Here is a 60,948-nt window from a genome sequence, read left to right as displayed (position 1 = left end):
CAATCACTACATTAACATATCAAAACTTTCTACTGGTTTTAGTGACAGGGTCACTTTTAGAATCTGGCAACCTCTTTAAACTTAACTTATATTGTTAAACTTAGTTTTGAACAAGTAAATGATGCAATAAAAGCTGGAGGCATGACGGGATACATTCAGTTTAGAATGGGAGCTATTTATCCTACGTTGGAAAAGGATTTCAGGAAATGAAAAATTATCTGTTATAAAAAAAAACATGAATGAAATGCTCTGAGAGGTATTTCCTCTGTTTTTATTTACTATGAAACATTCACAACACTTATATTAAATGAGATCAACTATACAGAACATGGCAAATAACCTCCAATAAGGTAATTTTGTCATAATTGATCTCTGTACGATAAATACATCAATTGCTCTGTTTTGGTTTCTAAAGTAGTTCTCATTGAACAATAAAAGTGTACTATTACAGTGAAATTGTAGATAGCAATCACATAGAAATGTTAAGTATGAGGAAAGCAAAGGGAATGAAATCTAATGTATTTTCTACAAGAATTATTTTATCTTGATGCTACAATGTAAAATTGCCATCATTTTGCATGAGTGTTTCTCAGAGCCCATCTTGACTTTGGCAAAGGTTTTACCAAAAGCATAGGCTCAGTTATTTTTAGATATGGGCTAAAACATATGGGCTATAAGTAAAAAAAGACTACTATTTATACATCAATAAACATTAATCCTAAAAGTATCTATCTGAAAGTAAAATTATAAAGACACGCTGGTAGGTTAATTGGATCCTGTCTAAATTGGCCCTAATATGTGTATGTATGAATGTAAGTTAGGGACCTTAGATTGTGCACCCCTTGAGGGTTAGGGACTGATGTGAATGTACAATATATATGTGTAAAGCGCTGTGTAAATTAACAGCGCTATATAAGTACCTGAAATAAATAAATGATTATACAATTATCTCCCTTTGCCTGGTCTCAGTAAAAATATTTCATTGTCAGCCAGCATAATTTGCTAATACATTTGTCATTGATTAAAAAAACCCCATACATTTATAGCACTTTTATTTCACTAAACATGTGTAGCCTACATTTAAAGAGATGCTTGATGTCTAGTCCAGGGGTATCTAGTAGGGCAAAAAAGGTGAAGTGATATAATTATCTTTTACTGTGTGACTATTATTTTTTACTCTGTGATTAAAAAAATGGATTTCAAATGGACTGTGCTCCAATCTACATGTGCACACTCATTTATACAAAAAAATTAAAATTTAAAATAACACGGCTAACTGGATATAAATCACCAGATATGTTTCCAGCTCCAGAAAATGTAGGATATCTGGAGAAAATTCTGGAGCAATTCCAGTGAACTAGCAGAGGTTGATTTACATGTCATCAATAATTAAAGCTTAATGTACACTTTACCTTGCACAGTGGCTTGTTTAAGGGCCCATTTACATGTACACATTGCAGATGTAGTAAAATGGAGATTTTACAATGTTATTGTAGCACAGCAGTGGGTTACACGGAGAAAGGAGCTACTTTTCTTGAACAGTGCATAAACACACTTATGCAGTGCAGCTCTTTCCTCTCATACATTACTATTGGCCCATTGGTATGATGGGCCACGTCACTGGGCAGTAGTAACTTGTAGACAGAATGTGGAGGACATTCAAGTGGGAAGGGAGGGATGCTGCAGACAATTCACATACAGTATGTTCATGTTCCTTTAAAGGATAATTAAACTTTCATAAAAAAGCACATAAAAATATAACATAAACAGTTGCTACACAATTCTAGTTTTAATTTAATATTATTAAAAATTACCTCTGCCTTTCAATCCACAGTCATCGTAATTTGCTGTAACATTCAATTCAATATGGCAATCTGGAGGCATTCTATACACAGTTGGTATATGTAATGTCCCCCAGAAAAGTAATTTCTTGTTTGTGTGATTGGCTTACTGATTTTCTCAGAAGACTGCACTAAGATACAAGCAATAGGCATTATATTTATGGTGAGATACTCTGTAATGATTCATTACTTCTAAAGCAGTGGTTCTCAACCTTCCTAATGTCGTGACCCTTTAATACAGTTCCTCATGTTGTGGTGACCCCCAACCATAAAATTATTTACCCAGTAATTATAATTCATGAGTTTCGTTTTACCTCCAATACTGCTGCTTTCAACACAGTAGCTGCTTTTAACAGAGTAGCTGCTTTCAACACAGCAGCTGCTTTCTACACAGTAGCTGCTCTTTACACATTGGAAATATGTGTTTTCTGATGGTCTTAGGGGACCCCTGTGAAAGGGTCGTTCGACCCCCAAAGGGGTCACGACCCACTGGTTGAGAACCACTGTTCTAAAGGGATACACACCCTTCAACTTTCCTCGATAGAACTCTGCAATTGCATCAGCTGATTAGAATGAACACAGGCGCTACCATTCAGGAATCAGCTTTCCAAGGACATGGTGAACATACAGCTTCTGCTACAAACTTTGTAAAAATCCTTGCAATGTACATTCAACACCCAGAGGGGATTGTTTTTCTTTTTCTTACTAAAAGTGGAGTTGCTTTTTAAGAGCCTACACTTAATGTCTTGCAGGAACTTTTATTTTAATTGAGTCACTTTAAATTGGCATTCTTTACCAGTGAAATTTACTTAGAAAATAAAAAGTTATCCAAAATCATAAATGAACTTCTATCCACTGCTCAGTAATGTGCTGTACTCCTAGGAGGCACTGAAGAATCATTTGTAAAATTCCATCAACATTCTAAAGTAGAACAACCATATTGTGATTTTTTTAAATTTAAAATATGGTTCATGCTCTACTTTCAATTTGGAGGTTGTATGGCTTTGGTTTCATAGTTAATCCAAAAACTGGTGTTAAGTCCACAGTGTGTTCAGACTCCTTCACTAGGTTGAGTCGCTGCAGTACACATGTGAGAATAATAAATATTTCGTTCCGAGCTACATCCTCTCCCACACATTTTCTGACTCCCATACCAAAAATTAACACCTTGTCCATTAGACTTTTATCAATATGTCCAGCTTCATCAAGGAACCTTTCTGGGATGAATAGGTCAGCATCTTTCCATATTGTCCTGCAAAATCAGAAAAATCATTTGTATTGTAAAAATACCTTGATGTACAGTGGCAAGAATACAGTAATGTGAAAACTTGTGATATGAAAGCTTAACTGTCACTTCTTCAAATCTAAAAAAGAACTTCAAGTCTGCGGGAGTAAAACATTTCCTGCTGTTCTTGGTCAGTGGGAGTATAAAAAAAAATATTGTGTTGATGTTGGTGGTCAGTGGGAGTAAAAAAATGTTCTGGCACCAGTAGTGAATGGGGCAGAAAATGCATCAGTAACAGGAGGAACCGTGCCCCATCATTGGTGTCAATGAAAGGAAAAGTGTCCGTTGTTGATGTCTCTGGGAGGAAAGTGGCCCATTTTTGGTGTCAGTAGAAATAATAATGTCCTGCCATTGGTGTCAATGGGAGGAATACTGTGCCATCATTGGTGTGATTGGAAGATCTTTCCTTTGTTTTTTGTCCTAGCACTGCTTCTCTACTGGCTGGATGACATTATAGCTGAAACTATTCAGACATTGTCAGGTAAGAGATGACAGTGATGGCTAAGGTACATTGTTGAGTGGTAGAAGACTGGAAACAGTTGCCAATCTGACTGCATAGGCACCAGTGTTGTGTGTATCTTGTCCTTAATCCAGGCCTGCTACTTGCCACACTATCTAACAGGCTGGTAAAGTGTAAGCAAAGAGTTGTAAACATGCTTGTGGGCCATAGTTTAAGAAAGAATTGGTTAATTACTTCATACTTCATACAAGCTTTGTACAGTTTTATAGTGATAGGTAAACCTTCCCCCCTACAGGCCAATGGTCAACCATGCAGGCTCTGCACTGCCATCACCCAGGTGTTAAATTGTTGTTGGGCTGCAATTGCAACAATATTTTATTCTCTCAAAGGCATGCAATACCAGCTTTGCCTTCTTCCCCCACCTAACAATGCCAATCTTGTAGTCTGGTTTTTGAAACATATATGTTTTTTTCATTTCCTTCCATCCCCAATGTTGCACCTATGTACATGTATGACAGAGGCCCATAGTGATCAGTAAGGAACTAGTTCTGATAACAGCTGCATAAGTAACTGAAGCAGAAAGCCAAACATAGAGAGCTGAGATAAGTTTCACCACATTGTAATGTAGCTGTACCAATGGGTTCCTCTACCAAGGTAAGAAGGGATGAAGATGTAAATTTAATAACAATTTACAACCAAATTATATAATTTTGAGCCCTTGAATAAAACCTTACTTACGGATCATGGTTTACTTGGTACATATTTACAAATATTGAAGTATTTTTTGGAAGAAAACAATCATTCAGTGTTGTGTCCATGGTAGTACTAAAAAAAGAAAAGAAAAGAAATATTATTGTACTTTTCAATTTTTTTTTGTCTGTACACTGCAAGCTGTGGTATTTATAGAAATATATATATATATATATATATATATAAATAAAATATGACAGTGCTAGGCTCTGCCACAGTGTGATTATAGGGAAACACACACAGAATTCACATTAAGGCATAGTGCAAAGTTCCAGAGCATTGCTTTTAAATGGAAAAGGACTGGCTTCTCAGTCTTCTCTATGTTGTGTAATCCCGGATCAGAGCGTGAAGCTTGAAGATTACAAAGTGTCTTGAGAAGGACAAAACCTCCAATCCTGTGTCCAGGACTTATTGGGGACTTGAAGGTTTTGTGCTTATGCAGGTGCGCATGCTTGTTATAAGCAAAGCTTGCGCATAGCTCAGGGTTCCCACTTTGGAGGTAGAGCTGTGAGTGTCAGCCATGAGGGCCATGTGCTCTTGCAAGGAGACTGGACCAGATGTTGGGGGATTCCTTGCCCAAAAAACTGGGAAAGTCAGAACAGCTATCTGAGTCTGTGGAGACTGAGAAAGCCGAGGCAGTTAGCGGGTCCAGTGAGGCTGGAGTGAGTCGCTGGAGGGGTGAGAGAGTCAGTGGTATTAAGAGAACCCTATCTAGAGGCCAAACGTGGGCCTGTGCAATGAGGTGCTGTGACTAAAGACTGACCAAGTATAAAGAACCAGAGACCTGGGAGCTAAGAGCAGCAATGCTGCTGACACGAGAGCCATGTGACTAGGCATTTTCTATTAACTGTTTCATTGCTGGGTTTTCCCCTACATAGGAATTGCTGTGTTTGAACTTTTTCTTTTTGATTTTTTTCCAATAAAAGTGGACTGTTATGCTCTAAAATACAGTTTGAACTGGCACAACTTATTTAGAAATGCATCTACCACATGACCTTGATCACCTTATACCACAAGATAGATAGATAGATAGATAGATAGATAGATAGATAGATAGATAGATAGATAGAGTGAGCAACAGCACAGTGGCTAAATGGTTAGCACTTCCACCTTCCACCTTGTCAGTACTAGGGTTGTTGGTTCAAATCCCAACCACAGCACCACTTGCCTTGAGTTTGAATGTTCTCCCAGTGCCTGTGTGGTTTTTCTCCAGGTACTCCAGTTTCCTCCCACACTCCAAAGACATGCTGGTAGGTGAATTGGCTCCTGTTGAAATTGGCCCTAGTATGTGTATGTATAAATGTAAGTTAGGGACCTTAGATTGTACAGCCCTTGAGGGTTAGGGACTGATGTGAATGTACAATATATATGTAAAGCGCTGCGTAAATTGACAATGCTATATAAGAGTCTGTAATAAATAGATAGATATTGTAGCCTGATTCCGGCTGAGACATTTTTCAATACATGGACATTTGCTGCACAGACTGAGATTCCCTTTCTTCCCCTTTAGTGTTCAGCGCAGAATAAACACATCATTTCCTACTGCTACAATGGGAAGTGTGTCTGAGAAGCAGAGGATCTTGGAACCTGTAGTTCAACCACCTAGAGACACTATTTTTCAGCATGGTCTGGACAACATTTACCAGGGGAAAGGAAAACTGAAGGGCATCCTGGGGAGGCAGATACAGTATATTCCCCTGCTGCAGCTGCGCTGGGGCTCTTGGCCCGGGGACTTGGAGGCTGACAGAGGGGTGTGTGTCTTTTTTTCCATTACAAAACTAGGCTGCGCCTCCACCATCCAGTACAGTAAAGCTGCTTGGCAATCCAACATCACTCAGCACTACAGGATGGCTCTCAATGTTCCTGAGACCGCAGTAATCTCTGGAAATCTGGTCAGCCACTGCTTAGCACTTTGCAGGTATCACTACCCACTGTCTTTATTGTTTGTCAGGAGGCAATATAGAGCCAATCTACTCTGCCAGGAGCCTGGTCTTCCACAGCAGATTGTGGCTGTGTCATACCCCAGGGGTCTTTTGAGCAGGTGCAAGCCCAACATTCTCCCTAATACTGACACTGCATGCAGACACCGTTATATCTACTCTTCTTGGGTGGGGTCAGGGGTGGGGCTTGGGGGCCCCATCAGGTAGGCTGTACAGGGCCCCATAATTTCTAACAGCAGACCTGTATGAATACTCCTTTTCTCATGTCTTCATGCTGCATGCTGCATTACTATCAAAGATCCACAGGGTACCTATAGGTAAAGGTCATCAGGCCCGCTTGGTGTTTTGCGACTAAAAGAATGCATTCAAATGCTAAAAGGGTTGTTCGGCTAATTAGCCCAGCATGCCCTTCTGACAGACCTTTATGATGAGAGAAGTGCCCGAAATCCACTTCATGGGACAGTAGATCCTCTTCTAGGACCACTATGATTGCTGCCATCCTAATTCAAAAGAAAGCAGTCACTGAAGCTCTCCTGCATTCTATTCATGACTGCAAAGAATTGCTGCTGGCTCCGATTGAAGCTGCTTTTATGAAGGTGAAGTGTATGTCACAAGGGTCATGAAGTCTACAGTGAAGGAAATAAGTATTTGATCCCCTGCTGATTTTGAATGTTTGCCCACTCACAAAGAAATGATCAGTCTAAAAATCCAATGGTAGGTGTATTCTACCACTGAGAGACAGAATAGCAACAAAAAATTCAAAAGGTATGCATGTCTAACAAATTATGCACTGATTTGCATGTTCATGAGGGAAATGAGTATTTGATCCCCTTCACAAAACATGATGCGGTGCAGTTGTCCTGTCCCCTTAGCAGAAAAAGCCCTAAAGTAGAATGTTTCCACCACTATGTTTGACAGTTGGCATGGTGTTCTTGGGATCATAGGCAGCATTCCTCCTCCTCCAAACACGGCGAGTTGAGTTGATGCCAGAGAGCTCGATTTTGGTCTCTTCTGACCACAACACTTTCAACCAGTCCTCCTCTGCATCATGCAGCTATTCAGTGGTAAACTTCGGACAGGCCTGGACATGTGCTTTCTTGAGCAGAGGGACCTTGCGGGCACTGCAGGATTTCAATCCTTGTAGTTTGTGTGTTACCAATTGTTTTCTTGGTGACTGTGGTCCCAGCTGCCTGGAGATCATTGAAAAGATCCTCACGTGTAGTTCTGGGATGATTCCTCACTGTTCTCATGATCATTTACACTCCACGGGTTGAGATCCTGCATGGTGCACCAGACCTAGGGAGACTGACAGTTGTTTTGTGTTACTTCCATTTGCAAATGATTGCACCAACTGTTGTCACCTTTTCACCAAGCTGCTTGGCAATAGTTTTGTAGCCCAGTCCAGCCTTGTGTTGGTCTACAATCTTGTCCCTGACATCCTTGGACAGCTCTTTGGTCTTTACCATGGTGGGGAGTTTGGAATCTGATTGTTTGATTGCTCCTGTGGACAGGTGTCTTTTATACAGGTAAGAAAATGAGATTAGCAGCACTACCTCTAAGAGACTGCTTCTAATCTCAGCTTGTTACCTGTATAAAAGACACCTGGTAGCCAGAAATCCTGCTGAATAATAGGGAATCAAATACTTATTTCACTCATGAACATGCAAATCAGAACATATTTTATTAGACATGCATTTCTTTTGAATTTTTTGTTGCTATTCTGTCTGTTATTGTTACAATACACCTACCAGTTGATTTTTAGACTGCTCATTTCTTTGTGAGTGGGCAAACATTCAAAATCAGCAAGGGATCAAATACTTATTTCCTTCACTGTAAGCGTGTGGGAGTAGTTTCCACCTTTTGCCAGATTGTGGAAGATTCTCTGGTAGAATTCTGCTCATGGTCAGGCCCCTCACATAAAGGGATTTTTGTGGCTCAACAGTATCACATCTGTCTCCAGTCCAGAAGGATTCGGGTTCACGTCATACTGGGGCCGGTAGCCCTATTAGAGGCAAGCTTTTGTGTACTACTTTGCAAAACCTTATCATAGCCGAGGTATTTAAGGTGCTTTACAACACTGTTTCTACCAACTGCACAGAACCTTCCACAGCAGGGAGTAGGTGAGCTGCAGCTGGCAAGGAAGGGCAAAAAGAAGAAGCTGGCAGTCTGCTGATTCTAGTAACAAAGATATTAATAGTGCCGCGCTCCTATTGCTATATAAAATAGTTAAATTCAATCTACTCTCTTTCCAATGAATATAAATATTGAAACCTCAGCAAAATCCATAAACCACTATACTTAGTGGGTAAAAATAATATATAATCACTGTGACTGGTGAATCAAAAAAATGGTTGTAAAAGAACCTTAATAAATTAGGCTGATATCAATCAATTAATTGTGACTAAATTCCTTGCAACCATTTGGGTTAAATGTCGATATAGATTTGAATTGTTTTCTCACAAATTTTTAATTTTTAATTTTTATGTTATTTTAAGTATATTTTTATATAGGCAACTGTTTAAAGACGATATTTGGGAGATTGTATGCTTTTTGTACAATTTCTGTATTATTTTTGTATTATTACTAGAGTTCCCCTTTATTTGTGCTTAATGTGTTACTGGCCCTTTAAGTTCCCTTTTTGAAACACAGTCTTAGAGGGTACTGGCCCGTTAATGTATTTATTTATTTAATTTATTTATCATCATTGTTTTATTTAAATTTCTTTTTATTTTATTTTTGTTCCCTTGTTTTAAAGTTTTTTTGCTTGTGATGACAAATATATTGGATACATTGTATATCCTTTGTGGACTCCTGTCATCTATGGGGCGGCTTGCTTTGCTTGATTCCCCATTGATGTCAGCTGTTCGTTTCCTGTGAGTGAATATTTAATGAGGTTGAGACGTCTCACATCCATCCGCTCCGTGAGGACGTCGATGACGAAACGCGTAGGGCGGAGCTTGATTGATGTGACGTCATTACGTTTTTGGCTGCCAGCTACTGCGCATGTGCTGAGTAGTCAGGCTCGTTTATGTGATTGCTGTTATGCTGTTGATGCTGGTGTCGGCTGGGACACCTCTTGAGTAAGTGCAATGAGTACCTAATAAAGGAATTGGTTTTTATAATATTGCACCATGAAGTCTTTCTGTTTCTCTCGAGTGCTTGGCATTTCCCCCCATGGATACGATTGAAGGTGGTCTTTTATCTATTGGAGAAGTGGATTTTCGATTAACTACAATTTTTTCATCCTGTTATTTCGATCGATGAGGATCGGTGTGTTGTAGAGTTTCCGTTTCTGAAGATATATTTATGGATGATCTGCCATTATATTATCAAGGTTTTTTGGTGAAATTCTTCATATTTAGACACTTTTTTTGCACAAAAGTTTTTTGCACTTAAAAGTTTTTTTATATTTTTTGTGGTATTGGCATATATATATTTTTCTGGACTTATGATTTGATGATTTCTTTATATATATTTATATACATTTACTAGCGCAAATTATTTATTTTATTGGTACACTTTATATTATGGTGATATGGTGAAATGATTGGATCCAATCATTCCCCCCTGATGAAGTCACAAGACCCTGTGACGCAACGCGTAGGGGAGGGGCTCTGACGTCACGACGTTGCATCGGAGAGGCTTGGAGATTCCAGTACGGACGGAGGCAGGCAGAGAGATAGAGGCAGAGGAAGAGGTTTGCTCACTCACTGCTAACTGTGTTTGCTTATGCTGTCCTGGATCACCAGAGAACCTTATATTGCTGTGAAATACCACTACTGGCAGTAATAAATTTCTGCTACAAAAAAGGATAAGGCACCATGGTCTTTCTTCTTTGTTTCTTCATTTGACTTATATTCCCCACACTGGAGAAAGGAGGATATGAGAAGGAGGTGACCCCAGGAGGGGAACAAGGAGATCCCTATTGAGCTGGTCTAAATACTTACCTATGAGCAGCAGCCTAAGGAGAGAGAGGAGAGTACAGGAGTATCCATAATAGATCTATACTTACCTCGTGGAACATCTTATACATCAGCATTATCCCATCAATCCTGGAAGGATTAAAAGCTTATTTGCCTGAATTTATTTGGGCAAATATTAAGGTGAGCGCATAGGGAGATCACAAGGCACCTGAGGCAAAAGGGAATAAGGAACTCACCTGCACATTGCACTTACTGCAAAAGACTTTTATTTACTCATGTATTATTATGTTTGCACTTGCACATTATTATTAATATATGTCTTTGCACAATATTGATGGATTGATAAGTGGCACCAAGTATTTATACACACTCGAAATTTTAATTTATTTATTAGTCACAATTAATTGATTGATATCAGCCTAATTTATTAAGGTTCTTTTACAACCATTTTTTTGATTCACCAGTCACAGTGATTATATATTATTTTTACCCACTAAGTATAGTGGTTTATGGATTTTGCTGAGGTTTCAATATTTATATTCATTGGAAAGAGAGTAGATTGAATTTAACTATTTTATATAGCAATAGGAGCACGGCACTATTAACACTAGTAAGTGAGTCTGTGTGAGTGCCAGCGCACCAAGCGCATGACACCAGTAGATAATTATATATTAATTATCTATAATTCACTGAAGACCTCATTCATAATAGCTCACAAGTATTCACTATTTTTAGTCTGCTGATTCTGCTGCAGTTTTTAATCATACTATACATGTACAAGAATGAGAGAAGCCAGAGGGCTCTAGGTAATAAACATGCTACTTCTTTTCTTTAGACAGAGGAAGCACACTGCATAGCTGTCAGGGGACAGTGTCTCTACAGCAGCGTTTTTCAACCACTGTGCTGCGGCACACTAGTGTGCCGTGAGATATTGTCTGGTGTGCCGTGGGAAAAATTGCAATTTCATCCGTAACGTGGCCTCGGCTCACAAATAGACCAATCATTAGAACAGCAATGGGCAAACTACGGCCCGGCGGACCTTTTAATGCGGCCTGCGGAGCGTGATACTGTCAGGATGATCTGTCCCCCTAGATGTATCTGCGCATGTGCCGGAGATCGCCGATCGGCTGCTAATGCCTGAAACTGGCACATGCGCAGATACGTCGAGGGGGACAGATCCTCATAGGAGACAGATTTTCATGCTACACCGGAACGGCGAGAGGAACGCGCGGAGCAAAGGTAAGTGAATTGACACAGGGGGGGCTTGGGGACTTAATATGGGGGATGAATTAATATGGGGGATGAATTACTATGGGGGATGAATTACTATAGGGGGGATGAATTACTATGGGGGATGAATTACTATGGGGGATGAATTACTATATGGGGGATGAATTACTATGGGGGATGAATTACTATAGGGGGGATGAATTACTATGGGGGATGAATTACTATATGGGGGATGAATTACTATATGGGGGATGAATTACTATATGGGGGGTGAATTACTATGGGGGATGAATTACTATGGGGGATGAATTACTATATGGGGGATGAATTACTATGGGGGATTAATTACTATATGGGGGATGAATTACTATATGGGGGATTAATTACTATAGGGGGGATGAATTACTATATGGGAGATTAATTACTATGGGGGATGAATTACTATGGGGGATGAATTACTATGGGGGATGAATTACTATATGGGGGATTAATTACTATGGGGGATGAATTACTATGGGGGATGAATTACTATATGGGGGATGAATTAGTATGGGGGATGAATTACTATATGGGGGATGAATTACTATATGGGGGATGAATTACTATGGGGGATGAATTACTATATGGGGGATTAATTACTATGGGGGATGAATTACTATGGGGGATGAATTACTATATGGGGGATGAATTACTATGGGGGATGAATTACTATGGGGGATGAATTACTATATGGGGGATTAATTACTATGCTTACTATGGGGGAATATTACTATACTTACTATGGATGACACATACACATCATTCATCTACTCTTGGTCCGGCCCCCGGTCAAATAGGCACAGAGGTAAATTTTTTTAACATTTTCTAATGGTGGTGTGCCTCGTGATTTTTTTCATGAAAAAAGTGTGCCTTTGCACAAAAAAGGTTGAAAAACACTGCTCTACAGAACAGCCCAGGACATCAGAATCAGAGATACTGCTGAAGGTGAGAACACCTGTCATTCCCAGCAGAAGAAGCCTGGTAGGGATTTCAAAGTTTTATCTCCCTTTATTGTTATGAAATGTCCTATCCTCTCAAACTTCTGGGTCATTAGATGGCCTCCTTTTGAGAGAAAAGCTGGTGTGTGCTCCGTTGGGCAAGGTGACATTAGCCTTCAGATATTCCAATGGTTTAGATGGGTTAAGAGATCATCACTGGAGCCAACTCATCATTTTGAATATCTGGATGGTCCTGCACTCAGCTCAGGAAGGAGTGCTTTTCTTTATCAAAAACTTTACACACCTCTGTTTTCAGATTCAACTAGGAGCCATTTTACTCTCGCTTTTATCAGCCATGTGCACTCCCTGTATACACAGTGGCAGGAAGACTGTATTAGTCAGCAGAGCCTGACTCCAGGGGAGTGATTTCTACCCTCCAAGCTATTCAAGAGTATGTCTCAAGTAGATAACTCCAGAGGTTGACTTTCTGTCCTTCAGGTCAAACTACAGACTAGGCAGTTTTGTCTCAGACAGTGGTTCTCTAGTGGAAACAGTGGATGCTCTAGCGACCCCGTGGGATCAGTACTTTCCTGTTCTATGTCTTTCCTCCTTTTTCCCACAGGCTCATGTTGGAGGGCATTTCGGTATTCCTCATTTTTCCTTGCTGGCACAGATGGACACAGATGGAAGTGGTATGCCGACCTGATAGGATGCTGAACAGTTGTTACAGGGGCTCTACTGATTCAGGATCAGCCGTTCTAAAGGACAATTTTGCCTTCCAGCACCATGGTTGCTGACTTTAACTGCATGATGGATGTAGCTCAAGTTCTGAGAGACAGAGCATTGTGGTCTCAGAATCCCTTGATGTTAATTTGGGAGGTTTACTATAAATCTATAAATGGACATGTGATGCATGCTAATCCTGATCTGGGCCAACATTCAGCTCTTAGCAGTATTAGGGATCAGTTGCCCATCATTTCCATTTTGGAGGTTGCTGGCCTCTTACTGTTTAAGACTTTGATTGTGACTTTGTGGGAGCTGAAGAAGTTCTATCTTCTCCTCACTTTGGCAAGGCAGGTATCTGAACTGATGGCCTTATCAGCCAAGAAACACAACACTTCATTGTTTTAAAAAAGACATGGTGGTATTGAGGCCTAGTTTTTCATCTCAATCAGGATAGTTTCTTTCTGTCTCTTCAGGACATCTTATCTGGTTCCTTGGTCCTTCCTCCAGTCCACAGAAAATCCATTTACTGCTATTGCCTGGGTGTCATTCCTGCTGGAAAGTCTGTCTCTCAACCGCAACTTCTTTCTGTCATGCTACAAAATGGACCCTGTATTGTTGCTTCGGTTTCTATTTCTACCATCTAGAGGGGACTCAAGCAAACCATCATCCAACCTCAATGTTTAGGGTTCATGTTCCATCCTTTCCTGACAAGATGGATTCTACTAAAACAATAGGGTTGATTTACTAAAAACAAAATAGATTGATCATTTTTCAAATGACGTTGCACTTTGCATGGGAATTTGCCCCAGAGTTTAGTAGATGACAGTGATTATAAGCTTGTCGCTGGATCTATGGTATACTCTGTCTTTTCTCTGAAGGTAAATAAATAAAGTTTCCTATTTCCTTGTTGCAGTGAAACAGACTAGCACATGTGGACTGTGTACTGTCTGTTCTGTAGGGCTATATACAGAATTTCTAATAGATTATAGGCCCAGTCATAGTCAGCTACAACAAATAAGTGTAAGATACAGTAACAGAAAATGCAAAAGAATAAAAGAAAATGACCAGTAACACAGCTACAACAAAGCTTTAATTTGCAAATCTGACAAAACAGAACTACCAGTCTTAGAAATTCAAGATGAAAATGCTGCTAATAAGAGAAGGTAGGTGGAGATGTATACATTAGGTCAGGCCAGAACACCCCTCAGATGAGTGAATAGTATAGAAGATGATCATATACAGTTGCAAGAAAAAGTATGTGAACCCCTTGGGATTACGTGGAGTTTTGCATGAATTGGGCATAAAATGTGCTCTGAACGTCATCTAAGTCACAACAATAGAAGAACACAGTCTGCTGAACATAATACTACACAAACATTAGATGTTGCCATGGTTTAATTGCACATAACATGTAAACATTCACAGTGCACGGAGGAAAAAGTATGTGAAGCCCTAGCTTAATGACATCTCCCAGAGCTAATTGGAGCTAGGAGTGAGCCAACCTTGACTCCAATCAGTGTGATGATATTGGATGTGTTGCTGACAGCTGTCCTGTCCTTAAAAAACACACACCTGTTTTGGGTTTACTGGTTTCAAGAAGCATTGTCTGCTGTGAACCATGCCTCACAGAAAAGAGCTCTCAGAAGACCTACGATCAAGAATTGTTGACTTGCATGAAGCTGGAAACGGTTACAAAAGTATCTCCAAAAGCCTTGATGTTCATGTATCCACGGTAAGACAGACAGTCTACAAATGGAGAAAGTTTAGCACTGTTGCTACTCTCCCTAGGCGTGGTCGTCCTGTAAAAATTACTGCAAGAGCACAGCGCAGAATGCTGCATGAGGTAAAGAAGAATCCCAGAGTGTCAGCTAAAGACCTACAGAAATCTCTGGCACATGCTAACATTTTTGTTGACATATCTACAATAAGGAAAACATTAAACAATAATAAAGTACATTGGAGGACACCACGGAGGAAGCCATTGCTGTCCAAAAAGAATATTGCAGCACGTTTGAAGTTTGCAAAAGAGCACCTGGAAGTTCCACAGCACTACTGGCAAAATATACTGTGGACAGATGAAACCAAGATTGAGTTGTTTGGGAAGAACACACAACACTATGTGTGGAGAAAAAAAGGCACAGCACACCAACATCAAAACCTCATCCCCACTGTAAAACATGGCGGAGGGACCATCATGGTTTGGGGCTGCTTTGCTGCCTCAGGGCCTGGACGGATTGTTGTCATTGATGGGAAAATGAATTCCAGAGTTTATCAAGACATTTTGCAAGAAAACGTACGACCATCTGTCTGCCAACTGAAGCTCCGCAGAGGATGGGTGATGCAACAGGACAATGACCCAAAGCATACAAGTAATTCAACAAAACAATGGCTGCAACAGCACAGAATACGCCTTCTGGAGTGGCCCAGTCAGAGTCCTGACCTCAACCCGATTGAAGTGCTGTGGCATGACCTTAAGAGAGCGATTCACACCAGACATCCCAAGAATATTGCTACACTGAAACAGTTTTGTGAAGAGGAGTGGTCCAAAATTACTCTAGATCGTTGTGCAGGTCTGATCTGCAACTACAGGAAACGTTTGGTTGAGGTTATTGCTGCCAAAGGAGGGTCAACCAGTTATTAAGTCCAAAGGTTCACATACTTTTTCCTCCGTGCACTGTGAATGTTTACATGTCATGTGCAATTAAACCATGGCAACATCTAATGTTTGTGTAGTATTATGTTCAGCAGACTGTGTTCTTCTATTGTTGTGACTTAGATGACGTTCAGAGCACATTTTATGCCCAATTCATGCAAAACTCCATGTAATCCCAAGGGATTCACATACTTTTTCTTGCAACTATATATATATATATATATATATACTTATGTAAGTGGAAAACATCAAAAAAATTGTGGGAAGGAGTACAAAAGGTGCATGAACAAGCTTATCTCAGCAATACACTGTATTTGATGAGAAAGCTATACCAAACCAAACTAATGAGAGGCCAGAATATGCAGGATCACATAAGGTACAACTTGGAAAAGGTTGAACGCCTGAGAGGTGATTTTCATATCACAGCACTATTAGTTGTTTACCAAAAAGTTATGAAACGCTTGCCACAACATTTGAAGCATGTCCAGATGATATGCTGACATTGGAACGTGTTACGGGCAAACTTGTGGATCAATATAAGCATAAAATAGAAAGCATTAATGACAGTGCCTCTGTTGCAGAGTCTGCTTTAAAGATGAAAAATGGGAATAAAGACAGTAACATGCAACAAGAAACACATAAATGTTTTGTGTGTAAGAAACATGGCCATTTAAAAGCAGAATCTGGAAAGCTAGGATGCAAAAGCAATCTAAACTACAATAGGGCAAACGTATAACGGAAGAAACTGATTTTTCTTCAGATAATGAATGTGTGCTTCAATCCAAATGTTGCACCTCATCTTTGCAAGCATGGTGTGTTGATTCAGGAGTTGCAAGTCACATGACAAATTACAGAAATTTATTTATTCACCTTGACCAAAGTAAAACAGCAAAAATCACCACAGCTGCTGGGAAAATAATGGAAACAAAAGGAATAGGAGACGGTCTTCTTTACTGTCCTATTTCCCGGAGTGTCACTATGAAGGTTACCTGTGAAAAATGTCCTGTATGTAACTGCTCTTGAAAGTAATCCATTGCTAGTGAAGAAGCTCAGAAAACAAGGCAATGTAGTGACCTTCCAAAATTACAGTTGTGCCATCACATAAGGGGATATCTTATTTGAAAAGGCTAAAATTCCAGATGAACTGTATCAGCTGAACTGCAATGAGGTGGTTAATATTGCCAAGAAGGAAAAACATTCAAACTGCATTCACACATTGCACAGATGACTCGAGCACAGAGATCCTGACATAATAAAGAAATTATCCGAGCATGACTATGCAAGTGGAATAAAAATTAGTCGATGTGATCAAACAATAAAATGCACCCGCTGTATGAAAGGAAAAATGACAAGAAAAGCTTTTCCAAAGCAGAGTAATAGTACAGAGCTAAAAAAAGACTAAAAAAATCAGGACTTAATTCATTCAGATCTCTGTAGTCCAATGGAAAAATTTACTCAAGGAAGGAAGGTATTTTCTAATTTTTAGAAATGATTACTCCAGGTATACTACACTATATCTGTTATACAACAAAAGTGAAGCACGTGAACAGTATTTGGCTCAAGTATGCAAAAATTTGGCAGAATGTATTGCACACAGACAATGAAATTGAATATACAGTTGATAATAGACCGGCGATTCTCAGAAAGCATGGCATAATATTTCAGACTACTGTATTATACAACCCAGAACAAAACGGGGTTGCAGAAATGAACCCTACTCTATATGAGAGTAGAAAAACCATTTTGTTTATTGCAGATATGAAAACCACATACTGGGGGGAGGCAATTATGATCATATTTTATCTCCAAAATCAACTATCAGGAAAGTCAACTGAGAAAACTCCATATAAATTTTTTTTTAAAGCAAAGCCTAAGCGAACTTCCCAAAAGAAAAACATACAAAATGGGATGCTCACTCAAAGGAAGGTGTACTTGTAGAGTACAGTGAATCTCAAAAGAGATACAGAATTCTACACTATGACACAAACATGGTAACCATCAGCAGAAGTGTAATTGTCGATGAAACTTCAGTGTGTTCAAAATTTCATGAACACAAACACTTCAAACTGAGGGAAATTCCACTACAGTGTCACATGAAGATATGCAACAAATGACACAGAAATATAAATTAAAATACTGTAAAAGAAGACACTGGGCCACAAGAGGCTTCAATCAGGAAATCCTCCAGAAGCAATAAAGCATCCCAGCCAAATGTCTGTCATATGTTGCTTGCATAGCATTAAAACCAGAGCCAGAATCATGGGATGAGATGCAAAGACTTCCAACCCAAAAGAAACTATAACAGATTTATAGTTAATAATATAAGGATTAGTTATTGAGTGGGGGTTTTGGAATACAGTGTTCATGTATTTTGTGCAACAACTACATCAGTATTCAGTAGAGATATATTCTTCAAGCAGTAGATTGCAGTGTTTATACGTTTGTAGCTGCATCTATGGTATACTCCAGGGGTCTGCAACCTTTAAGACATAAAGAGCCACTTGGACCCGTTTCCGAGAGGGAAAAAAAGACTGGGAGCCGCAAAACCATTGCAACATTTAAAACAAATCCGACACTGCATATATTGCAAAAAACGCTCTGGTCATGAAGGGGGTTTAAGGGCCCAGTAAGCAAAGGGTTAATCAGGGCCACAGTGTATCGTCATAATCACAATCATAGCCTTAGGTCAGTGGTGGGCAACCTTTTTTTTCGACTGAGCCAAATCTCGCCAAAACCACGATTGAAATTTATTTTGAGAGAAACATTTTTAAAACTGAAAATACATCCCCCATATAGTAATTCATCCCCCATATAGTAATTCATCCCCCATAGTAATTCATCCCCCCTATAGTAATTCATCCTACATATAGTAATTCATCCCCCATAGTAATTCATCCCCCCTATAGTAATTCATCCCCCCTATAGTAATTCATCCCCCGTAGTAATTCATCCCCCGTAGTAATTCATCCCCCCTATAGTAATTCATCCCCCCTATAGTAATTCATCCCCCCTATAGTAATTCATCCCCCATATAGTAATTCATCCCCCATATAGTAATTCATCCCCCCTATAGTAATTCATCCCCATAGTAATTCATTCCCCATATTGTGTGAACTCACTTACCTTTGCTCCGCGCGTTCCTCTCGCTGGGTTCCCGCGCCGTTCTGGTCTTCAGGGCGGACTGTGAGAGGAGAGGAGTTCGTCACGCTGCCCCGCCTACATCCGGGCTGCCCCGCCTACATCCTGACAGCCAATGTTTGCCAGCGGGCGCCCGGCACACAGAAGATCTGCATTAAAAGAGCCGCGGCTTGCCGACCCTATTGCCTGTCACCTGGTGGGCAGTGTGCTCCGGAGCCGCAGGAAAGGTGAAAAAGAGCCGCATGCGGCTCCGGAGCCGCGGGTTGCCGACACCCGGTATACTCTATGTCTTTTCTCTAAATAAATTTTCCTATTTTCTTTTTGCAGTGAAGCAGAAAAGCACATGTTGACTGTGCTATGTCTGTTCTGTAGGGCTATATACAGAATTTCTAACAAATACCCAATCAAATACAAGAAACATATTTGAAAAATATATTAGAAATCATTAGAGTTTCACCTCATTTTGCCTTTAGTAAAAGTGGCCTTCCTGAGCTTTTTAGCTTAACCACCTGACCTCTGGAAGATTTTTCCTCCTTCATGACCAGGTCATTTTTTTGCTAGTCAGCACTATGCTACTGTAGCCTCCCTAGTGGTCTGATTATGTCCATATTTCTGTGCTCAAAGCGGTACATTTTTTTGCATGGAAATATGTATTTTTTTTACTGTAGGCCTGTAATTCTTAGGAATAACTCACTGAAACTTGTCCGAACAAGAGTCTAGTAAACATCCCGGGTATGTTAAAATTTGAAACACGAAATCATAAATTATAATATAATAAATAATCATAAAAAATAATAATATAATAACAATAAATGTAATTCAATAATATAATCAAACCAAAAACACTGAAATTTGAAATATAGCGCCAAGTTCGCACATCACTGAGCAAAGTCGCAAAATCGTTTTCAGTGTCTGATGACGAATTTCCCCACAAATCATTATCACTCAATTTTGCAAGTGGTTCTGATTTACTATCACTGTTCTCTAGCTGGTCTAAAACTGCTTTTGACCTAAAGGGATGCTTTTTGGACGCCATGGACTTTTCTCAGTTTCCAGGCAGAAAGAACGGTAAAAATGCAGGCAGGACACAGGACAAAGCACTCAGGACAAAATGTATGTGAAATGGTTTGATACAGTAATGTTTTACTATGTGATTTTAGTGAATTTAGTGAATGTCACTTTTACAACTTTCAAATTTCTGGCCGTTCCGTACCCGTACGTCCCGATGTCGCAGGGAACAGAACCTGGAAGACAGATGCCAGCATCTGCCGGATGACATTGCCGGGGACACTGCAGGAGGGACATCACGGGAGACAAGGACATCACGGGGGACAAGGTAAGTGAAGAAGAGATCCCGGGGTTACCGCTTGTGGTGCTGAAACTTTACCCCGAGCTACACTCTGGAATACCTCCAGGGAGGTTAAATAGCAATTGCTTGGTCATGCAACATTTTACCCAAATAAAATTTATATCACTTTTTTGCACACAAATAGAGCTGTCTTTTAGTGGTATTTAATCATCACTGGATTTTTTTTTAAATTTATTTTTATTTATTTATTTCAGGTACTTATATAACGCCGTAAATTTACGCAGTGCTTTTACAGATATTCAATGTACATTCACATCACTCGCAAACCCTCAAGGAGTGTACAATCTAAGGTCCCTAACTTACATTCATACATACACATACTAGGGACAATTTAGACAGGAGTCAATTTGCCTACCAGCATGTCTTGGGAGTGTGGGAGGAAAATGGAGGAAATCCATGCAGGTACAGGGAGAACATGCAAACTCCAAGCAGGAGGTGCCATGCCTGGAATTTGAACCAACAACTATTTTTGCTATATCAATGAAAACATACCAAAAATGTTGAAAAAAACACCTTTGTTTTAGTTTCTGTTATTAAATTTTGCAAACAAATAATAATCTTTCTTCATAAATTTAGGCCAAAATGGGTTGATACATTTCTTTGGTAAAAATAACCCAAATTGGTGTATACTATTTACTCTGTGTGAAAGTTATACAGTCTATAGCAGGGGCGGACTGACCATTTGGAAACTCGGGCACTGCCCATCAGATGCCCCTGGTACCTTTTTCATAGGCTTTTTTTAGTTTGGGCAAGGAGACGGGCCCCATGATCCCCTATTGCCCGGGGGCCCCAAGAGTTGTCAGTCCGCCCCTGGTCTATAGTATAGCATATACAGTATATTTAAAAATTGATCAATCCTAATGTACTGAGGGCCTATCTCATTTCTTGAGACCCTAAAATGCCAGGACAGTACACAAAAAACAAAACAAAATGACCCCTCTTTAGAAAGTAGACAGACCGAGGTATTTAGTAATAGGCATGGTGAGTTTTTTTTAAGTTGTAATATTTTGTCACAATTTTTTGGAAAATGAAGAAATTAAATAAAATTCTTTTTTTAACGTACTGTCACCAGTGCAGCACAGTGCCATTATATCACTGATGTGGTGGCAATCAAGAATACTGACTAGTGACAGTAAAAAAAAATATTCAATTTTTTTTACATACTTTCATCAGAGTAGTTCAGTATCACCATAGTGACACTGTACTACTCTGAGCAGAAAGGGGGTGATAAGGGCTTGTTTTTTTTACACTGTTATTGTTTATAACAGTAATAATCACAGTTATAAACAATACTTAACTGTCATGAATTGCTTTCCATTCATGACAGCTTGCTTACTGTTGACATTCTGTGTTTGGCTACAGCTAACCACATGGAACAGGGTGCCAGGTACCTTGTGATAGCTATGGGCCAATCATAGCATCACAAAAGTAATCAAGCTGTCATGAAGGGAAATCCATTCATGACAGTTGCTTACATAAATATTATGTGATCCCTATGACCAATCATAACTATCAAATGACACCTCAGCGACTCATAGCAGCCAGATACCAAGTGCAACGATCCACCAGAAACATTAGTCATGGGTTTGTGTCAGTTTGCGTCCCAGGGGGAGAGCTACTGCGCATCTGCCTGGGTGACATACCAGTATGTCACCCTGCCTGTCTGTGCCACCCAATCACAGTACATTTACTGTGAATGGGTTGGTAAGAGGTTAAGATTACTGTTTCTCCGCATCTGGTTGACTACCAAATCCTCCTTGCAGAACATAATAGCTGTAGAGGCGAATTACAAAGTTTTGACCCGATGGTACTTGGTCCTGGCGAGGATTGCTAAATATATTCCCGGTTATTCCCCTAATTGTTTTCGGGGCTGTGGGGTAGAAGGAACATACAGTATTTTCATATTTGGTGGTCTTGCCCGGTAGCCCAAGTTTTTTGGGCTGAAATTTTTTATATGCTGTCCTTGCTCTTTGCAAAACCACTGTCGCCAAACCCGATCATAGCCCTGTTAAATCTCCACCCTACATCCATTTCTAAATCCCAATTCAAGTTTCTCCTGCAGGTCACCATGGCAGCTAAACAAATTATGGCCAAATCATGGAAGTTGCAATCCCTATGTATTCTAGCTGTTAGAAACAAAGTAACGCAAGCAATGATTCATGCCAAAGTGGAAGCATCCAGTGTCCCCAAATTCCTAAAGATCTGGAACCCCTGGGTGGAACACTTCCTCCTGTCGAATTTTGACGATTCACTGCTCTTCCCGTAACATTTTTCTTTAGTCTCACCTTATGATGATCCTATATGCCATTTCCAACACTGGTCCGGTCCTGAACTGCCCCTTCTCTTCTGGAAGTCACACGCCCCCTCTCCCCTTCCTCTGTTCCCCATGTTGGCCTCCTTTATTCTTTCTTTCCCCTTTCCAACCTGATCCCATTTTTTGTTCTTCCTTCATTTCGCATGGAACCTATAGGTAGTTCTGTGGTGTAGTACACCCTAGTTGGATCATAACCATGCTTTGTATTGCATTCTCCCAAATGTTTCTTTGTGGTTCCCAGTTGTATGTTTTTCACGTGACTTTTTTCTCCTTGCCTTTGGGTAACATGTTCTCCAATACTTATGTATATGTATTTACTGTACATGTCCTAAGCTTGTTTCTAGCTTGGAAAATCAATAAAATGTTTGAAGAAAGATTACTGTTTCTCAGATGTGCACGACTTCCACCTGGGCTTCTATCCTTACTTCCTCCTACCAGGTGGATATTTAGTCTTGTCTGAAGCCAGCTTTGGGTATAAGACTTTTTGAGCAGCACCTTTGAGCTGCAAGCAGTTCACAGCTTTGCTGTTGTTTATATGTCCTGGGCCTGTTGCCATGTATTTACTGTTTGCCTATCGCACCGTTGGATTGCTTTTGGACAGCTTTAACTTTAAATGCTTCCTGAAGTCTATGTCTTGATCAAGGAGAGAACACTTGCAAAAGACAGAGTCACTTAGGTAGTCAGAAAGGCTATCAACAACAGAAAGTCAAGCCACAGACACCTTGAGCTAGGACCTCCATGGCCTGCACACAGTAAATTAAAGCCAAAATTAAAAAAACAATGCTTTATTATTTACATAATATCCTAATATCAAAAGATTACAAAAGACAAAATGTAAAAATCATTATTTGAACACCCTTCACCAAACCCACTTTCTAAAAGACGTTGTCTTTGTCACACAACAACTACATTTGGATCATGTGCCCCCAAATGATATCATAAGTTTTCAAAACAGGGTATCCAAATCAAAATCTAACCAGCCTGGTGTCAAACACTACCTAACTCATAAGGTATTGGATAACAGGTGTCCTAATCAAATCAATAGTATTTGACTAAACCATCCCAGTCCATTTAGTAGCAATATTGCAAAAGAATTTCTAGCAAAGTTCCATGGGCAGGCAGTGAGCTAATAGAAACCTTGATACATCCAGCAGTTATGCTACAAATGCCAGTTTGCTGGTAAATACATATTTTCAATCGTCAAAGAGTTCAGCATAAGGTTGGCAAGAAAGCTAAAGGGTAGATTGAAGCAGTCATATAAAACCCCTCAATTCTCATAACCATACCACCTTTCATATTCTAGCGGCATCATACTCAGCCATCCATCCCACCTGCCATCTGTTTACATTTCTCTCAGCTGCTTCCTAGCTCCACCTCCCATAGCAGCAATATTACCAGTCCATCAATACTTGGGACTGCTGCAGGATTGTGATGTCAGACGTTGACTTCTATGATGCCAATGCACTTCGCCATGTAGGCGTGCCACGGCTTCATCAGGACATGGAACTGTTTAGTAAATCTGATTAGGATACCCGTTACAAAATACATGTACCTTGTGAGTTAGGTAGTGTTTGACATCAGAGTGGTTAGGTTTGGATTTGGATACCTTGAATTCAGGCATGTCTTGTTTTGATAAAACATCGGGATACATGATCCAAACTTAGTTGTTGAGTGATGTCCATATTTATGTAAAGTGACAAAGACAATGTTGTCTTTTAGAGAGTAGGTTTGGTGAAGGGTGTTCAAGTAAGAGTTTTTACATTTTGTATGTTATCCTTTTGTTGAAGATAATATGTATATATTAAAGCATTGATTTTTAAATTTTTGGCTTTAATTTACTGTGTACAGGCCACGGAGGTCCTTTTATGGTGGTTGCTTTAGCTCAAGGTGTCTATACCTTGACCTTCTGTTGTTGGTTTTATTTATGACTACCATGACCATGCCTAAATTTAAGCAAGTTGGCATACACTATTTTGTGAATTCCCTTTATGATCCTTATTTTGTGCCTAAGTCAGAACGGCTATAGTTCCTTAGGAGCCAACAAGGGTCGAAAGCATCATCGAACAATCATTTTGTGGTTGTTAAAGCTAATGCAAACAGTCAACTATACAGACAGGCTGGAGCCACCACATGCAATTGCTGCAAATTTGACCAAGAAGCATTTTGACCCTGTTGGCATCTGGTGCTGGGGTGTCAATGGAGTGCAGGACAGACAACTGGCCCTCTTCTGGCATGTTCCTTCAACACTACTAATAGACTCAGCAATCCTCACCACATCTGCTTTTGGCAGGAACACTAAAGCCTCCTCACTTCCTTATAAGATAGGATTTCCTTAAGCTTCCCACCTTGGTTATGAGTTATTGGTCTACCACATGTATGCTGCCAAGTTGGCACCAGGAAAATTGTGTTAAATAATTACCCTAATTTGGCCTCCAATTCATGGCAGCATACTGAACCCACCCAGTTCATTCCTAGCATTATTATAGGAAATGAGCTGCTCTGTTGGCTGCAACACTTCATAGATTTGCACTGGTCCTGTTGGAGAAAGTAGGCAGAGCTATTTCCATATATATCCTGCCATAGATTGGCACCAATAAAGGAATATTTTGGTAAGCATTTGATACAATTTTCCATTATGTTTGTACACGTTTTTGGAATAAGTTTATATATACATACCAGTGTGGAATCGTAAACGGTACAAATGATGCATGTCTCATGACTTCATTGATAAATGCTTCTGTGTAATGCAAAACTTTCCTATCATCAAATCTTGGTGATCTGCTGATTCCAATATTTTCATCTGTAAAAAATAGATGTAAGAATGTGCAAGCTGCAAAAACACATAGCAACTAATTAATTTGAACTTTCTTTTTAGAGCACCTAGAAGAGAGAGATTTGTTGCTTGGTTGGCGTGGTTTAATGCAATTTACATAGAACAGTTTATGTAAGGTTTGCGTCAATACCTCCTGGCCCTTTAAGGAGTTTTAAATGCCAGACGGCGGGGTGGGGTTTGTGATCATGTGACTACCATGATTGGCAGAAATATGATCGGAAAGCTCCCGATCGCAAGTAGAGATCAGGAGCTTTCCATTAGCCACTGGTAACTGTGCTGGGAGAGCACACTGACCATGCTCTTGGCACAGTTCTGTTTTTTTGGGGGTACACATATATGCAGCCTCTTGGTGTTAAGGCCCACCTGCCGAGAGGCCACATATATGTGTGTAGCTGGTGGCAAGGAGTTAAAGTATGGTTTCAGTCTGTTCTAACTGCAAAGAAACACCAGGTGTTTGGTTACATTAAAGGACTAATATGATATCTAAAGGAGTGAATACTGGTGCATAATTCCCAACTTTCTCAGACAGATTAGAGGGACTCTAGCACACGACACACCCCTGCCACCATGCTACACCTCCTGATCAGATGAACCATGGTGAATTAAAGTGTAAAGATGATCACTTAAAGCTAGATAAGCTTTCACTGCTACATCTCCTTTGTATTAGTGTTTAAAAATAATCCATGCGATATTCTGAGGGGTAAAAGAATGTTTATGCAATATGAAAAAAACTTTGGCAGTTAAATACTACATTTATTTACATATTCCTACACTAGTGTTAAAAGAGGCACTGTGGAGAAATGCATCCTACTTCACAGAAGAATCGCCAAGTCCTTCAAGTCAGCTCTCTGCTCCTTGCATAACTGCTGTTGCATCATTTTTTGCTGCTAAGAGAAAGTGCAAATGCTACTGCTGTACTCGAGAATGCATTGCTCTACAGTTACTGCAGCTACATAGGTCAGTGAGGGCCTATGTTAAAGCTCATTTACTTGCAGGCCATAGATGTTTAGTTTTTTTTTTTTTCTTGTTCGGCCAGTGAACTGACTTTGTTAGTGTGGATGGAGGTATTCCTACTGCCAGGACATTTTATGCTGCAGCCCTAATCGACAAACATTTTCCAACAACCCTATATGACAGAAGTCGATCTAACAATCAATATCTGTTGAACAGGAATGGCCACACATGGTTTGAAATTTGGCCAGTCCCTGCTGAACCAGTCAAATTTTGATCCATCTATGGGCAGCTCTAGGCTAAGTACTCTAAATCTGATAGCAGCTGTACTTGCCATTCACTAGTTACAAGGAGACAGTAGTACAAGCTACAGGCTTTTAGTTTTGTAACCTAAAACTATTATATTAATACAGATGTTTACCTATTTCCTTGTGAATTTTATCTTGTGTCTCTGGATACTTCAATAAGTACAACATACACCACAGCAGTCCAGAGGATATGGTGTCAAATCCTAAAGGAAAGGAAAAAAAATAATAATCTTAGATGCACTGAAAAATTGTGTTATGCTGTTACCAGTGTGCAATAAACTATTCACTTCTAAGCAGATAGTTATTAGCTATTGTAGAAAACGGTAGCTTTCATGTATGAAAGCTTAGTTCTCTGTTCAAAACTAGACTTCCTTGCATTGATTGTCATCTCATGAAAATAAATCACACAATACAAAGACTTTTGGTTGAGTTGATCAATAGTCCCCCAGTGTGTCATACACAAATAATCCTGTCAGAGGACCTCAGTAAAGTCTATCTGCATCACAAAGCTCAGAGGATTGAGCCAAGATTCCAACAATGTTTTTTTTTTCCCCTGCTAACAAAATTGATTAGTAGAGATAATTTGGCACTTCTGTTATTGCCTCCTGAGCAGTAATGAGTATTTTGACTAACTTGCTTTTGTCAGATCTTTAAAGAGATTCCAGTAGGATCTTGAGAACTTGTCTCTGTGGAATTATGTGGAATTAGCTGTAGGATATCCACCTCAGACAGTCACAAGAAGGCAGTGTTTGGGAGTGCAATTTTCTTTAGTTCCCTGCTCTCCATATCTATACAGTGCCTCTGGATCAGTTTTGACATGTGGTTTTCACTAAATGTAGCTTTTGAGTATTCATATTAAAATTATATACTCATTTTTATTGCCTAGGTTTGTGACATATTTGCTTTAAAGGCTAAGCTCACCTTTTGAAAAAAGTGCACATTAAAAAAAAATGTTTATTTATTATTTTTTTAAGGAACCTACAGAACATTGCACTCATGATCAACAGATCACAAGTGCAATCACTCCTGCAGACTCCTGCAGACTCGCAGTATAGCTGTCTTCCTGTACCTTCCATTCAGGCAGGCAGTTACTTAAGAGCTGGAAGATCAATGAACTACAAGTCGTCAGCTGCAATGGCTGATGGTACTTGTAGTCTATTTATTCAAAGGAAATTGAGTGATGGAACACTGCCATGCTGTATTCAAATTGGGATAATGGGTGGTTGGGGGGTGGGGGAGAAGATGCAGATGCTGGAATGTGTTACATGTTTCAAAGATGAATATATCCTTTGAAGTAGTCATTTTTTAACTTTGACAGTTTTGTCTTTGTTTTTAAGCTGTCTACTTTTTTACCATGTGCTTCTGTAAATTACAAAAACTACTTTGCATGGAGAGAGGACTAAGTACAGCTCAGCAAAAAGAAATTATTTCACATTTTTCTAAATAGACCCACTACATCAAACAATAAAATATATTAAGGGGTGAAATGTTGGCGTGCATGTTACTGAATGAACAATTAGAAATAACAAAACCTCACCTGCACCAAATATGTCATTCACAGTGATTATGATCTGTTCATCAGTTAGTTTCTGATGTTTATCCACAGTGTTTCTGTTACTGCAGAGCTGGATAAGGGCATCTGTTATATCTCTGATATTATTCTGGAACACAATAGGAGACATTTATGTTACTACACATGTAGGGGTATACAGTAGTGTTTTTGCTAAATTCTTTTTTCCTTTTTTTGAATTCTGCAGTAAGCAGTGGTATGTAAGCAGCCTAAAGCTGGACATAGATATTTCCAATCTCAGCCAGTTGAGCAGGGACTGGCCTAGATGTGAACTATCTATGGGTAGGCTGATTGTACCCAAGTTGATCCATCGATCGACTTGGGTACAACCAGCGTGTTAGATTTTTATATTGCAATTATTGCCAGTGGCTATTATTTTTATTTTTTTTTTTCATATAAAACACTGTCTTTAAGTTTAGAATATTAATGCAAACTGTGTATTCTTTATTTGCCACAGAAAAGATAGCCCAGTTTCAATTTCTACCCTATAATTGTACCTGGTGGTCCAAAAAAAACTTTATAAACTGGCCTATTCTGCATTATTTATTCACCCAGACAGCACTTTCTGGTCAACAGCCTACCACCTGCTATCACTATCCAATAGTATAGCAGATCAAACAAGGAGCAGTATTGCCATTTTATGCACAGGTATATTAGAATGTCCTAAGTTTTAGGAGGTCCAGTGCATGCTACATTAAGTCAAGAAGTGACGTGCAGGTACTTGGTGATACCTGTCTGATTACTTAGTATCTCCTTGCATTTTCTTTTTTATGGGCCAACGGGTTTTTTTTAACCTTGTATCTAATAGATATGTACACTCCAGGAAGTTTCATTTTGGATGCATTAATTTCTTGAAGAATTTAATTTCTTCATATTCGTTATGTTGACCCGATTTGGTTTCAGAATTCTTTTAATATCTTTGGCACTTGTTTACTATATTCGTTGGTATGGGTGGATTCGAAAATATATATATATTTGATATATTATCGAATTGGACAGATTCAATATTTTTGGATGCTAGTCCCACCCACCAAGAAAAATGGCATGAGCTGATTGGACAATATTGACTGACGTCATATGAATCCGAATTAACGAATGGAATGAAATTCTGACCCATTCGTTATCCAAATCTAAATTATCAACAAATTCAAAAATGTTATTCATTTTCTCATGGGCCCAAACTACTATTTCATCATGTGAAATCGTCCAAATGAAACAAATGCATTTGTTACTTTCGTTACAGCTTTTTTTCAGATTCGCTGACATTCATTACTATGTGCATTCAGAGATTCGTATACATCTGAATCTCTGAAAATGAAATTTTCATCTGAAAAATGAATTGAAACCAAACTCACATATCTAACTCACATGTTGCTTAGGTCTGGTTCTTTCTACACCAGGTGACCCTTCTCCTGGAAGTTTAAGATATATTATAGTTTATGTTTGTATAACAGATCTTCAAAACATCACATATAATTAGCATAACCAATGATATGTCTCCTAAAACAAAACCACAAATCTTGTAAAAGGGTTTAAATGAGGAGAATGAAGAACCAAATTAACTTTCACTGGTTTAGGTAACTTGAGTAGGGGCTATTTTAGGAGGAGTAACAGCATCGGCAGTAAAAGCATGAATCCTGCAGAAATTGGTACTATTATGTCATAAATGTTAAGAATTTCAAGAGCAGAGTGATAAAAACAACAGAAAAATTGAAAACTAATTTTATACTAATAAGAAAATTATTTAGAGCCCCTTACCTCATTGTGTGACTCATAGTGATCTTGTACAGATTTAGCTATAAAATCATTCAAAGCTCTTATAAATTTCTTCAGCTCATTTAAGGCAGATGATGGAAAATATTTTAAAACTGGGATAAAATCTGCCAGGAGTCCAGCCCCAGATAATCTTTGGAGGTCATCATTTAGTTCAATGATTTGGAGAAACTCTTTGTCATGATGATTATATCTCTTACCAAAACACAAAGCACACACAACATTAGCAACAGTAATTGTTACAAGAGGGAGAGGGTTGAAACTTCCCTGATTTGCTGCCAGTTGTGTCATGCTGTTAACAAGTTCTGAAGCTTCAGCAGTAATATATTCTTCAAGACGACAAGAGCAGTTTGATGAACTGGCCTCTTCTTTTGAAAAAGACCTTAAAGCATTTTTCATTATCTTCTTATGTACTTTCCAGGCTTCACTGTACTTCTCTGAAAATGTCATACTTTGTCCATTGGCCAGCAGAGAAAAAGAATAGAATTCTGGCCTGTTTGCAAAATGCTCCCCTTGTTTACTGAGTACCTTTTTTACTGTGTCAGAACCACTCACAACAACTATAGGCATCATGCCCAGTTTGATGAGGAAGACATCTCCATATAGTTTTCTCATCTCAGTAAGAGATATATGAGCTTGATCTCCAAGCTGAAAGAAGTTTCCTATAATAGGTAGTGACCATGGGCCTGGCAAGGAAAGTCCTCTTCTTCTGCTTGATCTCAGTACAAGTAAAACAGTTGTTAAGGTTATTAGAGTCACGGTCACTTCAAATGAAAAATGTTCTCCCAGTAGGGTCTTCAAAGCTGTAAAGAAAATAAACACAGTCCTTAAATACTTCTGGAACAGTTTATATTGCTACAGGTTTCCCAGAGTCTTAAGAGTCTAATCACCACTATTCTCCTTTCCTTCAGTAACTGTACACTGCAATCACTGGCACACTCCATGGCCATAAATATCCTACTAAAAGCAGAGGAAACATTTAACACTGATGCTTTCCTTAGTTATTACCTTATTATACTCACAAGATTAAAAATATTAAAGTACTTTTCTTAACAATAACAAGAGGCACATGCCTCTTCTTCCTTTATTGTGGCTTGCCCAGAAGAAAAAGAGCAAGTGCAATCAATCAGCTTTTCTACGTTAGTATTACTATTCAATAGAGCCAGCAAGTACCCATAGTACACAGCTTTATTCTTGCTTGCATAAAAGTAGTTAATGGATACAAATATAAAGGTTTACAACAAGATACTTTTCATTCCAATACCTTTCAAATCTAAATGCACATGGAGCTATAATCTATAAGTAAACAAACATCATCCAGAAATCTGTAATTTTAGTGCAAAACGATGTAAGGCGGCAGGTCTTCATACCAATATCGTCAGGTGTCAGCTAATTGTGATTAATTAATTCAGTGTACATTACTGAATGCCATGAGTGGTGTTCAATTTACTGTACATCAGGGAACATTGTTGCTTTTATTTTTATTAAAGTATTTTTTAACAGTGTGGGTGTTTTTATTTTATTACTTTTATGAATGAGTAAGAAGGGTTGCTATGTACCTTGTATTTTTTCACCTAGGGAAGGCCAGATATCTGCGGGACACCTTTTACTAAAGGCGGCTTCCAGTATTCCAACAAGTCGATCCCCTCATGTTTTGCATTGTATTGTTATTGTTCTGTCACATGTTCTGTCCCCCTTTGTAATGTACAGCGCTGAGCGAACTATTGGCGCTTTATAAACACTGTATAATAATAATAATTATAAGTTCTCCCCAGAATTCCCCACATCACCTTTAAGGGACAGGAGGTAAAGCTGAGGCTCCTGTCTCTTAGGGAGGTGCTTTGTAAAGGGATTGGCAGTACTGGCATTGAGGAGATGAAAAAAAATTGGGAGCGCCTTCAAGGAAGACATTCCACCCCTCCCTAGTATAGGGAAACAATTGTGCAGGACCCTACTGTCACCATCCAGTACAAGACAGAGACAGGCTGCCCCACTCTAAGTATGTATGGCAAATTATTTGCTGTATTTCCTGATGGTGGCTGAATCCACCACAGTTAAGGCATAGGTGAAGAGGAACAACCTAATGGCTTTGCTGTTACAAATTATTTGCTAAGATGTGTCCTTTTTCTGCAGCATATCAGCACACACTTGTACACAGTAACAGGAATGTGCTCCAAAGCGCCCTTTATTTTGTGCTACCATTCGCTGTCTCTGTCTACACATTTATTTAATTTGGTTCCATTGCCCTGGAGACATAGCTTCAGGAAGAAAACCAAAGGGCATAGACTGGCTGTCTTGGCACAAGTTTGCCAATTGTTTCACTGGCAAACATGGCCAGATCAAGGGGGTGCTGGGGTGGGCTGTGCTCCCCCAGATTTCAGTTGTGCCCCACCAAAGCAAACAGCCCCCATCCTGTCTCCACCCCAGGACACTGTGCCCAGCTGGTAACTACTTCTTCCAGGAACGTAACAAGGAAGGTGCACTGCATAGAGGTAGAGTCCTATTGAGAGTCCCAGTAGTTCTCATCTTGTAAAAGACACAGAGTACAGTGTGGAATTAAAGGAAATCATCTTCCCTGATCACAGAACTTTCTCTGCACATAGCCTGATTTACTGTCAGGCTGATTGTGTATTTCCACCTCCACTCTATACTGAATGATCACTGCACACTGACAGTCAGCACAGCAGTAAATAAAGCTGAGCTGGAATGTGCACTGATTGTTCATGCCTGCTTGTTTGACCAGTCAGTATAGAGCGGAGGTACACAATTGGCTGGGCAGTAAATAGGGCTGTGTACACTGAAGGTTCTGTTATCAGGTGAGACATTTTACTGTAATTTATCCCGTTTCTTCTGTGCTATTGTTGTTGTCTACTCAAGCCATACTTTATGCAATTTTCTATTTCCTTCAACCCCAGGTTGAAGGAAAGAAAATTGCTTGATTCCCTCATCAACACAGTCTGTGTTGATGGGGGAATCGTTCCCGTGGAAATATTGTTTTCTGACAGTGGGAGTTTTCCCAGCTGTTAGAATACATTAATCACTGCCTGCGGCCATAGCCGCCGGCAATAATTGTACTAAAAAATAACACACAGGCTTGTTATGCTGAAGTCGATCAGTAGATCGACTTCAGTACAACTACAGTCTGCCCATACATGGATTGAAATTTTTCTATTTCTGGCGGAACCTGACATATTTTGAGCTGTCTCAGCTTTAGATGCACCCCCATTCATTTTATCTTTCATTCTTGCTGTCTATAATTCATTCTTAGGACCCTGATGTAAAGGGGGGAATCTGGGGACCTGGTGTAACTAGGGAAACTCTGGGGGCTCTCCTTTAAGGGAATGACTCTAGGGACTCTGATGTAAGTGGGGTGACTCTAGGGACTCTAATGTTAGGGCAGCTCTGGGGACCCTAAGGTAAGGCTGATGACCCCCAGGGACCCTGATGTTGGGAAGGGTGACTCTGAGGACCCTATTGTAAGGGGGATCACTCTGAGGGGGATTACTCTGAAGACCTTGATGTGAGGGATTTTTCTGGGGACCCTAATACAAGGGGGGTGACTCTAGGGACCTTGATGTTTGGAGGATGACCCTAGGGACCCTAATATTAGGGGGGCTCTGAGGACCCAGAGGTAAGGCTGAGGAACCCCAGGGACCCTGATAGTAGGTGGGTGACTCTGGGGACCCTGATGTTAGGGGGTGACTGTGGCGACCCTAAAGTAAGGGGGATTACTCTGGGAACCCTGATGTAAGGGGAATTACTCTGGGGACCCTGAGGTTGGGGGGGGGGGGTGACTTTTGGGACCTTGATGTAAAGAGGAGGAATCTGGGAAGGAGGAATTCTAATGCTGATTCTTGATGTGAACAGGTGGTCTCAACCTGATTGTGTACTCTACAGTTGTGTCCAAAATTATTCAACCCCCAATGCTGTAAAGGGGTTTAGGGACTATAGTGTACATTTGGAATTGTATTCAGAATCAAATCCTACAAGGACGTTGTAACTACCCAAATGCAACTAAAATGACATCAATTGTTTATGTAATACAGTAGTAAATGGTTCTTATGTGGTTTCTTCATTGCCACAATTATTCAACCCCTTAAAGACTACCACTCTGAAGAACAGAGGTTCATACAGGTGCTTTCCATCAGGTATTGAAAACACCTGTGGATGTCACCGAGCAGCAATCAAGCATAATAAGCACCAATTAGGCAGCTTTAAAATGACTGTGATACTCAGCTCCTTCTAGACATTTACTGGTGTGGTTACAAACATGGTGAAGGCAAGAGAATGGTCCAGGAAGACAAGAGAAGAGGTGATTTCTCTTCACAGGAAGGGCAATGGCTATAAGAAGATTGCAAAGATGTTAAACATACCAAGAGACACCTTAGGAAGCATCATTCGCAAATTCAAGGCAAAGGGCACTGTTGAAACGCTACCTGGTCGTGGCAGAAAGAAGATGCTGACTTCGACTGCTGTGCGCTACCTGAAGCGTAGAGTGGAGAGAAGTCCCCGTGTGACTGCTGAGGAACTGAGAAAAGATTTGTCAGATGTGGGTACAGAAGTTTCAGCCCAGACAATAAGACGCACACTGCGTAATGAAGGCCTCCGTGCCAGAACTCCCAGGCGTACCCCCTTGCTGTCTCCAAAGAATAAGAAGAGTCGACTGCAGTATGCCAAAAGCCATGTGGACAAACCACAAAAGTTGTGGGATAGTGTTCTGTGGACTGATGAAACAAAATTAGAACTGTTTGGGCCCATGGATCAACGCTATGTTTGGAGGAGGAAGAACAAGGCCTATGATGAAAAGAACACCTTGCCTACTGTGAAGCATGGTGGAGGGTCAATCATGCTTTGGGGCTGTTTTGCTTCTGCAGGTACAGGGAAGCTTCAGCGTGTGCAAGGTACCATGAATTCTCTTCAGTACCAGGAGATATTGGATGGAAACGTGATGCAGTCCGTCACACACCTGAGGCTTGGGAGACGTTGGACCTTTCAACAGGACAATGATCCCAAGCATACCTCCAAGTCCACTAGAGCATGGTTGCAGAGGAAAGGCTGGAACATTTTGGAGTGGCCATCGCAGTCACCAGACTTAAATCCGATTGAGAACCTCTGGTGGGACTTAAAGAAAGCAGTTGCAGTGCGCAAGCCTAAGAATGTGACTGAACTGGAGGCCTTTGCCCATGAAGAATGGGCGAAGATACCCGTAGATCGCTGCAAGACACTTGTGTCAAGCTATGCTTCACGTTTAAAAGCTGTTATAACTGTAAAAGGATGCTGTACTAAGTACTAAGATTGAATGTCACTTGGGGGTTGAATAAAACTGATAATGCTGTGAGCACAGAAAAGACATTTGTGGTTATTTCATTATAACTGTTATGTTATATTTGTCTGACCTACAAGTGCCTCTTTAATGTAAATGTAAGCAAGATGACTGAATGATCAAAAGCAATGTCAAACTGGCCAAAACACTCAATTTCAGTGGGGGTTGAATAATTTTGGACACAACTGTATATGTTGTTTTGTATGTTACTGCTTGCATTCTATACATTATGATTTACATTTACAACAAGTTCCTTCATCTTTTAGGCAAAATCAGTGCTCTGTGTCATCTACTATTGACCCCTGAACTCTGCCTCACTTACACCTGACCCCTGAACTCTGCCTTGCTTACTACTGACCTCTGAACTCTCCCTTACAAACTGCTGACCCTCTCCTTTGTCCTTCTGACCCCCTGTACACTGCCCTGCTGACCTACCATACTCTGCCCCACTGACATGTTTTACTGCACCCCCACATTAGATCTGGTCCTGCTGGCAAAGCTGCCCTTGGCACTTTTGCGGTACAGTTGTGTGCAAAAAATTACACCCTCCTCTCTTGTCATATATGCTATTAAATGTAAGCAATCCCCTCTACTACCAAGGTCTGACAATCCAAAAGTGAGACACAGATATTCTGAACATTGAGTGTTGTTTAAACAGTATTTACCAAAGATTTATTTTGTTTTCATTCATCTTCTTTTATTTACTTTATATTTATTTTTTCATTGTAAGGCCATTCCCAGTTGAAGCAAACATGGCAGGGATGACAATGGGAACTTAGAGTTACTTTTAAAATAGAGAAAGCCTTAGGCCTATACTCCGCTATCTCCCTATGTAAAATTTAAAAAAGGGATTCCTTGCAAGATAAGGCTGGCAGCTCAGACACTTGCCTTTCAGAGGTGATGACTACAAAGAATTCCTCTTTGTAGGTGAGAGTAGAGAAAGGAATGTCTGTAATGTTAAAATAAGGCAGTTTCTGAAATGCAGACATAACCAAATTAGGGCTTCTTTTTCTATTTCTGAAACAAGATAGAAAGGGCAGAAACATGACCTTAGATAGTTCTGAGAGCCAGCCACATGTCCAGACCCACCCAAGAGCAGTATTTTTATGTTATTATTGAGGAATGTTCTACATATTTATTAGGACTTTTTATTTTATTTTTTTTAATTGTAATGCTGTCCTTATCCGGGTCAAGCAAACATGTTGGCCAGGCATGGCACAGTTGTATATAAAATGCTTAGACTCATATCCATTATCTGGTTGTCAACTCTGGAACACTGGCTGGAGGTAGCCCAATGTGTGTTTGAGTTACTAGCCTGACCTGCTGCTCATGTCATGTCAAAAAAAGGGCTTTTACTGTATTTAGCACCTGGAAATTGTGACATTTTATTAACCTTATTGGGTAAGTTTGGGAGTTTTTTTGGCACACACTATTTTAGCAATCATATTCATGAACTATTGGATGCAGACGCTGAAGTACTGGCTGGAGATGGTCCAACATGTGCTTCAGGTACTAGCCTGCTTTGCTGCATGTCAAAGCAGGCCTTCACCAAATAGGAAAGTGCGTGGGAGGGGGTTCAAAATATGCAACTAAGTTCTGGGACAAACATACAGTAGCACCACAAAAGAAATTAAGGGCCCATTGACTTCCTATTGCCTAGCACTGTGATTGAAGATCTTTACAAGCTGTTGATAGGTCTACTCAGGGCCACCATATCATATTACTACAATCTGAGGGCAAAGGCCCCCCTACCCTGCCTCCAGCCCAGTCCTCCTCTCTCTCCCTTAGCCTTCTTTTGTCTGAGGCTAGAACAGTATTTTACCATCTAGGCACATTCTTTCTTAGTTGTTTGGAAGTAAAACTAGATAGATTTTAAAGCTCAGCATAATGATTCTGCTCCCTCAAAAAATAGAAAAATGATAAAAAGCAAATTTAGAAAAAAGAAAGGCACATGTAGTACCAACAGATTTGTTAAAGTGGCAGTAAACACTGCTTTCTGACTATAGGTAAGCCTATACTAAAGCCAGGCCTCAAAATTTTCACTTACCTGCTCGCATTTGGCAAGTGGAAATAACTTGGGGGTGAGTGTGTCCACTATACTCACCCAGCTCTCCTCCCCTGACTCATCCTGGCGGCACTGCCTCCCTGGCCCAACTCCTCAGTAGGTGATTGCCCCCAGATGTTCCGGGCTCCTCCTGGTGGCTCCTCCTGCTCGGTCCAGCTCCCAAGTATGGTGATTGTCCCCAGATGTTCCTGGCTTCTCCCCCAGTCTCACCCCAGTGCCCCCCGCCTCCTGGCCTGGCTCCTGAATATGGTGCTCTCCTCCCAGCAGCTCATCTGATCCGGTGCCCCATCTCTCCGTCCTCTCCAGGGAAGGATACTGGGGATGTGAAGGGCTCTCCCAGGATCTGCCCTTCCTCTCCAGTACCCAGGATTGTCCTCTTCCAGGGTGCAGCACTTTGGATGGGGAAGGACCTGGAGCTACTCCAGGCTGTCAAGGCTGAAGATCTGAGCATGGAACACAAGTTACTGCAGAGACCAAAGGAGGGCAAAGCCAGTAAATGCATCCACCAATCTACCCACTGTGTCCTGGGGGGTGTGAAGGGGGGTGAAGCACATGGCGGTGGTGGTGGGGGTTGTGAAGTGGTGGTAAAGCACATGACTGTAGGGAGGAGGGGGTGTGAAAAGGGTAGAGGACATGGCTGCGGGGGGTGGGGGTGTGAAGGGGTGTAGAGGACATGGCTGGGGGGTGAAAAGGGGGGTAAAGGACATTGCTGTGCAGGGTGGAGGTGTGTGAAGGGGGGTAGAGGACATGGCTGTATGAGGTGGGGGTGTTTGAAGGGGGATAGAGAACATGACTGTGGGGGGGTGTAAAGGGGGGTAGAGGACATGGCTGTGGGTGGTGTGCAAGCTGAATAAAGCACTTATTTTCCTTTTGTGTTTACATTGTTTTATGTTAATATTTTTACAGTTGTTATTTGTTAATATTTATTTTTGTACCTTTATTCAGCATAAAAAATGTAACCGTGTCATTTCATTAGATAATTTACGTGGGTGTGTTTAGGGGTGGAATTAGGGGTGGGACAGGGTAGGGGTTGGGTGGGGCAACTAATGGAGGGTAACTTTTAAGGCCTAGCTAGTAGCTCAGGTCTTGAAATATTGTGCCCTTCTAAAGCTTACCTGTAGGTGCAAGAAATATCTCCTAAACATGCACTATTTATGAGATATTCACTATTTCTGTAGCCGATGATGTCAACGATGCATGCGCACTGTGCTCTGAGGGGATGGCATACAGATTATGCCATTCCTTCAGAGCATTGTTCCATGAGCGTGACGCCTGTGTGCATGTGTGGGAGTGACATCAGCGTGGCTCGGTCATTCAAACGGTAGGAGCCCTCAAAAACGTAAAGACCAGGTGGAGATGGAAGCCCAGTCAGTGGTGACACATTGCTGCTGGAAGGCTTTGTTTTAAGGTACGGTAAGTCTCTCATAATGTGCTATTATGTGGTGCATACTAGCACATTAAAACATTAAGTTGCAGGGGGAAGGTTTTTTTTCACAGTTTACTACCGCTTTAATAATTCAACTAAATTTGTATTCTCTTTATGTATCATCCCAAATTCATTCATTAAGTGAAGTTAATACTTTTTAAAGCATAACTCCACGTTCGTGGGAAAAAAAGTATTGCAAGAAAACAATATATATATAGCGACACATGCCATATTGTAATTTATTGTCATTAAAAATTATATTTCCTTTTCAATCTGTAGGTCTGTAATTTTCAATGCAATATAGCAACCTGGAGGAATTCTGTACACAGAATAGAACAAAACAGAGTGATACACATATGCAATGGAACATAAGCAACGTAATACAAGAGAAAAATTAGATTATGCAATAGTACATGCTGTCACTTGTCATTCCCCTTCTCCTTTATACATTTGGCAGTTAGTTATGCTTCCATTAAGACAGTGTTGATTTGTACTGGCAAATGAAAAAATGGTCATAAATATGGAACCTGGGATAGAGGAAATGTAGTGAAAAAGACAGAAAACTGTTTACCTGACACCATGGTCATGGACTTTGATTCTCCAGTGAAAAGAAAAAGTAAAGTAAAAACCTAGATGTGTTGTGTGTTCCTCTCAATGGACGCCTTTGCCAAACAGGTTTGACTTGTTTCCTGACAACTGAAACTGTATTAACCTGGGCACATTTCAAGCTCATATTCAATATATTTGTAAATGTGCTGCTTTTTGTTTCTTGCTATATCTCTCTGTATGAGAACAATTTTACTGCCTGGCCTCCTTGTAGATATGTTATCTACCATTTACACACTGTGCAAATATGACCTTTGCCTCTTACAATGTTTTAGTTTAGTAACAGTAACCTTTTACAGTTTCACACAGGTTTTTTTTTTTATCAATGGGAAAAACGTAGGAATAACATGCCTTCTCAGAACCACTTTTCCCAACGGGGGGGGGGGGGGGGGCTTTACCTCTTGGTAAGGGCGATTCTTTTTTCTTCTATGTCCTTCATGGTATAGAAGGCAACGCTTAACAAGTGATTAGGTGGTCAATTTTATTTCATTATATTCCCTCATTTTTTATTCATAGTTGTTTACATGCAGTGTGCTGTAAGTTTCTGTATATGATCTGCTTGTCCTAGGCTACCTGAACATACCTCATGAAGTGAATACCAATGAAGTCTAAAACGTCTATAAACCGTAACAATGCTTGAGCCTGGTGATGGGTCATTCACGCACTGATCACTACATTGTGGGAGGTGTTTACATGTACGTTACATGTTCAGGAATACTGGGTATTTAGAAAACTGGAATAGCTGATATGGAAGTCAGTCAGGAAATCCAAAAGTACATAGGGTTGCCCCTGCTCTTCTACAAGGTTATGCATGCTGCAGTGTCCATGAGGGAATAGAGGCACGCCACATGCCTCCATCTTGGACAAACACTGGGTAAGACGGAAAACCGCCAGTACTTAGAACAAAATGAACTCCCAGGAGTTATCCTAAGTGGCGCAATGCCACTTCTACCAGTGGCAAGTAATTCTTGAATAGAGCTTAGTCATATCTTGCAACCTATAAATACGGGACTTAAATGTTCTGATCCTCATTAAGGAAGTCCAGCACTCTTATTTATAGAGAAATGTTTGGGCCTTTTATAGGTGAATATTGATTTTTTATCTTGCGATAAGCATTATCATATGAAAAACAGGACAGTCTGTCCTAAGAACCTCTCAAAGGAACCACTTTTGCTCTTATATAGAAGAGGAATTTTTGGAGCCATTAGAAGGCTATTAACATACATGTCCCGTGTAATATTGCACAATCAAGATATACCTACTATAGCTTATACAATTTTTGGCATCTAGGAGAGTATATACCTCTCATCTTTTTGCAGGATTCACATAGATCCATATTCTACAAGTGGAAACAAATATGATCTCCATCAGGGTAATTATGTCCTCTTTTTGGAACCGCCCGTTATTATGATTGATTTTTTTGGGTATTAACATCTGTATTATTCATTTATTTATTTTAGATTTATCATTACTGTTAGAGATGAGCGAATCGAACCAGGCGAACCGGAATTCGATACGAATTTCAGGAAAAATTCGATTCGCGTCGAATCCGAATATTTGCCTACTTCGGGTGCGCGAATCGGATTTTTCCCGATCAGCCGGCAAAAGTGTCCCTGCAGAGAGCTCCGCTATTTCTGACATTTCTCTGACAGTTCCTTCACATGTACAGCGGTTGAAACATTGTATCTATTAGTTTCCATTTAGGATACAGATGTTTCAACCGCTGTACATGTGAAGAAGCTGTCAGAGAACTGTCAGAAATAGAGGAACTCTGCACATACACTTTTTGCCGGTTTGGAATTCTTATTTTCATCCTACTTCTTCTTCTTCTTCTTCTTCTTCTTCATCCTCATCCTCATCCTCAGAAGAAGAAGAAGAGGATGAGGATGATGAAGAAGAAGAAGAAGTAGGATGAAAATAAGAAGAATTCCAAGCCGGCAAAAAGTGTATCTGCAGAGCTCCTCTATTCTGCAGATACACTTAGAGGAGCTCTGCAGATACACTTAGAGGAGCTCTGCAGATACACTTTTTGCCGGCTTGGAATTAATCTTATTTTCATCCTACTTCTTCTTCTTCTTCTTCTTCTTCTTCATCCTCATCCTCATCCTCAGAAGAAGAAGAAGAGGATGAGGATGAAGAAGAAGAAGAAGAAGTAGGATGAAAATAAGAATAATTCCAAGCCGGCAAAAAGTGTATCTGCAGAGCTCCTCTAAGTGTATCTGCAGAGCTCCGCTATTTCTGACAGTTCTGGGACATTCACTCCATACAGCGGTTGAAACATTGTATCTATTTGTTTCCATAAATGGATCCATTTATGGAAACAAATAGATACAATGTTTCAACCGCTGTATGGAGTGAATGTCCCAAAACTGTCAGAAATAGCCTATTTCTGACAGTTCTGTGACATTCACTCCATACAGCGGTTGAAACCGCTGTATGGAGTGAATGTCACAGAACTGTCAGAAATAGACAGAAACTGTCACAGAACTGTCCTTCTTCTCATCCTTCTCCTTCTTCTCATCTTTCTTCTCATCCTTCTCCTTCTTCTCATCCTTCTCCTTCTTCTCATCCTTCTCCTTCTCCTTCTTCTCATCCTTCTCCTTCTTCTCATCCTTCTTCTTCTCATCCTTCTCCTTCTTCTCATCCTTCTTCTCATCCTTCTCCTTCTCCTTCTTCTCATCCTTCTCCTTCTTCTCATCCTTCTCCTTCTTCTCATCCTTCTCCTTCTCCTTCTTCTCATCCTTCTCCTTCTTCTCATCCTTCTCCTTCTCCTTCTTCTCATCCTTCTCCTTCTCCTTCTTCTCATCCTTCTCCTTCTCCTTCTTCTCATCCTTCTCCTTCTCCTTCTTCTCATCCTTCTCCTTCTTCTCATCCTTCTCCTTCTCCTTCTTCTCATCCTTCTCCTTCTTCTCATCCTTCTTCTTCTCATCCTTCTCCTTCTTCTCATCCTTCTTCTCATCCTTCTTCTCATCCTTCTTCTCATCCTTCTCCTTCTCCTTCTCCTTCTTCTCATCCTTCTCCTTCTTCTCATCCTTCTCCTTCTTTTCATCCTTCTCCTTCTCCTTCTTCTCATCCTTCTCCTTCTCCTTCTTCTCATCCTTCTCCTTCTCCATCTTCTCATCCTTCTCCTTCTCCTTCTTCTCATCCTTCTCCTTCTCCTTCTCCTTCTTCTCATCCTTCTCCTTCTTCTCATCCTTCTCCTTCTCCTTCTTCTCATCCTTCTCCTTCTCCTTCTTCTCATCCTTCTCCTTCTTCTCATCCTTCTCCTTCTCCTTCCTCATCTCCAAGGGCATTTAAATTAAAGGTACAGTGTTCTGCACTAATTTAAAGGCTCTCTGAAGCCTAGAAACCCTTTTTATAAGTTAACTTCGTAGCGAATTAATTCGCATCGAATCGAATTTCTTCCTGAAATTCGGCGAATCAGCCGAATCGAATTTTTGAATAATTCGCTCATCTCTAATTACTGTTATCCACGGAAAGTATCCTATTTAAGGTATATTGGCCGACTGAAATTGGCCATACACAACAAACTTGTCTTAACCAATCTATGTAATGATGATGAATTGCAAACAAGGTAATATTGAATACCATGATATACTCCTCCTTCAGAAGCCATATTTTTTGTATTAAGGGTTAAGCTTGATGATGCAAGATAATAATAGGCCTATAGCATCTATTCCAGGATCCTTTTACTTATCACATATTTATTCTTCAGGATTTTCATCATTCATCTTTCATCACCATATTTTGATGAGCATTTGAAGGAAATGTTTGATATCTCAAAGATAGAAGACAAAGATTAAGGAACTTAAATACTGAAGCAGGGGCGGACTGACCATTTGGAAACTTGGGCACTGCCCGAGGGCCTGGGGTCAGTAGGGGGCCCCATGAGATGCCCCTGGTACCTTTTTTATAGGCTTTTTTGAGTTTGGGCAAGGACACAGGGGCCCCATGATCCCCTATTGCCTGGGGGCCCCATGAGTTGTCAGTCCGCCGCTGTACTGAAGATATATGTACATTTGGATTCAACACTATGGACTTCCTATACCTTAACATAGAAGAAGTCTTTGGCCAATATTCAGTTTGGCCTTTTCTGCCATAGATGCAGCTAAGTGAAAACGCAGAACGCTTTTTTGTTTTTATTTATTGATTTTATTTTCATGATTGACAATGTGTTCACCATGAGTCCAATGCCTACCTTTTCATGATCTAATTGATCTCAATAAAATATTTGCATCCACTTTTTATAGTGAATATTTACTCCGCATAGGATTCATAATATACCATCTTTTTTGGCAGGTCTGCCCTTGTCAGCTGTTAACTTTTTCTTATAAGTTTTTTGGTTTAGAATCCACATCACAGTTATGGCGAGTCGGGGAAATGCTCTTTGATGGGTGGATACACCCATATTTATGGCACTTTTTCTTTTTTGTATACTTCTACAAGGTTGCCTTGTTTTTCATGCACTATTGGCATCTGTGCTTTTCCTGTCAGGTTCACAAAAACCTTCCCCGATGATCTTAGTTGCAAAAACCTGTGGTTTGGGATCATGCCTCCTATGTCTTGAATATTTAACTACTCTGGAATGCAAAAGTGGAAGCCAAGAGCTCACATTTACAGTTTACATCAAAAAGGGGTAGTCAGTGCTATTGCTTAGCTCCATATTCTGATACTAAATCGCAATAAACCCTAAATTTACTTAAAAAAAAAAGAAAGAAAAAAAGAGAGAGAGAGGGGGAGAGAGAGAGAGAGAGAGAAAACACATCAGATCTCGATGGGGAATAATCTATGGACTGGATATGGACTGGGCTGGGTAATGTGTTAGGAACATGAGGATGCCCCATCATTTGATGGAAATTAGCATTATCAACCTACAGAGGACTGAATTCAAAGACACTGCAAAAATCCAATTGAAAAAAAATTATGCAGCAGGCTAGTCCATGTTGCTAAAATTTCATTGCACTAACTCAGAATGGTACACAGTAGTTTGTATGGCCCCCATGTGCTTGTATGCATACCTGACAACATCGGGGCATGCTACTAATGAGATGACAGATGGTGTCCTGGGGTATTTCATCCCAGATCTGGACCAGAGCATCACTGAGCTCCTGGACAGTTTGAGGTGCAACCGGGCAGATATCCTAGAGATGTTCGATTGGATTTAGGTCAGGCAAGCGTGGGGGCCATTCAATGTTATCAATCCCTTCATCCTCCAGCTACTGCCTGCATACTCTCACCACATGAGGCTGGGCATTGTCGTGCACCAGGAGGAACCCGGGACCCACTGCACCAGCGTAGGGTCTGACAATGGGTCCAAGGATTTCATCCCGATACCCAATGGCAGTCAGGGTGCCATTGTCTAGCCTGTAGAAGTCTGTGCGTCCCTCCATGGATATGCCTCCCCAGACCATCACTGACCCACCACCAAAACGGTCATGCTGAACAATGTTACAGGCAGCATAATATTCTCCACGGCTTCTCCAGACCCTTTCACATCTGTCACATGTGCTCAGTGTGAACCTGCTCTCATCTGTGAAAAGCACAGGGTACCAGTGGCGGACCTGGAAATTCTGGTATTTAATGGCAAATGCCACTTGAGCTCTATGGTGCTGGGAAGTAAACACAGAGCCCACTAGAGGATGTCAGGCCCTCAGTCCACCCTCATGAAGTCTGTTTCTGATTGTTTGGTCAGAGACATTCACACCAGTGGCCTGCTGGAGGTCAATTTGTAGGGCTATGGCAGTGCTCATCCTGTTCCTCCGTGCACAAAGGAGTAGATACCAGTCCTGCTGATGGGTTAAGGACTTTCTACGGCACTGTTCAGCTCTCCTAGAGTAACTGCCTGTCTCCTGGAATCTTCTCCATGCTCTTGAGACTGTGCTGTAAGACACAGCAAACCTTCTGGCAAAGGCACATATTTATGTGCCATCCTGGAAGAGTTGGGCTGCCTGTGCAACCTCTGTAGGGTCCAGGCATAGCCTAATGCTACCAGTAGTGCCACTGACCCTAGCCAAATGCAAAACTAGTGAAAAACAGTCAGAAAAGATGAGTAGGGAAAAAACTGTCAGTGGCCTCCACCTGTAAAACCATTCCTGTTTTGGGGGTCATCTCATTGTTGCCCATCTAGTGCACCTGTTGTTAATTTAATTAACGCCAAAGCAGCTGAAATCCCCTTTGCTACTTAAATGACCAGATCAATATCCCAGGAGTTAAACTGACTTGATGTTATACTCTGACTAAAAAGTGTTCCTTTAATTTTTTGAGCAGTATATAGAATGACAGAATGACAGAAGTATGTAACACCCTCTGGTAGGATTTGATAGCTAGCATTAGTTATGCTTTTGATTTTTTTAGTTGTTCCTCTCATTGTCTTGCTGACAGCAATGGCACCACATGGAAGAGAAATGTCACAAGGCCTAAAAAAGAAAGAATCATAGCTGACGTGGCGCTTTGCGCTCTGTGTGACAACATTGATTGGCGTAGTGGCATCACATGGAGTGAGCCACATTTTTCTTTGTAACTGGAAGTACTGGTTAAAAATTTAAGCACCCATCATTGGATGGAATGTTGTGAGACAAAGGAAATTGTAGCTGAGCAGAGAAGCTCTGGATCATTTTTTGAGCTGGAGCAGCTCTGGAACCTGAATTTGGGATTGAGGAGCAGCTCTGTAGCCAAATCTTGAGTTTCTGGAGCTCCTTGAAGCTGGATTTACACATTATACACATAGATCTGAGCTAAAATCACAGAGACCCCCAGTGAAAGCGTGGCTGCAGAGGAGGCTTGTGTCCAGAGGAGGGATCCTTGGTCCAGGTTGGCTGACAAATCTGCCTAAAGGGGCTCCCTACAGAGTCATATTCTGCTTAATGCGCATAATTTATGTGTATCTGGTGAGTGCGCATTTTATACAGAATCACACGGATTGAATCGCACGGATTCCTAACGGAAGTCACATATGATTATATATGAATGGAGCACTAATTTTCTGACCTGACCGCATCAAGCATGCACTATCTCTGAACACTTTTCTGTATAATGCAGGCCATAGATGGGTCGTTTATCGGCCGATTTTTCGTCCACACGAAAAATCGGCCGATATTCACGCCGTTAGTGGGGCCAGCCCGTTGGCCGTTTTTCGTCGATCTTCTCGTTTAGTTTTATTGGTCATGCTGAAAAATCGGTCGGCCCCGTTGCCGATGCTGCCACCAATGTCAGCGAAAAACGGCCGTTTTTCGCGGACATTGGTGGCAGCATCGGCAACGGGGCCGACCGATTTTTCGTTTATCGGCCGAAAATTTGGTCGATAAACGGCCCGTCTATGGCCTGCCTTACAGACTCTTTTTATCATCACATTTCTATTTGGCCCCTGATGATGCGCCATATTCACCTGGATTTATAGTTTATATTCTAATATTTATTGTATTACGCAGTTAATTTTATAGGTAATAATATATTTTTCATCTTAAACATATTTGCATTTTCAGCTGGTTATAATAACAATCTTTAATCATTATTTATTTTACTTATTCTGTTTTGAGCGCTCGCTACATCCCTAATATTTTTTTAAGCTTTTTGCTTGGACAATTGGACTAAAAACCATGACTTTGCAAGTATTCTGCCTTCTTAACTCCTTTCTTTCATTTCTCTGTCACATTATTGTTCTCTTTATGTCTTTGTAACATTTTTTTTTGTAAATATTTTAATTGCATCATTTTGACCTTTTTAGTAATAAATCCTATTTTGAAAAGAGTTGAAACTGTCTCTAAAGCTTTTAATTCAAACTAAAGAATCACTGTCTCTAGAAGAGTGCTACTGTATGTAATAATCCTCTGAATATATCTGTTTGTGGTGACAGTGTGTGTTACAGACGCTTATGCTAAAATCATAGTGTTATTGCTAGGATTTGTGAGTTTCCTCCTTCTCTGTAAAAAGGCGGTGGTGGCAGTGTGAAGGGTTAATGGCATAATTAACCTAACCCAGTAACAATCGCTCTCAGGCTGCTGGCACATAGATTGTGGTCCAGTGAGCTGGAAAATCTTTGTGCAGGGAGCAGCTGAGAGTGGCATTGTAATGAAAGTGACAGCGCGGTGCGAAATTGGCTGGTCCTTTGTCACGAATTGGTGAGAAGGGCGGGGTCGGGCACCATGTTCCATCACAAGGGGACATTGCCCTCCTAGGCAGTTGCTGCCTTAGGCCTCAGGTGGCCAACCTGAGGGCCTGAATTGCTGAGACCCAGGTTCTGCTACGCTGACTGAGGGGCTGTCTCCTGAAGATCTGCTCTGGTATCACAGAGGAAGGTGTCCAATTGCTTATGGGCCTAGCCTTTGTGAGTACAGACATCCCTAAAGATCTCAGAGACTGTGTGCTGTTTAACCCCCTCTGGTGCTAGGAAGTCCACTGAGGACTTAGCAAAGGGAATATTGGCTGGTGTTCCAAAGAGCTTTGTCCACCTGCTATTACTCAAAGGGACACAGCTCTGGGCTCAAAAGAAGTTACTGCTGTTACTGTTACTACTTGTTGTTACTGCTTAAAGCTGAATTCCATGGTTTTATTCAAGCGCGGACTCGGACAAAACTTGTTCTGCAGATTAGACTCATCTCTTTCATCCCCATCCCCATTCTTCAAAAACAAAAACAACACCCCTAGACTGATTATTAGAGAAATAAGTGAATGAGCCTATGTACTTGGCTCCAGGGCAAGGTATTTTGGGAGGACCTGGTCAGTATTCCTGCGGCTCCTACCAGAGTAGTGCTACGTCTGAGGGCTTGTTGCGGGATTTTCCTCTGGAATACCACGGCTGTTGCTACCGGCAACGGCCGGAAGAAAAAAAACTGTCAATATTACTTTGTGGACTGCAGGAAGACAATCAGGATTGCGTGATAGCAACCAGTGGAACATATCTGTGCTACACTGAAGACTGTTACCAGTACATTTTCAGAGCATTTTCAAGGGATGGCATAGAAAGAAGTAACTCAGAGCATGGGAGCCAGATCACTGGAGAGGTCTGCCTAGTAGAGGGCAGGTTCACTGCGGATGTGTGTGTTACTATCCGCATTACAGCACTGACTGACAATGTCAGAGAAGGTGTTACAGCATGGACTGATAATACCAGAGTAACGGATTGCAGTGAAAGAGTTAACACGGGGCAGAGTGTGAGCACTGTTAACACCTGTTGGGGGGCAGAGGACAGTACCACCAGGATGTGTGTCATTGTCAGCATGGACTGATAATGTCAGCATTTCAGCATGGACGGGTAATGCTGGAGTAAAGTTTGGCTGTGGAGAGGTTAACCCAGAGTTTTGGAAGAGACGCACTTGGATAATCTACCCAACAGGAACAATGCTCGCTGGTGAGTCAGACTACAAGGGAAAGCGGGCAGAGTCAGTGCCTGGGGTGAAGCTACAATGTCACTTCCGGTGTAGATGAAGGGAAACCAGTAGGAGATGGCAGCAAGATGGCTGGTGCTCATGCGAGTACCAGAGCTGCTGCGGGACACGGTAGATTCCCAGCGCGGCTGAAAGAGGCATTGCATCCAGACATATTGGTTCTGTGAGGCCTGTGTTGAAAGAAAGCCAGATCTATCCCCACCCTGCACTGTGGCTTTGGCTCAGGCACAGAAAGAGGCCTACAGCCTTCTGATTACCAGGGCTAAAAGCCCTTATGTCCCACCAGGATGAAGAGACCAGGATGCATTGCCATGGTTTTAAGTTTTCTAGAGGATAGAGTAGCTATCACCCCTAGACTGACTATTGGAGAAATGGGTGAATGAGCCTATGTGCCTGGCTGTGGGGTAAGGTATTTGGGGAGGACCTGAGCAATATTCCTGTGGCTCCTGCACAATTTATTTCACACTCAATACTGTCTTGATTTAGAGGTCACAATGTTTTTGTTTTTTCACTCTTAGCTGGCAAATGGAGAGGCAGTGTAGTAAGTAAATAGATTTATTTTCTAAGTTTAAATCTTGGAATCCCACCAGGTCCAAAATTAGTCTGCAGAAATCACAATAGGCAGCGTTGAAAGTAACTTCAAAGATCTTCTGAGAACTTGAAGTCAAGATCAGTTTATGTGACTCACCGGTCCACCCACCTGTAATGCCCATAAGGAAAGGTTCTACACTACATGTTAGATTTTATATTTATTTGACATGAAAATGGATGCAGAAGGAGCTAAAAGTCTTTGCGGCTGCATGGGGCAGAACTGTGAACTACTATGGAGAGATCTCACTCACGGAATATAGCTTTGTCGACCATAAATGAAAAAAAAAACATGTCTGATCAGGGGCGGACTGACAACTGATGGGGCCCCCGAGCAATAGGGGATCATGGGGCCCCTGTGTCCTTGCCCAAACTCAAAAAAGCCTATGAAAAAGGTACCTGGGGCATTTCATGGGGCCCCCTACTGACCCCGGACCCTCGGGCACTGCCCGAGTTTCCAAATGGTCAGTCCACCCCTGTGTCTGATTACATGAACCTTCAAATGCATTGTAAAGTGAATCAAGAATTTTACTGTATCATCAAAATACATTCATGTTTGGGAAAAAAAATCCCACAATGGAAGTACTCCACAGACTAGTTAAAATGTATCTATACACTTCATATACTGTATTTATTTTGCATGCTTCCATGCACATTCAAAATCATCAACTGTCTAGATAATCTGTGGAACATGAATACAATATTATTAGCCTCTAATCCACTAGAATTAAAACACTTTTAAAGTGAGATTTTTTTCTACAGTATGTCATTCCTGCAAATGTCTGTGTTAGGCCTTGTGTAGATAGACAAATTTGCATTCTTTCAGGTAAATCAACCTTATATTTGAGATTAGTGATGGGTTTTATGTTCGAGTCGAACATAAGTTGACTCAAACATGGGCCGTGCTGCTTGTGTTCGCTGAACACACGAATGGTAAGGGGCGTTCGGCGGGCTATTTGTCTGCCGCCCCCCCAATGACTGTGTCCTGACAGTGCATTGTGAATGGCCAAAGCAATGCACCTGACCACAAGTCAGGTGCAATGCTTTGGCCAGTCACAGTTGCATGATGACATCACAAGGGGGCTGGGGTAGCCACGCATCACAGTATTTATCACAGTATTTAAGAACTGTCATCACGGCGCAGCTATCAGATGGCGGGAGCCAGCGTTGGGAGTGGATTGACGTTGGATCTACTTCTGGGGACATTTTTTTTATTTTTGCTTTTAATAAAGGACTTGACTGGCTCCTGTCATTTTTTGCTACGCTCTTTTTTTGTGAATGGGTAGCGGTACCATGTACCTCATACTCATTCACATGGGGGGGATGGGATCTGGGGGCCACCTTGTTAAAGGGGGCTTCCAAATTCCAATAAGCCCCCTGCCTGCGGTCACCCACAACCACTGAGCAGAGTTGTGGGGAAGAGGCCATTTCCCCAATCAACATGGGGACAAAGGGCTTTGGGGGGGAGCCCCTGTGCCCCAAAGCACCCCCCCATGTTGAGGGCATGTGGCTTGGTATGGTTCGGGGGGGGGGCTCCTGCTGGCCCCCTCTCATCCTAACCTGCTGGGCTACATGCTCGAATAATGGTCTGGTATGGATTTTGGGGGGCCCCATGCCATTACATAAAACATTTTGGCGTGGGGGTTCCCCTCAAAATCCATACCAGACGCAAAGGGCTTGGTATGCATGGAAGGTGGGACTCCACACCATTTTAAGAATTAATGGCACCCCATGTGTCTGCTAACAGCAGTGCATTTTGTGGATGCGGGAAAGTGCGATTTACATACAGTCCCACACCTGCTAAATAGTGAACCTAGCCTATGGGAACTCGTTTTAAAAAAAACCTCTCTAGCAATACAAACCAAACTGAGCATGTGCTGATTGTCTCCACACAATATGTTTTATCAGGAGATAAGAGGTGGTCACCTGAAAAGGGGGAGGAACAGAGAAGAAAGGATCAAACGGCCTTTTTACACAATGCGGAGGATTAGCCCCTTAGGTTTCACAGTGAGTATAACAAGCATCCATTACTGCATATACAGACTGATATTACTGTTGTAGGTTTAGTACCACTTTAATGTTTTACATAGCTATACCTGCAAAAGGGGCAAGCTGAAGTGATCTATCAGGTCCTAATTTTCTGACTAAAGTTCCACTTTTAGTATGCTGTGGGGTTTATTTACTATAGCTAGAGAGTGCAAAATCAGGATCACTTCTGCATAGAAACCAGTCGGCTTCCAAGTTTTATTGCTAAATACCTTTTCTTATCTGCAGCTGAGCAGTCTTGTGACTTCTATCAGTGTTCAGAAGAGCACTGAATAAAGCTTGTAGGAGGAGTTTTCTTTCTGCTCTAGGAGGATGTAAAACCCCTGACCTCTGTCTGGACAGTGCTTATTGGCCCTGTGCTGATCACATACACACTCCCAAGAAAAAAACAAAAGACAAACCTCTCTAGCAATACACACCAAACTGAGCATGTGCTGAGTGTCTCCACACGATATGTTTTATCAGGAGATAAGAGGTGGTCACTTGAAAAGGGGGAGGAACAGAGAAGAAAGGATCAAAATGGCCTTTTTACACAATGCAGAGGATTAACCCCTTAGGTTCCACAGTGAGTATAACAAGCATGCTTTACTGCATATACAGACTGATTTTACTGTTGTGGGTTTAGTAACACTTTAATGTTTTACATAGCTATACCTCCAAAAGGGGCAAGCTGAAATGATCTATCAGGTCCTAATTTTCTGACTAAAGTTCCACTTTTAGTATGCTGTGGGGTTTATTTACTATAGCTAGAGAGTGCAAAATCAGGATCACTTCTGCACAGAAACCAGTTGTCTTCCAAGTTTTATTGCCAAAGCTTAAGTGAACAAGTTAAGGTCAAAATCCAATTGGTTTCTATGCAGAAGTGAGCCTGATTTTGCACGATCTCCCCCTTTAGTAAATAAACCCCTATATCCCTTTGCCTATTAACTACTGAGCAGAAATCTACCCACCATCTGGAACATTTTATATTCCTTTTCATATATGAACAATATGAACATATAGTTACAATTATGTGTAGATGGCTTTTAAAATCCTTCTTCCTGGAACATCAGCTAAGTGAATCTTTCATTTTGAGGTTTTTGAGGATAATAAAATGTCAAATTGTCTACTAAAACCAGAAGTCCTATGGGTATTTTGTATAGAAACATATTATATTCTTTATTGAGATTCAAAGTTAATGCTCTCTTCAAAAATGCAATTATTCACTTGTGAAATAATTCACTTATCTGACGGAGGTTGTTAGAGTCCTGAATGAACTGCAGCTCACTTTCCCTGAGGACAATCTTCCATTATAGACTAAGGAGCCCCCGGCCTTACTTTCAATAATCTAAACATAAATGGGCTCAGCCAGGCACATCAGAGAAAATACGGAGCTACCTGTATGTATCACTGATAAGAATTCTGTTTTAAATCATTTAGATATTGTTTTATGTGTGTTTTTAATAAATGTGCAATTCGATCTTCTAACTAAGGGTTTATTTGTTCTAAGTTGACCAAAGCTCAGTCTAATGAGCCCCCATCTACTTTCTAAAACAAGGTTGAAGGCTAAATGAGATAAGATATACAGTAAGTAATTGTAACATATCTAGGTTCTGGTATAGCTAATACATGATCAGGGGCGGACTGACAACTCATGGGGCCCCCGGGCAATAGGGGCCCCTGTGTCCTTGCCCAACTCAAAAAAGCCTATGAAAAAGGTACCAGGGGCATCTCATGGGGCCCCCTACTGACCCTGGGCCCTCGGGCAGTGCCCGAGTTTCCAAATGGTCAGTCCGCCCCTGTACATGATTGTACTGGCCACTAATTTATATAGTTTGTGGAGCTACAGTATTTCTGCTAAATGGAGACCACAGCACGCTCATGCTTACAGTTATCAATATCATACAGTGACCTGCTAGGTCACCTGGACAAGTTTTTCTTTTACAGCCAGATGACCATCAGAAGGTAGGCGCAATTATAGCAAAGTTTATAACCTTTTTGGTGCAAATTTACCATTTTTGTCAAATTGGCTCATAAGTGAACGTATTTTTTTACTGTTGTGATTTTGTTTCCTATTTATTGGTGTGTTTGTATTTTATTTGCCACCAAAAAAACCCCACCAAAAATTATTTTAAAAAGATCAAGAAAAGCCGCAGTAACTATTTTTCTGTACTTGGGATGTTTTTATAGAGAAAAACAACTTGCCAGCATCTGCATGTATTGGTGAAATTTACTGAATATTTTTTTATTTTTAATTTTGACCAGTTATACACACTAAAAAAAGTAACTATATAATCATTTTTAGAAAGTATCAAGGAATCTAGTGGCCATATCAGTGCAGGAGACAACATGTAACAAACAACTGAGAGATGGTTATTTAATAAAATCTGTAATATTACGTGTAATATCATTAGAGATGTCTAAAGACAGTCTTTTCCTCTTGATCTGATGGAAGCAAATTTTACACCTTTAAAGCAGTATTGTAACTAAAAACCAAAAATGTAATATATTTCAGCTTACCAATCATTAGATGTGGTGGCTGCACCAGTTTTCTTTTCTTTGGCTTTTTTTCCTCTGTTTTCACCTGGTGATCTGGGTGGTACCTACTGTATTAGTGAGACACCACTCTAGAGGAATAAGGACAAGAGGCACAGCAAATAGCAGCATTGTCAGCCTGGGGGGCTTAAATGTACCATCAGATTTAAATACAATAGCACACTGAAGCCAATTCCCAGCTAACAATTTAGAATCAGTTACAGCAAACAATTTATTTCCTTTTGGGATAAGGGTTTTACATGAATAAATAAAAGCTGATCATTTAATCAGCCCTGCCAGTGATAATTGGTTTGTCTCATCCCTGTAAACTGACACATTCTGCTGGAGAGCTTGTGCTTCTGAAAAACAACAGACTTTCTGTCTGGATCACCAGATGAAAATAGAAGAAAGCTTAAAAGACAAAACTAATACAGCCATCACAACTAAGAATTGATAAGTTGCAATATAACAAATGTTTGCTTTTGAGTTTAGCACCATTCTAATCTAGTACCAATCAAAAACTTCATTTCAATTAACCATTCAGCACTGTTTATTGAATTATTCTAATCTAGTAACTGGCAAAGATTAAAGTAACCTTAAAGGCAATTAAAAAAAAAAGTCATACTTCCCTGCTCTGTGCAGTGGTTTTGCACAGAGCAGGCCCAATCTTCCTCTTCTCGGGTCTCCTGTTGGTGCTCCTGACCCCTCCTTCCTGCCGAGTGCCCCCAGAGCAAGCAGCTTGCTATGCGTGCACCCAAGAAGGCTTGCTCCTGAGCTGCTGCTCTGCATATCCATTCACACACAGAGCCAGGGGCGGACTGACCATTCGAGCACTTGGGCACAGCCCGAGGGCTCGGGGTCAGTAGGGGGCCCCATGAGATGCCCTGGTACCTTTCATTGGCTTTTTCATAGGCTTTTTTGGGTGTGGGCAAGGACACAGGAGCCCCATGATCCCCTATTGCCCGGGGGCCCCATGAGTTGTCAGTCCGCCCCTGCACAGAGCTGTGGCTCGCCCCCACTCCCTCTCTCTCCTCATTGACTCACTGGCTGTGATTGACAACAGTGAGAGCCAATTGTCTTAGCCAATGAGGAGGGAAAGTCCCTGGAGAGCCAAGGCTCTCTTGTACATCGCAGGTAAGTATTAGGGGTGGCTAAGTGGACTGCTGCACACAGAAGGTTTTTTTTACATTCAGGCATAGAATGTATGAAGGTAAAAAAACCTTAAACTTTTACAGCCACTTTAAGTAGCAGGTGAAAACAGCAGAAATATGTCTGTTGGTAGTAGTGGTGAATCTGTAAATAATCCGTGCAGAGTTAGAATCTTTGCAAAACAGAGAGACCTTAAGATATATGTTTAGTGCACTAAACCTTTTTCCCGAGATCACTTGATAAATACAACCAACATAGAGATTGTGCTGTACATAATAGTGGTGTCTCATTCCTAGAAGGTCTCTGATATTGCCTCTGGTGCTTTTGTACATTACATGAAAAAGTAAATGGCTCCCTCTTGTGGTCACTATAAATGTCGGCTTGGATGATCATTTTACTTGTTCCTAGTTAAAAATACGTAAAAAGCGCTACGAAATGTAATGATTTAATGATGTACCACCAGGTACAGTATATTGAATGGCTGAATAGTATGCTTTACAGTGCTGATATTTGCAAGGGTCAATGTATACCTTTATATTGTTTGAATGAGCACCTTACCACAATGTATGTCAACATATGCTGCATGTACTGACGCATTGCGGTGCAACTCATTTTCACTAGTACAATAATGCACACGGATGTATTGCAGCATGCTACAACATATGGCAATATGTACGGCAATATGTATGGACCATATTACATCGAGGGGGGTGTGGAGCATTAAAATTTTTTGACAGATACAATATTTGGAATGTCTTTGATGCATTGGCAGCCCATTGATTTCAATAGGCTGCCTAATGCAAGGCATGCTAATAATGCACATTGACACACTTGCATTAATGCACCATACAAATGTAGACTTTTAATATTAGAATTAAACTCTTGCAAAATAAATTTAGTTGTATGGAGCATTGTAAGTAAAACTGATTTTTTGTTACAGTTTTTCCCTTAGTTCAAGTTTCTCTCTGTGTGCTGTATGGATGCTGTGGACTCATATGAACTTCATGTGGATATGTGTAGTCTCTAGTGGAAAGTGGATGTCACAGTTTTACTGCAGTGGAACAAGCTAACACACTGTGCCATGACATGCCTGTTTGCAGTCCAGGACAGGATTTATCAGGAAAAAGTGGCACCTCAACTGAGTTGACTAAGCGTTATCAATATAGGTAAATAGGTGCTGATGGTTACACCTTTCTGGTAAGATCACCAGGAATGATTTGACATTAAAGAAATATGCGCCATAGAATATTTGGTTTGCATTTAGACGCACTGACATGTTTGTGCTTTTAAAATGTGGTAGTCATAGAATTAATTAGCTATTTTGTTTAAATTGTGTTATTTACAGTATATGCAACTCTTTTTATTTTTGTATAAGTGACAATGTTTGAAAAGTTGTTGTTCAAGTTAGACATGTGTGTTTCGTTATGATTCAATTTTTCATTCGAAAATTTCATTTTGACAGATTTGACAAGTTAGACATGTGCGTTTCGTTATGATTCGCTTTTTCATACGAAAATGTCATTTTGACAAGTTAGACGTGCGTTTTGTTATGATTCGTTTTTTCATACGAAAATGTCATTTTGACAAGTTAGACGTGCGTTTTGTTATGATTCATTTTTTCATACGAAAATGTCATTTTGACAAGTTAGACATGTGCGTTTCATTATGATTCAGTTTTTCATATGAAAATTTAATTTTGACAGATTTGAATGTATATGGATATCTGAATGGACATAGTAACAGATGTCAACGAATAAAAAAAAAAGTTATAATGAAATTAACAAATGGATTTGTTTCATTCAGATGATGTCACACGATGGTGATGGTGTAGTAGTTCGGGCCCATGGGGAAATTAATTCAATTTTCAAAATTGTTTGATAATTCAGATTCAGATAACGAATGGAATCGAATTTAGTTTCATTTGTTAAACCAGCTGCACATAATGCCATTCGATATTGTCCAATCAGCTCATGCCATTTCTCTTGGTGGGTTGGACTAGCATCCGAAATTATTGAATCCTTCTGATTTGAATGCATGTGAATCAATAATATATAGCAATCTTCCGAGAAAACTGCAGAATGTTTCAGATTCACCTGGAACAACAAATATACAAAACAAAAACGAATTCCAAAAACGAATACTTTCGACATAATGAACATGGCAAAACAAAACAAATTTTGTCTATTGCAGGCCCTACACCTCGCTGCTGTCAAATGTACTTATAAAGTGCACTGCAGGGGTAAATGATTATTTGGTTAGTGGAAAAAATTGTAAGAAATAGTCTTTGCTCCTGCAGGTCTCCTCCACTCTTTGCGATGAGTCCCCAAAGCTGCTTCATCTCGTTGCCCATCTGCTCTCTAACATGATCACATACAATACAGAACCAGCAGTCTGTATGGCAAGAAGACACCATGGGGTATATTTACTAAAGCTGGAGGGTGCACAATCAGGCTCACTTCTGCATAGAAACCAATCAGCTTCTAACCTCAGCTTGTTCACACAGGCTCACATTTTGGAGTGTTGGACATTGGAGAATGCCAGCTGCTGGGGGAGCAAAAGAACAAGGTACAAGTTTTTTGTGCTGTTTCCTCCCCCCCACCAGCCAAACGTTGCATTTATCTAATGCAACATAAAGGGGACCCCATTGCATAGGTAAATTTACAGTAACAGCAGCCAGGAATGAGACTTTAAAAAATAGAATTCAGAACAATATATACATTATATCAAAATGGAACATTTTATTTTATGTGATAGATTCTCCAAAGTTGTTAGGTCGACATAAATGACTACAACGTAATTTAGGTGGATTAAATGATATAAATTAAATCTGCCACAAACTTGGACACATCAAAATGAGCACACGATGAACAAAAAAACATAAGCAGGGATTACCTTTAGTGAAAACCATGTCAAAAAGGATCAGTAGATGCAGAACTATATGGGGGGCATACAAACAGTTCATATTATAAAAAAACTAAGCAAGCATTTTAATATATGTTTATAGCAGAGTAAACACAGACTTGCATGTTGTAACATGTATAAACAGGTGGTATTTAAAGCAGTATTAAACCCAAAAACAAATATTATACACAATTCTTAGATTTGATGGCTGTATTCGTTTTGTATTTTAGGCTTTTTTTTCCCTCTTTTTTTCATCTGGTGATCCGGCCAGTAAGTCTTTTGTTTTTCAAAAGAACACGCTCTCCTTCAAATGTATCAATTTATAGTGTTGACAAACTATTTACCACTGACAGGTGTGTTTACCTTACAACAATCAGGTTTTATTTATTATGTAAAACCTTTATCCATAAAGGAAAAAAAAATAGGGCAGTGGGTGGTATCAGTAGGGCAGTGGATGATATGAGTCAGTAGAGCAGAGGTTGGTTGACAGTTGGTGAGGTTGGTGTCAGTAGGGCAGAGGATGGTGTCAGTCAGTTGAGCAGTGGACTGTGTCAGTAGAGTAGAGGTTGGTGTCAGTAGGGCAGAGGATGATGTCAGTCATTTTTTATTTCTATTATTTTTCACAATATTATTATTTTGTTACACTCTTTTAGGAGCCCTGTTGGGGGGCTTTGGTGAAATATCAGGGATCAAAAGAGACCTCTGATGACTCACTTTAGAGGACAGAGAAAGGGACTGAGGACAGAGATTCCCCTAGTCCCTTTCTCTGCAGCCTTAACTACACTGGACAGTGATTGAATGGGAAGTTTTCTGTGCTGAGCTGCTTCCTATTCACAGGTTGTTATGCTTCAGTCATGAATGAACACAGTGAGTGATCAGTACTGATCACCCACTGTTTCCATTCAGAAAAGGAGGAGGCTGACATATTTACCAGCCTCTTCACTCGCTTTCCATCCTGTAACTATCCCCCACAGCAGCCAGTGGGAGAGAAGAAGAGGGAATCCAGCAGCACTGCGGGGGGGGGGGGACAGACAGAGGAAACCGAGCAGCAGAAGGAGAGGAGAGGGACGAGAGGAGAGGAGAGGCGGAAGGGGGTGGAATTTACTACAACCAATCGGCTATATTGTCCTCCTGCAACTGTTGTATGTGGCGAGGGAGCTGAGGCAAAGCTGGCTGCAGGGGGAAAATACAACCAATTAGTTCTAGTAAATTCTGCCCCACAGCCCCTCCTTTCCAGGTGTAACAGGGGGTTGCACAGACCCTCTGGAGCATGAGGATGGCAGCACCCCTCTGAATGTGGCACCTAGAGCACATGCCCCCCTCCCCACAAATCATATGCCTTCTCCCCCTGATGTAAAAACAGAGGCCCCCCTTCTGACAACAGATCCCCATTACCATTCTAGTAATGACACATTCTTCCCCTAATGATGGTAATGACAGATTCCACCACTCAGAACCTCCTCCTCTGTTCAAACTGACACAATAAAATCAGGGGCCCCTGGACCTGCAGCCCCTCAGGAGGTGTTAGGGGATTTTCTTAGTCATTTTTAGGGATTTTTATGTCAGTATCGGCAGGTGTTGTGGGGGCTGGTGTTACATAGTTAGTCTGGCTGGAAAAAGACAAAAGTCCATCCAGTTCAACCATAGAAAAAAAGTTATAATCCTATACCCACAGTTGATCCAGAGGAAGGTAAAAAAACCCAGCAAAGCATGATCCAATTTGCACCTGCTGGGAAAAAAATTCTTTCCTGATCCCCCGAGAGGCAATCGGATATTACCTGAATCAACTTTACCTATAAATGTTAGTATCCAGTTATATTCTGTGTATCTAAGAAACAATCCAGGCATTTTTTTAAGCAATCCACTGAACTGGCCAGAACCAACTCTTGAGGGAGTCTATTCCACATTTTCACAGCTCTTACTGTGAAGAAACCTTTCCGTGTTTGGAGATTAAATTTATTTTCCTCCAGACGTAAAGCGTGCCCCCTTGTCCTCTGTGTTGACCTCAGGTTGAATAACTCTACACCGAGTTCACCATATGAACCACTTATGTATTTATACATGTTGATCATATCCCCCCTTAATCTCCTCTTCTCAAGAGAGAATACATTTAGTTCCTCTAATCTTTCCTCATAGCTGATCTCCTTCATGCCTCTTATCAGTTTAGTTGCCCTTCTCTGTAATTTCTCCACTTCCCCAATGTTCTATGAATTGGTGCCCAAAACTGCACTGCATATTCCAGATGAGGTATTACTAATGATTTGTACCAGGGTAATATGATATCTATCTCTCTGGAGTCTATACCTCTTTTAATACAAGAGAGGATTTTGCTCCCTTTAGAAATCGCAGCTTGGCATTGCATGCCATTATTAAGCTTGTGATCTACCAGTGTCTGTTCCTGGCTGTCAGTGTTGTAGGGTCAGAGGAGGGGGGGGGGGGAGAGGACATCTCTGGGTGGGGAGTACAGAGTGTCTCCAATAGGTGACACAGATCCGAGCAATGTCTTTCCTCACCAGTGACTGTAGTCCTGTCTACCGGGCGGTGCTCTCCTCCTCCTCATGTCTCACTCAGCTCTGTGATAGCTCGGTGTCTGTCCTGACCCGTTGTTCTGCTCTCACCCTGGTCTCCTCTCCACTCCTTTCAGGAAATAGTGCCCATAGCTCAGAACTTCTCCCCAGCCAACAAGAGAAGAGGGGTGTTTGTCACAGGGCGGGGCAATCTACATTTAGTAACAAGAGACACACAGGTATTCAAACTTCACTCCAGCAGACAGTCCCATCAGGAGGGAGGGCTGCTGGAGACAACCCCCACTAAGCTAATACGCAAACACATACATCCCATAATAGTTTGCTCCCAAGCAAGACAAACAATAGAACAATGGGATGCAACCGCATAACACCAAACAA

General features: G+C 40.8%; 1 protein-coding gene across 1 annotated transcript; it reads right to left on the bottom strand.

Moving 5' to 3' along the window:
- Positions 1-240: 240 nt before the first annotated feature.
- Positions 241-39,533, bottom strand: LOC149451076 (cytochrome P450 1A1-like). Its single transcript, XM_089691073.1, has 7 exons — positions 39,427-39,533; positions 30,027-30,844; positions 28,236-28,359; positions 26,812-26,901; positions 25,283-25,406; positions 4,325-4,411; positions 241-3,093 (listed from the first exon to the last, which is right to left on the bottom strand). Exons 1-7 carry the CDS (start codon positions 39,440-39,442, stop codon positions 2,811-2,813), a joined length of 1,542 nt encoding a protein of 513 aa, XP_089547199.1. The 5' UTR covers positions 39,443-39,533; the 3' UTR covers positions 241-2,810.
- Positions 39,534-60,948: the final 21,415 nt, after the last annotated feature.

Source organism: Staurois parvus, unplaced genomic scaffold, assembly GCF_062004578.1.
Source record: "Staurois parvus isolate SC_StPar_1 unplaced genomic scaffold, SC_StPar_1.0 ptg000549l, whole genome shotgun sequence".
Lineage (NCBI taxonomy): Eukaryota > Metazoa > Chordata > Amphibia > Anura > Ranidae > Staurois > Staurois parvus.
Note: the sequence above shows the minus strand (reverse complement) of the source record. Positions and strands in the feature narration are given on the sequence as shown.

What these genes read in the sequence shown, in the direction of transcription:
- LOC149451076 (XM_089691073.1), bottom strand. An exon ending in TAAAATTCACAAGGAAATAG is followed by an intron (nt 25,407 to 26,811) that starts GTAAACATCTGT and finishes TATTTTTTACAG; the next exon opens with ATGAAAATATTGGAATCAGC. An exon ending in TACCAAGTAAACCATGATCC is followed by an intron (nt 3,094 to 4,324) that starts GTAAGTAAGGTT and finishes CTGATTTTGCAG; the next exon opens with GACAATATGGAAAGATGCTG.